The sequence below is a fragment of the Phyllobates terribilis genome, unplaced genomic scaffold, assembly GCF_046119375.1.
Source record: "Phyllobates terribilis strain yellow unplaced genomic scaffold, ASM4611937v1 Scaffold_5__5_contigs__length_657084704, whole genome shotgun sequence".
NCBI lineage: Eukaryota > Metazoa > Chordata > Amphibia > Anura > Dendrobatidae > Phyllobates > Phyllobates terribilis.
This window is the reverse complement of record NW_027362765.1, coordinates 555,422,402-555,494,490: the sequence shown is the minus strand read 5'-3', so window position 1 is coordinate 555,494,490 and position 72,089 is coordinate 555,422,402. Positions and strand designations below refer to the sequence as shown.

Here is a 72,089-nt window from a genome sequence, read left to right as displayed (position 1 = left end):
GCTTGAGGAAGAGTCCTGAAAGGCAGAGCCTGGATCCTGTGTGGATGTCAGTGGCCTTTGAGGGAACGACGGCTGGAGACCCCCACCTGGGAAGTCGCAGAGCCACAGTGGTGGCAGAGTAATTGACTGAGACAGCTATACCCGGCAAAGGTAATACCCTGTGCTATATGGACATTGTGATATGAACATTGCTATTATTACCTGGCCGTAAGCTGTAACCTGGAGCAAGTGGGCCGGTGTGCCACTTGGCTCATGAATAATGTAGATATGTGTGTCGGCGTGCCACGGAGTTGGACCCGATGAACTGTGTGGACTTGTGGTTTATGCCGAAGTAATAAACTGCATTGTGGTGAAAAACGTAAAGACATTGCACGTGTGCATTGATTGACGCAGCGAAGCGAGTTACCCCCAGTATGATGACTAGCGCTGCCTTACATATGGTGGAGAATGCGGGCAACGGCAGCCTGGTTGCTAGTGGCAACGACAACCCCGGTTGCTAGGGGCAACGGCACAGGACGACGAGTGTGGATAAAGCATCTTGCGGCAACTCGGCGGGGCTGTGAAGATTGGCGTTGCACTCAAACCTGGTTTGCTGTGGCTCGGCGGGGCTCACGAAGTATAAAGCATCTTGCGGCAACTCGGTGGGGTTGCGAAGATTCTCATCGCACTCAAATCCGGTTTTGCGGTGGCTTGGTGGGGCCACGAAAATTTTTCCGGGAGAGCGATGAAGTGCTAGTGTGAACAGTGTACCGCAATGGCTGTGAGCAAAGCAGCAGATCTGTCTGGAGCTATTGAGCGGTTGAAGGGCCGGTTGGGACCGGAGCAGGTATTTGGGAAACTTTTACTGGACATGGTGCAGGAACTGCAGGAGCTGTGGGCACCATATGGAATGGCGGCAGTGGACCATTCTATGGACTCTCCGGGGGCGCCAGTGTTGTCCCAGAGTGCCCGGGGAGGTGGTAAGAGATGTTGTGAACTGAGTCCTAAGACTACTGCTGATTTTTTGTGTAAAAATTACCCTGCCGGTGTGGTTGTTAAAAAAGGGGCGGAGTCTAAAAAAGGGGCGGATTTTCACAAGAGTGTGGAGTGTAGAAAACTGAAAATTGTTACTGGTGGTGGGTTGGTGCCTCCTAAAAATGACAATGTGACCGTTGCTAACGGGGTAACTCCAGTAGAAGGGGGTGACGTCAAAGTGGGAGGTGACCTGTTAGTCCACAACACCGTGGGTAGTGACACAGACCCCGTAGCTGACTGTGACACTATGAAAGTAAAAAGTGAGTTCAGTCAGTCCCCATCTCGTAGACGGCGCAAGGGCCACAAAAAGGTTGCTCCTGTAGTCTTGGCTGAAAATAAAAATAAAGAGAGGGTAGTACTGTGTGCCTTTGCTTCAAGTGTGGATCCTCCATTAGAGGTAGAAGAGGAGGCGGCCAGTCGTGACCAAGAGCTGGAACCTATCGGCCAGCAGGGTCAGAGTGACGGGCAGCAATTATGTGAAAACCTGGGGAACGTGTCCTCAGTCCAGTTGATCCTGGAGTCTGAACAGCAGAAAATACACCAGCTTGTGAAGGACTTACAGCGAGATCTAAAGGGAAGCAACGAGGAAATTAACCAGTGGAAGGAAATGTTCTACGCAATTAAGGAGGACCGCCGCAAAATCCAGGAAGAGGTTTTGCAGTTGAAGCTTGAGAAGGAGGCGCGGCAGAATGGTGTTTCTGGACGCGAACAAATCCTAGAACGACTGCGCAAACAGCTCAACCAGGAGCTGTGTGACTCCAAGAAGGAGTGTGGTGAACGCAGTAGGGAACTGCAACAGAGTAAGAGAGATTATGAGGATCTCCTCAAGGTGAAGGAAAAACTAGAGGAGGATAAGGCGGGTGCAGAGCAAGTGCGCCAAGCGGTTGAGACCACTCTGCAAGACTCCCGTGAGGAGAATGATGGTCTCCGGGGAAAGACCCTAGATCTGGAAGCTCAGGTGAAGGAGCTACAGATGTCCTGTGATGCTCTCCAGAAGGCGGAGACGTACCTTAAAGAAACAGTCAGCAAGATGGAAGCTGAGCGGAAAAAGATGGAGGAGTCCGTCGGAGAAGCCACAGACCAGGGCCAGGAGTTGGTCGCTGGTGAGGGGAGGTGGGAAACATATACCTCCTCGAGTGATGCGAGCTTGGATGATTCGGTGGAAGTAAGAGCCGAGTTGCTACAAACCCAGTGGACGCAAGAGAAGCGTGAGAGACTGGCTGTTGAGAGCCGAGTGGGCGCATTGGAGACGGAGAGGTCTGAGAGAACTCTGCTGCTGAAAGAGCAGTTGAAGCAGGAAGAGCTTCAGAGACGGGCCGCTGAGAGGCGAGTGACGGAACTAGAGGAAGAGGCTTCCGGGCTCAAAAGTCGCCTGACAAAGTATCACTCGGTGAGCGAGGCCTCCTTGGAGAAGGAAAAGGGCAAACGCGTTGCACTTACTCCCTTAGACCATGAGAAGGTGGACCTGAGGAGAGCTAAGAGTATGGTGTTGGAAGATAAATATGAAGTGGAAGTGGTCAAGACGAAAATTCGTGAATTTGTAGCTGTGAGTCAGCTCAGGGTAAGCATACAGGGGGAAGAAGCTGAAAGTCAGTTGTCCCTGAACCCTGAGCTGGTTGATCATCTGGAAACCACTGGTGAGATCGAAACGTCTTGGTACAAATGCCTCGTAGATGTACCCGAGGATTTGAGGGAAGAATGCACCCGTGAGTCCGTGCATGAAGAGTTTAAGAAGGCTGTGGGAGCCTGTAAGGTGTACTTGACCTCCGAAGCTAAACAGTTGGTGGTTCTGTCCATGACCGAAGTCACAGTGAAGAGGGTGGCGATCCTAAGTGATATGCATTGGCGATGTATTCGCACGAAGCGGTTTCTCCGGTTGAAGACGGAACAAGCCGTTAGACAACTGGAGCTGATGAAGAAAGCTCACAGTATGCGTGAAGAGGTCATCCGGGTGCCTCATGTTCTGGTGAGAAAGCTCATTGGGAGAAGCGGTCGAGCCATGCAGATGATGGTCAAGAAGTCTGGTGTGGTGAAAGTAAGCAGTCCACGTGATCGTCAGGACTGGATACCAGACGAAGACGGCATGGTGTCATTTTCCGCTGTAGGAACAGAAGAAAGCCTAGAATATATACGCATGCTGATGGAGTACCGAGTGACCTACCTGCAGGAGGTAGAACAATTGAATCTCGCTAGACTGCGAGTAGATAGACAGCATCATCTGAGCAGCAGAAGATGGAAGCCGTCTAGAAATAGTGAGACCCGACAGAGAAAGGGCCCCCTAAATAACAGAACAGCTACAGCTGAAGTTAGGGACCTTTCAAGATGTCCTGAGAGTAGTGGGCGTGGGTTTAGAGGTAGTGAGACCTCCTGTAACTCAGGTTTGAGCAGCCCGTACAAACGACCCAATAGAGGACGGGACAGTACGGAGTCGAACCGGACCTTAGATACCGGGGCATGTGAGTTGCGCTGCTGTATTGACCGCTGGGAGCGGGGAAGACCTGACAGGGTTTCGATTGACCGCTGGGAGCGGGGGAGACCTGACAAGGTTACAACTGACCGCTGGGAGCGGGGGAGACCTGACAAAGTTACGACCCGGAAAGGTAACCTGACGAAGTCAGTGACAGTGACAAATGGTAGGTCCCTAAGGAATGGGCTAATGTCATTGACTAAGGTTCCAGGGGCTGAGTAGCACAATTGTAAAGTATATGGTCTCTATGTGAGCTGGGGGTTATAATGTTATTGTGTATATTATGTGTTCAACCCCACAAGTTTGAACAGAGGGGGGGATATGTAATGCAGCAGCTTGCTAGCACTACTGTAAATGGTCCAGGATGTGTTTACCGGACCATGTACCTTCCCCTTTAACTGACTGGTCACATGACTGTGACATCACACAGGTCCTGTATGCACAGTAAAGCTCTGTATACATGACTGGGACAGCACACAGGACCTATACACACAGCTGACTGATCACATGACTGTGACATCAGCAAGGTCCTGTCAGTATGTGGCTGTCTGTGCACAGCATATATAAACCCTGCTTAATTTGAGACAGGTGTGTTCGGTGTGAGAGGCGTGAGGCCTGTTCCCCATGTGTGTGGGATACCGTGATACCGTGAAGCCTGGCAGCCTGAAAGGTCGAGACTTGATCCTGTGTGGATGCTAGTGGCCTTGGAAGGCAGCGGCTTGGGAGTGAAGCCTGGCAGCCTGAAAGGTCGAGACTTGATCCTGTGTGGATGCTAGTGGCCTTGGAAGGCAGCGGCTTTGGAGTGAAGCCTGGTACCTGAAAGGTCGAGCCTGGATCCTGTGTGGACGTCAGTGGCCTTTGAGGGAGAGCCGGCTTGAGGAAGAGTCCTGAAAGGCAGAGCCTGGATCCTGTGTGGATGTCAGTGGCCTTTGAGGGAACGACGGCTGGAGACCCCCACCTGGGAAGTCGCAGAGCCACAGTGGTGGCAGATTAACGGACTGAGACAGCTATACCCGGCAAAGGTAATACCCTGTGCTATATGGACATTGTGATATGAACATTGCTATTATTACCTGGCCGTAAGCTGTAACCTGGAGCAAGTGGGCCGGTGTGCCACTTGGCTCATGAATAATGTAGATATGTGTGTCGGCGTGCCACGGAGTTGGACCTGATGAACTGTGTGGACTTGTGGTTTATGCCGAAGTAATAAACTGCATTGTGGTGAAAAACGTAAAGACATTGCACGTGTGCATTGATTGACGCAGCGAAGCGAGTTACCCCCAGTATGATGACTAGCGCTACCTTACAGTACTCAGACATGGCCCGGGTTTCTGCCGCAGACAACGGATAAATACGCCCACGGGGTGGAGTGGCACTGGGTACCAGGTCGATCGGGCAATCATATGGCCTATGAGGAGGCAATGTCTCTGCTTCCTTCTTACCGAAGACGTCAGCATAGGGCCAGTAAGGAGCCGGAAGACCGGGTAAATTAGCTGGGATAGGTGGAGGACGAACCGGACGAACCGGAACCAGGCAGGTCTTATGGCAGGCCGGCCCCCACCGGAGTACTTCACCGGAATGCCAGTTCAACACGGGTTCATGTGTCTGGAGCCAAGGTAGACCTAGCAATAGGGAGTGGGAGAGTCCGGACAACACATGGAAGGAGATTACCTCAGAGTGCAGCATTCCCACCTGCAGGGTTATGGGTTCCGTGACGAGCAGGATGGTCACCGGAAGGAGTCTTCCATCCACGGAGGCGACTGACAAAGGTTCAGCCAGAGACTTGGTGGGAATACGGTATTTCTCAACCAGGGACTGAGAGATGAGGTTTCCAGCGGATCCAGAGTCCAGGTGGGCGAGTTCAAAGTGACGGTTCTCTCCCCAGGAGATAGATACAGACAAAGTCAGGGTTGGAGAGGACTTATTTTTGTCTAGGGCGACCTCTCCGAGCGGTCCTAGACACTGGAGTTTCCCGGCCTCTCCGGGCAGGAACGAATCAGGTGCTCCTTACTGCCACAATAGAAGCAGCTCCCCTCGGCTCGGCGTGACTCTTGGCGAGATTTGACCAACTTGGTCTGGTCGATCTGCATGGACTCGGGTGAGTGCGCCCGGGGAGTGACAGAAGAGGAGACAGGTTTCTGGAAAGTAGGAGCTAGGCGGGGAAACCTTCTCTCACGGGTGGTCTCTTTGGTACGTTCTTGAAACCGGATGTCAATCCGGGTAGCCAGAGACACCAGGTTATTCAGGGTGGTAGGAATGTCCCGACCGGCGAACTCATCTTTAATCCGACCGGAAAGGCCCTCCCAGAAGACGGACACCAGGGCCTCATTATCCCAGGCAAGCTCAGAAGCGATGGTGCGGAACCGTATGGCATATTGGCCCACGGTGAGACTCCCTTGGCGGAGACGTAGCAAAGAGGAGGCAGATGAGGTCTTTCGTCCCGGTTCATCGAAGACCCTTCGGAAAGCAGTGAGGAAAGACGACAGGTCGGACACCAGGGGATCCCCTCTCTCCCACAGAGGGTTAAGCCATGCCAGTGCCTCCCCAGTGAGATGGGACATGATGAATGCCACTTTGGCTTGGTCGGAGATAAACCGGTGGGCCAGGAGTTCAAAGTGCAGGGTGCACTGGATTATGAAGCCCCGAGCTTGAGCGGGGTCGCCTCCGAAGCGAGGAGGTGCAGAAAGCCGGGGACCGGGGCAGGATGCCATGGTATTGGTGGGCAGCGGCGCTGCCGGGTTGCGAGTCATGACACTAGCGGTGGTTGCTGGTGGAGCAGTCAGAGTGTCCAGGCGAGAGTTGACATTCCGCAGGTGGCTCAGGATGGACTCCTGTTGGGACCTCTGACGGGACAGTTCATGGCATAGGTCCGAGAGCGAGGGAGTTTGGGTGCCACCGGGTTCCATGGCCCGAGCAAACTGTAACGGGTCTGGGAGGCGGAACCTCTGAGCAACTATACAAGGGGGCGGTCCTTGTAAGGAAGCGGGTGGCTCCCAGGGAAGACGGGCAGGTAGTCACGGCAAGGACAGGGACAGTCTCTGGGTAGCAGGGCAGGTAGTCACGGCAAGTGACAGGGACAGTCTCTGGGTAGAAGGGCAGGTAGTCACAGCAAGTGACAGGGACAGTCTCTGGGTAGAAGGGCAGGTAGTCATGGCAAGTGACAGGGACAGTCTCTGGGTAGACTAGCAGACAGGTAGCAGGTGGACGCTCCCAGGTGAGCGGGCAAGAGTCTCTGGACGGGCAGGTGGTCACGGCAAGTGACGGCAGAGCCTCCAGGTAGGCTAGCAGGCAGGTAGCAGGTGAGCGCTCCCAGGTGAGCGGGCAAGAGTCTCTGGACAGGCAGGTGGTCACGGCAAGTGACGGCAGAGCCTCCAGGTAGGCTAGCAGGCAGGTAGCAGGTGAGCGCTCCCAGGTGAGCGGGCAAGAGTCTCTGGACAGGCAGGTGGTCACAGCAAGTGACGGCAGAGCCTCCAGGTAGGCTAGCAGGCAGGTAGCAGGTGAGCGCTCCCAGGTGAGCGGGCAAGAGTCTCTGGACTGGCAGGTGGTCACGGCAAGTGACGGCAGAGCCTCCAGGTAGGCTAGCAGGCAGGTAGCAGGTGAGCGCTCCCAGGTGAGCGGGCAGGCTGGTCCATAGACAGACTGACAGGTGTCGGAAGGCAGACCGTCGGACCGCAGGCTTGCAAGCAGGTAAGCGGATATCAGGCAGGTATCAAGCAGGAATCTGGCAGGTGACTGGCAGGTAACAGGCAGGAATCTGGCAGGTGATTGGCAGGTAACTGGCAACGGGACCTGAGGGCTGAAGCAGAGTGAAGGCTTTGCAACAACATTGCTCGGGCACCTCCATTTTGGAGGAGGTGCCTTATATATGGAGAGGTCCTCCGGCCATTGGCCGGGGACTCCTTAGGACGGCGCGCGCGGCCCCTTTAAGAGAGGGGGAGCGCACGCGCGCGCGCCCTAAGCACAGAGGCCGGGAAGCAGCGCGTGCTGCCAGCAGAGCGGGAGGAAGCCGCCGGGCACGGAGCGGAGAGGTGAGGGGAACGGCGTCCCTGCCTAGCAGGGGGCAGGGACGCCGACGCTACAGAATGTCTCAAAGTTCCAGATTTTTGTCACACAGGCGCATGTCAAATGACGGTGGATTACTGCGATCGAGGGTGGTTGGTGATACCAGACAAACTGTTAGTGAAAGTGCAAGAGCCAAGGAACAAATGAAGGAGGAAGAGGTGATGGGAGAGCAACAGTCAGAAGATGAAGAGGATAATCATCCCCTCTCTGTTGAACGTGGTTGTCAGGAGGGAATGGAGGAAACAAGCATCAGTGTAACGCAGCCATCATTACAGCCTGTCTTTGGACCTCCTGGAAGAGCTCGACATATGAGTGCCTTCTTGATGCACTATCTGCAACATGATCCCCATATAGTTAGAATTCGAAATAATGATGACTACTGGGCTGCCACTCTGTTAGATCCACGTTATAAGAGTAAATTTTGTCAGATGCTTCCCACCCTGGAAAGGGACCTGCTAATGCTGGAGTATCAAAACAAGCTTTTAAGCAACCTTAAGAGAGGTTTTCCCCAAGATAGCAGTGTGGCACACAGTGTGCATCGCAGCTGTAGTCTTTCAACCTTGTAGTCAGTTTGTCAACGCCAAAACATTGACAGCAGCAGCAGAGTAAGTGGCAGAAGCACCAGCACAACAGAGCACAAGTCTGACACGTGGTGAATGACTGGAGAGGATGGTGCAGGAGTATCTACAACTCATTATGAATACCATCAGGGAGGATTTGGAGCCTTTTACATTTTGGTCTTCGAAAACGGATGAATGGCCTGAGCTCGCCTGTCACGCCTTGGAGGTTTTATCATGCCCAACAGCCAGCATTCTCTCAGAACGTGTCTTCAGCGCTGCTGATGGTGTCCTGAGAGATAAGTGCAGCCGGCTGTCCCCTGAAAGTGTAGACTGCCTAACTTTCATCAAGATTAACAAGTCATGGATCTTCACGGACTTTTGCACCCCAATCGCAGACTGTACAGACTAGGCAATGTTGTAGTTTTTAGTGTGCAGCATTGATCTCGCGGAATTGCAGTCTGTGATATGTCTTCTGTGCCTGCTCTTGCTGCTGCTGCTGCAGATTTTAGGCCCTAATTTTTTAAAATGTGAACACTCCTGATTGTGTCTCCATCTATTGGGTTGGCTGTAGTGGAGGAGGTGTCATTCCTAATTTTACAATTTCTACTGTGGTGAAATTGATGCCACTTTGCTGGTGTCCGCAACTAATTTTTGGAAATGTGGAGAATCCTGATTGGGCCTCCATCTACTGGGTTGGCTGTAGTGGAAGAGGTGTCTGTCCCCAATTTTACTTCTTCTAATCTACTGAAATTGATGCCACTTTGTTGGTGTCTGCCACTAATTTTTGGAAATGTGGAGAATCCTGATTGGGTCTCTCCATCTGCTTGGTTGGCTGTAGTGGAAGAGGTTTTGGTCTCCATTATACTACTTCTATTCTGGTGAAATTTATGCCACTTTGGTGGTTTTAGGCCCTATTTTTTTAAATGTGAACACTCCTGATTGTGTCTTCATCTGCTGGGGTGACTGTCAAGGCGAGGAATGGGATAACACATTGGATGATGATGAGGTTGTAGATCCCACTTGGTGTGAACCCAGAGGCATGCGGCTGAGTAGCTCATCTGAGGAGGTGGAGGAGGAAGACAAGGAGGTGATGCAACTATGACGAGCACTACATCCTTAGCCACAACCGTGGCAGTGACCAGAACCGGTCGCGGTTCTGCAGCTCGCAGGTACGGCAAGGCTTGTCTAGCCTGGGCCTTTTTTGACACCTCAAAGGATGAGCCAACTCACGTTATCTGGCAACTTTGCAAAAAAAAAAAACTCAGTAGGGGGAAAAAGGGCAATAATTTGACTACTACATGTATGAACCTTCACATACGCAATCACCATACGTTTCCCTGGCAATCTCATTGCGATAAATTACGGACCTCAACAACCATCAGCTGCCCCATCGGCTGCATCTGCTGCCCCATCAACTACATCTGCTGCTTCTTCCTCCTCCTCTGTTACCGTGCCAAGTATTGGTATGCAGATCTCCCACCGCAGAACCTCCGGTTCTTTACCCGCTCCAGTCAGGCTGAGTGAGAGCCCGTCAGCTGTAACGTAAGAGGACATGCCTGCTGTTTTTGACTGATCTCAGAAAACGAGCACACAATAACTTTATCAATCCATCGTAACGTCTCCACCTGCATCTCACTCACGGTCCAGAAGTTTGTCTGGTTCACCATACTCCGCCCTCTCTCAGCACAGCAGCCTGCCCTTGGTCCCCTAAAAGATTGTTTCCTTCTACACATGACAAAGCTAAGAAGTTGAACTCCACCATCTCCAATCCTGCGATGGAAATGGTGGTGTCAGGCCCTAATTTTTTGAACTGTGAACACTCCTGTATGGCTGCTTTTTTACTGAGGAGGTGACCGGAGAACCTGGGGGAAAACCCCCAGAAACACAGGGAGAACATACAAAATACTTCCAGATCTTGTTCTTGGTGGGATTTGAACCAAGGACTCCAGTGCTGCAAGGCTGCAGTGCTAACCACTGAGCTACTGTGCTGCTCTCTCTGTTCTCCTGGCTCTGATATCTAACATGCTGGAGAAACTTGCACCTACTGCCACTCAGAGTCTTCAACTCCTTTGTAAGAAACTAATGTTTGGTCAGCCACCCAGTCTACCAAATAAAATTCCTGAGCAGTAAATTGTGAATGGCTTTGCTTCTAGTACTGGGTGTACTGCTAATACCATGGCGTTGTGCCATAATTCACTGGAAATATTCCAGGCTGGTTGGAGACTAGCTCATTCTCACAGAAAAGTACCAGTAGCAAGCTAAGGGGATGGTGGCCTCTATCATCATAAAGGAGTTAGCTCGTTGTCTAGGGGACAGACCACCGCTTCTGTCTACCTTGTGAACATTGTGTTGAAGCTTGCAAGGTGTCATGGATTTACCGTGAAAGAAAGGAGCCAGAAGACCTCAGCGACTGATTTCTCCCACTCCTGCAGTCATTGGAAGCCTTTCGCCTTCATATTAATCGGTGCAGGGGTTAATCTGCTCAGTTGTGAGCTCCTGGAAGCTTACCGTGATTTAGGCTGTCAGCAGATTTGTCCCATGCATCTCCCCTACTGTGTAACGCTGTACCCCAACACACCAGACTGTCGCCTACCGTGGAAACCTTGAAATGGAAGCTGAAGACAAACTTCTTCTGACAAGCGTACAATCTGCGGTAACCCTTGCTCCAGCATACCGCTGCACGACTAGCTGTACCCTGATCTACTGTATCCTCACCCATCCCTTGTAGATTGCTTGGGCGCCCTCTTGGGCAGGGTCCTCTCTCCTCTTGTACCAGTCGGTGACTCACCGACGGTGACCCCTTTTCACATGTAAAGCGCCACGGAATAAATGTCGCTGTAATAATAATAATTATAGTACTTGTGTAATAGTGGGGAAGGGCGTAGCCTTCCCTTGAGACTGAGAGAGTAAAAGGAAGAGTTCCTGAAGACAGACCTCCCCAACTGTGGTAGGCCAAGCTAAGGGGGTTAGCTTTAGTGGTCCGGTTGGTAGAGCAGAGGGGGAACTTAGTGCCCTTATCAAGCCTAGAGAGATATAGAGCTTGTTCCTGGTATAGTTCCTTCTGGGCTGTAGTACCTGAAAACAGCCACAAGATGCCACTGTTCGGGGTGCAGATGTCAGGATGTGTCGGCTAGCCGAGCTATAGACAGTGATGGGTTAAGGTTCTGTGATGACAGCTCACTGAGGGTGGGCATATTAGGAAAGTCTCTGTTTTAATTTCCTGAATCAGGAAGTGATAGAGTAGTACAAGAAGGGATTGCGACCTGATGAGACAGCCTTACTATAGTGGCTGCTAGGGTAGACGGGAGCTCCGAACCCTCAGACAGTGAGATCCCAGTGCGCAGTTCTCCCCACGCAAGAGCACGAGTCCTGTTCGCTCGCCGTAGAAACTCACCAAAGCGTAGTGAGGACACGGGGCACTTCTGGTCTGCAGGCAGCAGAGGAAGCTAAACATTACTCCAAGCCAAGACGTGGGGGAGAGATATCGGATCCGTTCACTGTTAATACAGAGGAGTCTCTAGGGCCAGGAATTATAGCCACAGAGATGCTCCGCTTAAAGAGGGAACCAGGGCTGAAGCAGTTAACGGCGCCTGTGAGGGAGATGATTACCTGTCGGGCCTTATCCATTATATCTGACTGTAAATACTGAAATATTCCTCTTCCCCAAGTAAAGTCCAAGTTCTGGTTAAGAACCTCGTGTCCTCTGAAATTATTGCTGCCCTGGTCCCAGAAGAAAATTGCCTGGAGACAGCCGCGATCGGATGGCGTGAAGTAAGTGAAGAGCACTACATACACAGCCACACTTCAGAGAGAGGACACGTATTGTCTGTAGGGTGCCATAGCGAGAGGGGGCTACAGCTCGCCCACGACTACCTCGCTGGGGCACCTTACATTTGGCGTAGTCGGCAGGATGCGAGCTCCTCGCATGAAGAAAGCGGGGAAGAGCCGACACAGAACACTGAGGAGAAAGTGTTGGAAGGCATGCGGCCCAAGATGGCGGCCCGAAGCATGGATTCCAAGATGGTGACGACGGCGGTAAAGTCTGAGAGAAGAACCGCCCATCGTGGGAGTGGACGGCGCTGGAGAGCGCGAAAAGATGTCCAGCCCCTACGAGTTCCGGCCCGAAGAGGGATGGGCCCAGCGGTGAAGTTGCGCCCCAGGATGGGACGTCCAGTGAGGAAGAGGGTGCGGCGCAAAGTGAAGTCCGGCCCCGTGAGTATCAGCGCGCGCAGAGAGGGGGCGCGGCTGAAGGCGGAGCGGCCGAGAGTGACGAGTGACGCGGCGGTCGCGTCAGAGGTCCGGCCCAGGAAGAGGCGGAGCTGGACGCGCAGGACGCGCGTCACCGGTAAGCGACCGGCGCCATTTTCTGTCCGGCACGTAAGGAGAAGGAGGTGCGGCAGCAGACGTCCTGAGAGGATGGCAGCCCCAGAGCCTGACAACGTGCGCGAGGCAAGCGGTGAGGAGGAACCCCTGAAGATCACTACACCAGGGGCCGCGGCTGGAAGTCGTCCGCCGGCGGGCGCTGCCCGCGATCCGCTGCCTTTACCCCCAGTGGCTGTTCAGTGGGCCACTAGGCCTGATCCGGTGCTGGGCCTGCTAGTCCACGAGCTTCACATGTGGTGCTGGAGCCGGATGCCAGAGGAAACGTCCCCCTCGGCTGAGGGAGGAGAACATCCAGGTGGGGCCGGAGCAATAGCTGCAGCGAAGCTTACAGAAGGTGAGCGGTCCATGCCCCAGCGGCCGGTCACGTCTGCGGTACCTGCCCCAGTAGTTTCCGTGGCAACAGAGGCCCCCAGGCCTTCAGGGGACGGTGCGGAAGGGAAGCCCCCTAAAAGAAAGGCCCCGCGGGAGAATTTCTGGTCGTTGGCCTTGGAGGCCCTACATTCCCCCTCGGCAGAGCGGTATGCCGAGCCCAGGAGTCCTAAGTGGGCTACCCGGGACCCCCCGATGACCGCGCGAGAACAGCGGCGATGGACCGATACCTTCCTGAGAGGCTGGCTGGAGGGGTCCAACGCGGCAAGAAGGGAGTCAGTGGAGGAAGCTCAGACCCGGGGGCGGGTCATAGAATTCCGTATCCATGAGGGGTACGGGTTTCTGGAAGAAGAATGGACCAGGCACGAGGTGTTCGTGTCCCGCGAGGCGGTAAAACGGGACTATCTGCCTGACCGTTTACACAACCTGCACATGGGGGACATCGTGCACTTTGTAAAATGTGAGTGCCAAAACGGGTGGTATGCGGCTGCGGTCACCCGCCCATATAAATGGGAAGACGTCCTAGAGAAGGACCGACAGGTCTTCGAGAGGAGGGCCAAAAGAGAGGCTAAGCAACGCTGGGCTAGGGAAGCCCCTAAAGGCTTTCTGTCCCCACCTAAGGCCAGTACTCCACCGACAGAGGAGCCTGGGAGGCGGCAGTGGGGAGATATTGTGAGCGAGGAGGAGGATGTCGCCAGCAGCAAGGAAGCCGATTTCCTTAGTGAGGTGCCAGAGAAGGAGTCGGCACCACAACACCCAGGAGGGGCTGAGGCAGTTGAGCAGGGGGCTGCCAGAGAGACTCGGGCTGGTGTTAGCCAGGAGGTCCATCATTTTTCTGTCACCAGCTACGGCCCTACCCAGGTCGGCTGTGGCAGTGCTACGTCCTCGGACGAGGACCCCGGGCCTAGCAGATACCCCGATCAGCCGTGGAAGTGGAGGAAGCCACCTTCATCTGCAGCATGGGCCGCCTTCATGAGGGAACAGAGGGGGGCCCGGAAGAAGTGAGCTAAGTGGGCTAAAAGGTCCGTTGACCTTTTACTTCTTCTCCTACTAGGACCCATCGGTGGTGGTCCTTTCTGTAGTTTGGGACTGTTACCCAGTGGGGGCGAAGTGCCCCATGTTGACTTCAGTTGAAACAAAAAAAAAAAATGGAGGACTGTTCCCCTACCTCCTAGGCCAGGAAGGCCTTAAGCAGCACCCAAAAGTTGCGTGCCCGGGAGAGCTGCTCTTTTTGTTTTTATTTTTGTTTTCTTTTTGTTGCGCTTGTTGCGCCTTTTTCTGCTGGAATTTAAATTGCTGAGGCACACCTTGAGGATGGATATCCTCCGAATCTAAGAGACTTGCGGCCTAGCGGGAAGAACCGGTGACCCCCGCTAGGGCCAAGAAGAAAAGAGACTCACAGGGTGTTACCTGTGACGGTGTGCCTCAGAATGTAGCCCCAGGAGGGGATTAAGGGCTATTGAAGAGTTGACCTGATTTAAAAATAGCAAAAAAGAAGCAAGACAAAAATATATCTCATACCCTACCATAATTATATATAAATGTAAAGCAAAATTGCATAATAAATATAGGGTACTTAGTGAACTATTTTTGATCAAAAAAAGTATACAAGCCGTCCCACCAGCGGCAAGGTGACCCTAAATTGGGACGGTACCTATACTGCCTATATTAAAAACCTTACTGTATATCAAAGTTGAAGTAATGCATATAAAAGGGTAGACAAATAGGACCGGGTCCCAACTCCAGACCACCTAGGCCCGTGGTAAGCTACATATATACCAATCAGCTCAACAAAGGGCATGCCACACCCTTAAATTGCACAGAATGCAAACAAGTCAAAAAACCAGACAATGTGAACTGAGGTCTAAGATGGCAGACATACAAGAAACAGAGGCATGTTCACACTAGCAAAAAAGAAGCAAGACAAAAATATATCTCATACCCTACCATAATTATATATAAATGTAAAGCAAAATTGCATAATAAATATAGGGTACTTAGTGAACTATTTTTGATCAAAAAAAGTATACAAGCCGTCCCACCAGCGGCAAGGTGACCCTAAATTGGGACGGTACCTATACTGCCTATATTAAAAACCTTACTGTATATCAAAGTTGAAGTAATGCATATAAAAGGGTAGACAAATAGGACCGGGTCCCAACTCCAGACCACCTAGGCCCGTGGTAAGCTACATATATACCAATCAGCTCAACAAAGGGCATGCCACACCCTTAAATTGCACAGAATGCAAACAAGTCAAAAAACCAGACAATGTGAACTGAGGTCTAAGATGGCAGACATACAAGAAACAGAGGCATGTTCACACTAGCAAAAAAGAAGCAAGACAAAAATATATCTCATACCCTACCATAATTATATATAAATGTAAAGCAAAATTGCATAATAAATATAGGGTACTTAGTGAACTATTTTTGATCAAAAAAAGTATACAAGCCGTCCCACCAGCGGCAAGGTGACCCTAAATTGGGACGGTACCTATACTGCCTATATTAAAAACCTTACTGTATATCAAAGTTGAAGTAATGCATATAAAAGGGTAGACAAATAGGACCGGGTTCCAACTCCAGACCACCTAGGCCCGTGGTAAGCTACATATATACCAATCAGCTCAACAAAGGGCATGCCACACCCTTAAATTGCACAGAATGCAAACAAGTCAAAAAACCAGACAATGTGAACTGAGGTCTAAGATGGCAGACATACAAGAAACAGAGGCATGTTCACACTAGCAAAAAAGAAGCAAGACAAAAATATATCTCATACCCTACCATAATTATATATAAATGTAAAGCAAAATTGCATAATAAATATAGGGTACTTAGTGAACTATTTTTGATCAAAAAAAGTATACAAGCCGTCCCACCAGCGGCAAGGTGACCCTAAATTGGGACGGTACCTATACTGCCTATATTAAAAACCTTACTGTATATCAAAGTTGAAGTAATGCATATAAAAGGGTAGACAAATAGGACCGGGTCCCAACTCCAGACCACCTAGGCCCGTGGTAAGCTACATATATACCAATCAGCTCAACAAAGGGCATGCCACACCCTTAAATTGCACAGAATGCAAACAAGTCAAAAAACCAGACAATGTGAACTGAGGTCTAAGATGGCAGACATACAAGAAACAGAGGCATGTTCACACTAGCAAAAAAGAAGCAAGACAAAAATATATCTCATACCCTACCATAATTATATATAAATGTAAAGCAAAATTGCATAATAAATATAGGGTACTTAGTGAACTATTTTTGATCAAAAAAAGTATACAAGCCGTCCCACCAGCGGCAAGGTGACCCTAAATTGGGACGGTACCTATACTGCCTATATTAAAAACCTTACTGTATATCAAAGTTGAAGTAATGCATATAAAAGGGTAGACAAATAGGACCGGGTCCCAACTCCAGACCACCTAGGCCCGTGGTAAGCTACATATATACCAATCAGCTCAACAAAGGGCATGCCACACCCTTAAATTGCACAGAATGCAAACAAGTCAAAAAACCAGACAATGTGAACTGAGGTCTAAGATGGCAGACATACAAGAAACAGAGGCATGTTCACACTAGCAAAAAAGAAGCAAGACAAAAATATATCTCATACCCTACCATAATTATATATAAATGTAAAGCAAAATTGCATAATAAATATAGGGTACTTAGTGAACTATTTTTGATCAAAAAAAGTATACAAGCCGTCCCACCAGCGGCAAGGTGACCCTAAATTGGGACGGTACCTATACTGCCTATATTAAAAACCTTACTGTATATCAAAGTTAAAGTAATGCATATAAAAGGGTAGACAAATAGGACCGGGTCCCAACTCCAGACCACCTAGGCCCGTGGTAAGCTACATATATACCAATCAGCTCAACAAAGGGCATGCCAGACCCTTAAATTGCACAGAATGCAAACAAGTCAAAAAACCAGACAATGTGAACTGAGGTCTAAGATGGCAGACATACAAGAAACAGAGGCATGTTCACACTAGCAAAAAAGAAGCAAGACAAAAATATATCTCATACCCTACCATAATTATATATAAATGTAAAGCAAAATTGCATAATAAATATAGGGTACTTAGTGAACTATTTTTGATCAAAAAAAGTATACAAGCCGTCCCACCAGCGGCAAGGTGACCCTAAATTGGGACGGTACCTATACTGCCTATATTAAAAACCTTACTGTATATCAAAGTTGAAGTAATGCATATAAAAGGGTAGACAAATAGGACCGGGTCCCAACTCCAGACCACCTAGGCCCGTGGTAAGCTACATATATACCAATCAGCTCAACAAAGGGCATGCCACACCCTTAAATTGCACAGAATGCAAACAAGTCAAAAAACCAGACAATGTGAACTGAGGTCTAAGATGGCAGACATACAAGAAACAGAGGCATGTTCACACTAGCAAAAAAGAAGCAAGACAAAAATATATCTCATACCCTACCATAATTATATATAAATGTAAAGCAAAATTGCATAATAAATATAGGGTACTTAGTGAACTATTTTTGATCAAAAAAAGTATACAAGCCGTCCCACCAGCGGCAAGGTGACCCTAAATTGGGACGGTACCTATACTGCCTATATTAAAAACCTTACTGTATATCAAAGTTGAAGTAATGCATATAAAAGGGTAGACAAATAGGACCGGGTCCCAACTCCAGACCACCTAGGCCCGTGGTAAGCTACATATATACCAATCAGCTCAACAAAGGGCATGCCACACCCTTAAATTGCACAGAATGCAAACAAGTCAAAAAACCAGACAATGTGAACTGAGGTCTAAGATGGCAGACATACAAGAAACAGAGGCATGTTCACACTAGCAAAAAAGAAGCAAGACAAAAATATATCTCATACCCTACCATAATTATATATAAATGTAAAGCAAAATTGCATAATAAATATAGGGTACTTAGTGAACTATTTTTGATCAAAAAAAGTATACAAGCCGTCCCACCAGCGGCAAGGTGACCCTAAATTGGGACGGTACCTATACTGCCTATATTAAAAACCTTACTGTATATCAAAGTTGAAGTAATGCATATAAAAGGGTAGACAAATAGGACCGGGTCCCAACTCCAGACCACCTAGGCCCGTGGTAAGCTACATATATACCAATCAGCTCAACAAAGGGCATGCCAGACCCTTAAATTGCACAGAATGCAAACAAGTCAAAAAACCAGACAATGTGAACTGAGGTCTAAGATGGCAGACATACAAGAAACAGAGGCATGTTCACACTAGCAAAAAAGAAGCAAGACAAAAATATATCTCATACCCTACCATAATTATATATAAATGTAAAGCAAAATTGCATAATAAATATAGGGTACTTAGTGAACTATTTTTGATCAAAAAAAGTATACAAGCCGTCCCACCAGCGGCAAGGTGACCCTAAATTGGGACGGTACCTATACTGCCTATATTAAAAACCTTACTGTATATCAAAGTTGAAGTAATGCATATAAAAGGGTAGACAAATAGGACCGGGTCCCAACTCCAGACCACCTAGGCCCGTGGTAAGCTACATATATACCAATCAGCTCAACAAAGGGCATGCCACACCCTTAAATTGCACAGAATGCAAACAAGTCAAAAAACCAGACAATGTGAACTGAGGTCTAAGATGGCAGACATACAAGAAACAGAGGCATGTTCACACTAGCAAAAAAGAAGCAAGACAAAAATATATCTCATACCCTACCATAATTATATATAAATGTAAAGCAAAATTGCATAATAAATATAGGGTACTTAGTGAACTATTTTTGATCAAAAAAAGTATACAAGCCGTCCCACCAGCGGCAAGGTGACCCTAAATTGGGACGGTACCTATACTGCCTATATTAAAAACCTTACTGTATATCAAAGTTGAAGTAATGCATATAAAAGGGTAGACAAATAGGACCGGGTCCCAACTCCAGACCACCTAGGCCCGTGGTAAGCTACATATATACCAATCAGCTCAACAAAGGGCATGCCACACCCTTAAATTGCACAGAATGCAAACAAGTCAAAAAACCAGACAATGTGAACTGAGGTCTAAGATGGCAGACATACAAGAAACAGAGGCATGTTCACACTAGCAAAAAAGAAGCAAGACAAAAATATATCTCATACCCTACCATAATTATATATAAATGTAAAGCAAAATTGCATAATAAATATAGGGTACTTAGTGAACTATTTTTGATCAAAAAAAGTATACAAGCCGTCCCACCAGCGGCAAGGTGACCCTAAATTGGGACGGTACCTATACTGCCTATATTAAAAACCTTACTGTATATCAAAGTTGAAGTAATGCATATAAAAGGGTAGACAAATAGGACCGGGTCCCAACTCCAGACCACCTAGGCCCGTGGTAAGCTACATATATACCAATCAGCTCAACAAAGGGCATGCCACACCCTTAAATTGCACAGAATGCAAACAAGTCAAAAAACCAGACAATGTGAACTGAGGTCTAAGATGGCAGACATACAAGAAACAGAGGCATGTTCACACTAGCAAAAAAGAAGCAAGACAAAAATATATCTCATACCCTACCATAATTATATATAAATGTAAAGCAAAATTGCATAATAAATATAGGGTACTTAGTGAACTATTTTTGATCAAAAAAAGTATACAAGCCGTCCCACCAGCGGCAAGGTGACCCTAAATTGGGACGGTACCTATACTGCCTATATTAAAAACCTTACTGTATATCAAAGTTGAAGTAATGCATATAAAAGGGTAGACAAATAGGACCGGGTCCCAACTCCAGACCACCTAGGCCCGTGGTAAGCTACATATATACCAATCAGCTCAACAAAGGGCATGCCACACCCTTAAATTGCACAGAATGCAAACAAGTCAAAAAAACAGACAATGTGAACTGAGGTCTAAGATGGCAGACATACAAGAAACAGAGGCATGTTCACACTAGCAAAAAAGAAGCAAGACAAAAATATATCTCATACCCTACCATAATTATATATAAATGTAAAGCAAAATTGCATAATAAATATAGGGTACTTAGTGAACTATTTTTGATCAAAAAAAGTATACAAGCCGTCCCACCAGCGGCAAGGTGACCCTAAATTGGGACGGTACCTATACTGCCTATATTAAAAACCTTACTGTATATCAAAGTTGAAGTAATGCATATAAAAGGGTAGACAAATAGGACCGGGTCCCAACTCCAGACCACCTAGGCCCGTGGTAAGCTACATATATACCAATCAGCTCAACAAAGGGCATGCCACACCCTTAAATTGCACAGAATGCAAACAAGTCAAAAAACCAGACAATGTGAACTGAGGTCTAAGATGGCAGACATACAAGAAACAGAGGCATGTTCACACTAGCAAAAAAGAAGCAAGACAAAAATATATCTCATACCCTACCATAATTATATATAAATGTAAAGCAAAATTGCATAATAAATATAGGGTACTTAGTGAACTATTTTTGATCAATAAAAGTATACAAGCCGTCCCACCAGCGGCAAGGTGACCCTAAATTGGGACGGTACCTATACTGCCTATATTAAAAACCTTACTGTATATCAAAGTTGAAGTAATGCATATAAAAGGGTAGACAAATAGGACCGGGTCCCAACTCCAGACCACCTAGGCCCGTGGTAAGCTACATATATACCAATCAGCTCAACAAAGGGCATGCCACACCCTTAAATTGCACAGAATGCAAACAAGTCAAAAAACCAGACAATGTGAACTGAGGTCTAAGATGGCAGACATACAAGAAACAGAGGCATGTTCACACTAGCAAAAAAGAAGCAAGACAAAAATATATCTCATACCCTACCATAATTATATATAAATGTAAAGCAAAATTGCATAATAAATATAGGGTACTTAGTGAACTATTTTTGATCAAAAAAAGTATACAAGCCGTCCCACCAGCGGCAAGGTGACCCTAAATTGGGACGGTACCTATACTGCCTATATTAAAAACCTTACTGTATATCAAAGTTGAAGTAATGCATATAAAAGGGTAGACAAATAGGACCGGGTCCCAACTCCAGACCACCTAGGCCCGTGGTAAGCTACATATATACCAATCAGCTCAACAAAGGGCATGCCACACCCTTAAATTGCACAGAATGCAAACAAGTCAAAAAACCAGACAATGTGAACTGAGGTCTAAGATGGCAGACATACAAGAAACAGAGGCATGTTCACACTAGCAAAAAAGAAGCAAGACAAAAATATATCTCATACCCTACCATAATTATATATAAATGTAAAGCAAAATTGCATAATAAATATAGGGTACTTAGTGAACTATTTTTGATCAAAAAAAGTATACAAGCCGTCCCACCAGCGGCAAGGTGACCCTAAATTGGGACGGTACCTATACTGCCTATATTAAAAACCTTACTGTATATCAAAGTTGAAGTAATGCATATAAAAGGGTAGACAAATAGGACCGGGTCCCAACTCCAGACCACCTAGGCCCGTGGTAAGCTACATATATACCAATAAGCTCAACAAAGGGCATGCCACACCCTTAAATTGCACAGAATGCAAACAAGTCAAAAAAACAGACAATGTGAACTGAGGTCTAAGATGGCAGACATACAAGAAACAGAGGCATGTTCACACTAGCAAAAAAGAAGCAAGACAAAAATATATCTCATACCCTACCATAATTATATATAAATGTAAAGCAAAATTGCATAATAAATATAGGGTACTTAGTGAACTATTTTTGATCAAAAAAAGTATACAAGCCGTCCCACCAGCGGCAAGGTGACCCTAAATTGGGACGGTACCTATACTGCCTATATTAAAAACCTTACTGTATATCAAAGTTGAAGTAATGCATATAAAAGGGTAGACAAATAGGACCGGGTCCCAACTCCAGACCACCTAGGCCCGTGGTAAGCTACATATATACCAATCAGCTCAACAAAGGGCATGCCACACCCTTAAATTGCACAGAATGCAAACAAGTCAAAAAACCAGACAATGTGAACTGAGGTCTAAGATGGCAGACATACAAGAAACAGAGGCATGTTCACACTAGCAAAAAAGAAGCAAGACAAAAATATATCTCATACCCTACCATAATTATATATAAATGTAAAGCAAAATTGCATAATAAATATAGGGTACTTAGTGAACTATTTTTGATCAAAAAAAGTATACAAGCCGTCCCACCAGCGGCAAGGTGACCCTAAATTGGGACGGTACCTATACTGCCTATATTAAAAACCTTACTGTATATCAAAGTTGAAGTAATGCATATAAAAGGGTAGACAAATAGGACCGGGTCCCAACTCCAGACCACCTAGGCCCGTGGTAAGCTACATATATACCAATCAGCTCAACAAAGGGCATGCCAGACCCTTAAATTGCACAGAATGCAAACAAGTCAAAAAACCAGACAATGTGAACTGAGGTCTAAGATGGCAGACATACAAGAAACAGAGGCATGTTCACACTAGCAAAAAAGAAGCAAGACAAAAATATATCTCATACCCTACCATAATTATATATAAATGTAAAGCAAAATTGCATAATAAATATAGGGTACTTAGTGAACTATTTTTGATCAAAAAAAGTATACAAGCCGTCCCACCAGCGGCAAGGTGACCCTAAATTGGGACGGTACCTATACTGCCTATATTAAAAACCTTACTGTATATCAAAGTTGAAGTAATGCATATAAAAGGGTAGACAAATAGGACCGGGTCCCAACTCCAGACCACCTAGGCCCGTGGTAAGCTACATATATACCAATCAGCTCAACAAAGGGCATGCCACACCCTTAAATTGCACAGAATGCAAACAAGTCAAAAAACCAGACAATGTGAACTGAGGTCTAAGATGGCAGACATACAAGAAACAGAGGCATGTTCACACTAGCAAAAAAGAAGCAAGACAAAAATATATCTCATACCCTACCATAATTATATATAAATGTAAAGCAAAATTGCATAATAAATATAGGGTACTTAGTGAACTATTTTTGATCAAAAAAAGTATACAAGCCGTCCCACCAGCGGCAAGGTGACCCTAAATTGGGACGGTACCTATACTGCCTATATTAAAAACCTTACTGTATATCAAAGTTGAAGTAATGCATATAAAAGGGTAGACAAATAGGACCGGGTCCCAACTCCAGACCACCTAGGCCCGTGGTAAGCTACATATATACCAATCAGCTCAACAAAGGGCATGCCACACCCTTAAATTGCACAGAATGCAAACAAGTCAAAAAAACAGACAATGTGAACTGAGGTCTAAGATGGCAGACATACAAGAAACAGAGGCATGTTCACACTAGCAAAAAAGAAGCAAGACAAAAATATATCTCATACCCTACCATAATTATATATAAATGTAAAGCAAAATTGCATAATAAATATAGGGTACTTAGTGAACTATTTTTGATCAAAAAAACTATACAAGCCGTCCCACCAGCGGCAAGGTGACCCTAAATTGGGACGGTACCTATACTGCCTATATTAAAAACCTTACTGTATATCAAAGTTGAAGTAATGCATATAAAAGGGTAGACAAATAGGACCGGGTCCCAACTCCAGACCACCTAGGCCCGTGGTAAGCTACATATATACCAATCAGCTCAACAAAGGGCATGCCACACCCTTAAATTGCACAGAATGCAAACAAGTCAAAAAACCAGACAATGTGAACTGAGGTCTAAGATGGCAGACATACAAGAAACAGAGGCATGTTCACACTAGCAAAAAAGAAGCAAGACAAAAATATATCTCATACCCTACCATAATTATATATAAATGTAAAGCAAAATTGCATAATAAATATAGGGTACTTAGTGAACTATTTTTGATCAAAAAAAGTATACAAGCCGTCCCACCAGCGGCAAGGTGACCCTAAATTGGGACGGTACCTATACTGCCTATATTAAAAACCTTACTGTATATCAAAGTTGAAGTAATGCATATAAAAGGGTAGACAAATAGGACCAGGTCCCAACTCCAGACCACCTAGGCCCGTGGTAAGCTACATATATACCAATCAGCTCAACAAAGGGCATGCCACACCCTTAAATTGCACAGAATGCAAACAAGTCAAAAAACCAGACAATGTGAACTGAGGTCTAAGATGGCAGACATACAAGAAACAGAGGCATGTTCACACTAGCAAAAAAGAAGCAAGACAAAAATATATCTCATACCCTACCATAATTATATATAAATGTAAAGCAAAATTGCATAATAAATATAGGGTACTTAGTGAACTATTTTTGATCAAAAAAAGTATACAAGCCGTCCCACCAGCGGTAAGGTGACCCTAAATTGGGACGGTACCTATACTGCCTATATTAAAAACCTTACTGTATATCAAAGTTGAAGTAATGCATATAAAAGGGTAGACAAATAGGACCGGGTCCCAACTCCAGACCACCTAGGCCCGTGGTAAGCTACATATATACCAATCAGCTCAACAAAGGGCATGCCACACCCTTAAATTGCACAGAATGCAAACAAGTCAAAAAAACAGACAATGTGAACTGAGGTCTAAGATGGCAGACATACAAGAAACAGAGGCATGTTCACACTAGCAAAAAAGAAGCAAGACAAAAATATATCTCATACCCTACCATAATTATATATAAATGTAAAGCAAAATTGCATAATAAATATAGGGTACTTAGTGAACTATTTTTGATCAAAAAAAGTATACAAGCCGTCCCACCAGCGGCAAGGTGACCCTAAATTGGGACGGTACCTATACTGCCTATATTAAAAACCTTACTGTATATCAAAGTTGAAGTAATGCATATAAAAGGGTAGACAAATAGGACCGGGTCCCAACTCCAGACCACCTAGGCCCGTGGTAAGCTACATATATACCAATCAGCTCAACAAAGGGCATGCCACACCCTTAAATTGCACAGAATGCAAACAAGTCAAAAAACCAGACAATGTGAACTGAGGTCTAAGATGGCAGACATACAAGAAACAGAGGCATGTTCACACTAGCAAAAAAGAAGCAAGACAAAAATATATCTCATACCCTACCATAATTATATATAAATGTAAAGCAAAATTGCATAATAAATATAGGGTACTTAGTGAACTATTTTTGATCAAAAAAAGTATACAAGCCGTCCCACCAGCGGCAAGGTGAACCTAAATTGGGACGGTACCTATACTGTCTATATTAAAAATGTGGACATGGACACTTCGGTTCCAGGGTCCTTACCAAGAAGGATTGGTGCCTCTGAAAAAGTTGATAGTGGACTGTCCTGAATTGCTGTTCCAGGGCCCTTAACCGAGAAGGGCCGCTCTTCCAGCCAAGAAGATGACCTCAGGACCAGTCGCTTACTAAGAATGTTTTAGTAAAATTTAGTAATGTAATTTTATAACTGTTGATTGATGTTTATTGCCTAGTGTGGTCAGGGACGACCAACATTAAAGTGTCGGGGAATGTAATAGTGGGGAAGGGCGTAGCCTTCCCTTGAGACTGAGAGAGTAAAAGGAAGAGTTCCTGAAGACAGACCTCCCCAACTGTGGTAGGCCAAGCTAAGGGGGTTAGCTTTAGTGGTCCGGTTGGTAGAGCAGAGGGGGAACTTAGTGCCCTTATCAAGCCTAGAGAGATATAGAGCTTGTTCCTGGTATAGTTCCTTCTGGGCTGTAGTACCTGAAAACAGCCACAAGATGCCACTGTTCGGGGTGCAGATGTCAGGATGAGTCTGCTAGCCGAGCTATAGACAGTGATGGGTTAAGGTTCTGTGATGACAGCTCACTGAGGGTGGGCATATTAGGAAAGTCTCTGTTTTAATTTCCTGAATCAGGAAGTGATAGAGTAGTACAAGAAGGGATTGCGACCTGATGAGACAGCCTTACTATAGTGGCTGCTAGGTTAGACGGGAGCTCCGAACCCTTAGACAGTGAGATCCCAGTGCGCAGTTCTCCCCACGCAAGAGCACGAGTCCTGTTTGCTCGCCGTAGAAACTCACCAAAGCGTAGTGAGGACACGGGGCACTTCTGGTCTGCAGGCAGCAGAGGAAGCTAAACATTACTCCAAGCCAAGACGTGGGGGAGAGATATCGGATCCGTTCACTGTTAATACAGAGGAGTCTCTAGGGCCAGGAATTATAGCCACAGAGATGCTCCGCTTAAAGAGGGAACCAGGGCTGAAGCAGTTAACGGCGCCTGTGAGGGAGATGATTACCTGTCGGGCCTTATCCATTATATCTGACTGTAAATACTGTAAATATTCCTCTTCCCCAAGTAAAGTCCAAGTTCTGGTTAAGAACCTCGTGTCCTCTGAAATTATTGCTGCCCTGGTCCCAGAAGAAAATTGCCTGGAGACAGCCGCGATCGGATGGCGTGAAGTAAGTGAAGAGCACTACATACACAGCCACACTTCAGAGAGAGGACACGTATTGTCTGTAGGGTGCCATAGCGAGAGGGGGCTACAGCTCGCCCACGACTACCTCGCTGGGGCACCTTACATTTGTACTCTGGGTCAACTGATGGCACTTTCCAGGTATCTACCCTTAATTTAATGTGTTTTGGCAGCTTTTGGCCTGTTTGAAGGTGTTGTATATGCGTTTTTTTGGCTCCACGTCGAATCCTATGACGTTCTGTAATGTTCCGCAAATATTCAACAAATAATTTGTTGAATATTGCAAATTCGGCAAACGTAATCAGAACCGAATATTGAAACATTTGCTCACCCCTATCTATCTCTTCATCCATCTATGTATCTACCCATAAAGGAATAAGATAACTCTAAGATTGTGCTTCACTTTCATTTTCAAAGTGCTCATTACCATTGTATTATCTCACAGATGATGATTATATGTAAAGACATGGAAAATCAAATAATTTAATGTCACGAATGTAATATTGCATCTGAAAGTCAACTTAAAAGTGTGCAATTGAAAGCATTTTAGGACTCATAGGACAATTCACTAAAAGGCTTCATGACCTACAGGTACAGTGTACTCTGTATGAAGTCAGTAAGTCTATCGTTTTACAAGGCGTAGCGGACCATATTGCATCTTTGTAATAAAATACATTACAAACGTTAATGCACTAGCATGTAGAATATCCTTATGCTTTACCTTGTCATGCAAAACATTAGCTCATTAGCTGAAATCATGAAAAATCGTTACTTAGTTGCTAGCTTAAGGTTAACCCATGATGACACACCTCTATAAGATTTATGGAAGGTAACCCGTGGGATTCCACAAACATAAATTGTAATGACACTCCATTCAGAATGCTTTTCATTTAATGTAAATATGTTCGGTGCTCCTCTTCTGGCAGGAACCACTTACTTAAATGTATTCAGCCAACACATTCCATTTTAGATATCACATGTTTTAATGAGATTACAAAAGGGGGAGGAGGGGGTCGATCCCAGCACTCTAGGGTATTAAACATGATCTACAATGTCTTACTGCACTCACAGTAATACCAGATTATTGATATTATGAGGCTGGGTACCCTTCATCCCTATTGTGTAGAGCTCCAGAAGAGTTAAGTGGGTGCCCCCCTCGCTCTCCCTCTCTGTCTCTCATTCAAGCCCTTATCCATCTGCAAATCTGCCAACAAGCAACTCTTTAATACAGTGGAGAGGAGGGAAGCTAGTCGCTAACTCACAGGGATACTGAGTCTTAGACCACAGGGGATTCTCAGAAGCCATTCATGCTGTAGGCTTGATATCTAGGAGGGGACAGCTTTCCATCTGAAGGAGTCTATCATTATGAAAAGGTGGCTGTCTTGTGGACTGTTCCATGTACCCTACTCCTAGAAGCATGAGCAGCCCAGAATATAGTGAGGAGTAGAGCCCAGGCTGAGAGGGATTTCTCCACAATGGGAGGTAGGTACAATATTCCACAATATTATAATATATGACGATAACTTGTGTATCTCCTTTTTTTTTCTTTCTTTCTTTCTTTCTTTCTTTCTTTCTCTCTCCCTTCCTTGCTTTTCTTTCTTTCATTCTTTCTTGCTTTCTTTCTTTCTCTTTCTCTCTCATTTCCTTCCTTTTTCTTTCATTCTTTCTTGCTTTCTTTCTCTTTCTCTCTCTCCCGTCCTTCCTTTTTCTTTCATTCTTTCTTGCTTTCTTTCTCTCCCTTCCTTCCTTTTTCTTTCACCCTTTCTTGCTTTCTTTCTCTTTTTCTCTCTCTTCCTTCCCTTTTCTTTCATTCTTTCTTGCTTTCTTTCTTTCTCTCTCTTCCTTGCTTCCTTCCTTTCTTTTTTCCTTTCTCCCTTCCTTCCTTTCTTCTCTCTTTCTCTCTTCTCACTCTCTCTCTTTGTGCTGCTTCAGCATCGCTGATGTCTATAGATAAAGAAGAGAAATGAAAAAAAAAAGTTGAACAACTAAAATCAATTGACTATTTAAAACTTGTGTTGTGTGACTGCCCGTTGGGGTTAGTTCTTTCTGTTGTCTGGCAAATGACTGTTACTGATGCGATTCAGTGTCATAATAAAGAGGAGATATGGCTGAAATCACTATATTTAGTTCCACGTGTTACATGACATAAGGAAGTTCCATAAAAAGAGAAGGTTATTATTTATTCATTTTTATTTTTTTACAAATTAAGTTGTGGGGGGGGGGGGGTAGCATCCAGCCTGTCTAATTTGACCGAAGATTTCTAAAGATCATGGAGCATTGAAACAAAATAGCAACCAATATTTTAAAACTGTTTTAAACAGTAATTGTCTTTTTTTTTCATAAACCAATAGTACATGTAAAAATAAGAAATATTGTAATATATTGTATTCAAGAAATCTGCTACTCTCTTCTCCTGGACTGATCATTCATTCTCAATATTCTCAGTGAATACAGAATTTCCCAATAATGAGATAGGGAATGACAGTTTGGTGCTCATAATGTTCTATGGAGAACTGCAACTGTTGTTTCAGGAGAACTTGCAACAGACTGCAACTGTTGTTTCAGAAGAACTTGCAACAGAATGTCTGTGTCTGCCTCTAGCCCCTCCCCTGTCCATTAAATTTAAAAGCACCAACTGCCATCTCCTGTCTCTGCACTTTGAAAGCCTAGCCTCTTCACTAAATAAAGATTTTACAGACTGTTTTTTCCCATAAATTAAAAGGGAAATATCAATCCAGAAGGAGAAAAAATCATATTTCGCTTATATAAACTTTTACAAAGTTGCTTATTGTCATGCGTACCATTGATTTATGAAATAAAAATTAAAGGGATGGTAACTCCATGAAGGTTATCTCCTCCAAAGTCTTCCTTATGGGCACTGCCTCATTCCTATATTGCATTGAATGTTTACCTATAGCTTGTATGTATGGCAGCTGCAGCAACATTTATTTTCAGTTCTGCCTAAACGAAACGCAGGGGTGTAACTATGGTCTATTTGATAGGTATGGTTGCTCATCGGCCATGGAGGGTTCAAACGTTTTTCTGGCCCATATGAGGAGACCAGTGCTATAAATGACATGTGATAAGGCCCTGTTACAAATTATGCATTGGAGATTGAGAGCTTCATGTTGCTCCTCTTCTAGTAGCCATCATCACATTCCTGCAGCCTCACCCTGTGTATAGCAAAAATACTCCCAAAGCAGAAATATGTCATTTCACATGGAGCAGACATCTTATCTAGGCTCTTATCTTCCAAAGTTAAAGCCATAGCAAAGAATGCAAACTTCTCCATGCATCTCAGATTAATTACATTGTTACATAATTTATTTTAGCAAATCATAATCCATACCTGTGAATTGTTTCAGATGTTACATGGATCAATGATCCGACTCAGAAATGAAAGTTTGAAGGACCTACAATGCACAGAAAAGCAGATAAAATTATTTGAGAGAAACCCCCATCGGTCTTCTTAAAGGGTGTTTTTTGGAGATATTTGACTGTAGAATATTTCTACCCCTTAATGTTATAATTGCTTTCCATTGTAGAAGGAGAACAGTTCCTTGAAAAAATTAGGCATTCCTGTTAACTCAAAGGTTACCACAATCCTTTTATTCTCCATCGATAAAAAAAGACAAATTATTTGGATACACCTAGAGCTGAAGTATTTCTGAAATATACCCGACAATAGCAAACAGAGAATACAGCCTTCGACAGATCGGAAAGAAGGACCTGAGGCCGATGAAATGCAGCAGAATGTAAACAGGAACATGTGTACTGGAAACACCGTGACAATGGACTGGAAATTAGTTTGACCCAGGTCTTGTTAACCTTTTCTAACGGAGCTTCTGCTAAAAAATGGATTGGAAGAATTGCAGTCAGACTAACGATTATTTGTTATCCAGGAAAGGTCATATGTCCTTGTGTAGGAAAGGACAGTCTAAATGGAAATCCAGGAATGATGAGATTGCTGGGAACAAACACTAAAGAACACAGAGGACATCTACTTATACAAAATCAATAGAAAAAAATGAAAACAAAACTTTTACTATAACATTCATCCCGAGCATCTTATGTGTATTCAGGTTTTCATCCATCTCAATGTCAGACCTGACCTGAATATAGCCTACTTACAGTGATGATGTGTCTCCTGATAAGAACACTACTTATACATCCATTCATTGTTAGAACACAAGGGGAAAGCATTGTCATCATTGTCATCATACCATCGTGATATTACAAGATCATGTGCACTTTAGTAATAAACCTTTATATTTAACCAGATGAAGATCTCCGTTAGAGGGAACTTGCCATCTGATTCATGCTGCCCATAGGGAAAGACATGACTAGACTAGTACCACTTCTGGCCAGCTTCTTCCTACAATGCTCTGGTTGATTGACAGCTCTCTCCCAATGTACACCTATGTGAGAGATCTGTCAATTACCTGGAGCAATGCGGGGAGAAGCCATCTGTGGGCGGGCGGCGCTGGACTAGTCAAGTCTCTGCTTATGGTCCCGGGATCTTTAAACTACGTTTTCTCTAAAATACCGAAATGTTTCAGAAAAAAAGATACCTGGCGGCAATCATAGAATTCATGCTGCCTGTGGTTTGGGCATCATGATGCAAGTAAGAGGTTCCCTTTAAATGTAGCCTTTATCAGTACAATTTCACTACATATATGCTATTGTGCACTTAGACTTTAAGAGGAAAACATATTTTCAATACAAAAACCGTAAAGCATATTGTATGGTATTTAAAAATAATAAATACACATATATGTGTGTAACATACCTGGCGGCGTCCTTGCATAGTGGTCCATCTCCCACTGTGCAAGAGCGCGCACTTGATCTCCAGTCCAGAATGTCTCTCTGGCTTCCCTCCATGCTGTCTGTTTGTGTCTGTTTCTGCTGCTTAAGGGCGGCGCCCGATCACTTCCTGCTTTTTGTACCTGCTGTGGGCACACCCCTTGTGCGTCCTCAGCCTATTGCTGTCTGTCACCTGGTATATAACCCAGCTGCTCCAATCAATCCCTGCCTGAGCATTGTGTTTCATTCAGTGTGTGCTTGCACTCTGAAGGTGCCAGGTCCCGTTCTGTGTTCTCTTGTCTGCCTATCCTGGAGGCTGTATTTCCAGGCCTGTCTGAACACGCTCCTAGCCTGTTCCTCCCGCCTTCTAGGGGCTGATTACCTAGACCCGCTCCTGTATCTTGTCTGTCCTGTCTGAACACGCTCCTAGCCTGTTCCTCCCGCCTTCTAGGGGCTGATTACCTAGACCCGCTCCTGTATCTTGTCTGTCCTGTCTGAACACGCTTCTTGCCTGTTTGTCCCGCCTCTCTGGGGGCAGTATTCCCAGACCCGCTCCTGTATCCCGCTGCAGTGTCGGTCTCCTCCGTACACTCAGTTCCAGTCTGAACTCTCTCCTATCCTTTACCTGTTTTGCCTCTATGTCCGTTCCCTTCCTTTTTCTGCAGAGTCTGAACTCGTACCTAACTCCTGCTTGTTGTCTCTGTACTCCCGTTTGTGAGTTTGTGGTCCACTCGCTACTTCACTGCAAGTACCCTCTGGGTATCTGGCTCTGCCTTTCTCTTCCTGTCTGTTCCGTGTGAACAGAGCCCTGTCCCCCCTGCTCCGACTCCTTTGCTCACCGCTCCGCGGTTCTAGCCTGCTCTGGATCCTTTGCTCACCACTCCGGCGGTTCTAGCCTGCTCTGGCTCCTTTGCTCACCGCTCCAGCGGTTCTAGCCTGCTCTGACTCCTTTGCTCGCTGCTCCGGCAGCCTTGCTCCGCTCTGACCCTTTTGCTCACTGCTCCGGCAGCCTTGCTCCGCTCTTATCCTTTTGCTCACTGTTCCGGCAGTCTCGCTCCGCTCTTATCCTTTTGCTCACTGCTCTGGCAGTCTTGCTCCACTCTTGCTCACCGCTCCAGGCGGCCTCGTCCTGCTTTACTCTTGCTCACTGCTCCGGCAGTCTCGCTCAGCTCTGACCCTTTGCTCACTGCTCCTGGCGGCCTTGTCCTGCTCTACTCTTGCTCACCGCTCCAGGCGGCCTCGTCCTGCCCTGCTCTCGCTCACCTCTCTGGACGGCCTCACTCTGCTGTGTTTGTCCGCCACATCTGTGGTTCTGTTCCTGAGTCCCAATGTGTACTGGGTCCTATCCCGCCAGTGTCCCTACCTGCTAGTGCCTCCCTGTCTGCACTCTAGCTGTGCTTGCCTGTACCCCTCTGCCTGTATTGTTCCTGAGTCCCAGTGTGTACTGGGTCCTATCCCGCCTGTGTTCCTACCTGCTAGTGCCTCCCTGTCTGCACTCTAGCTGTGCTTGACTGTACCCCCCTGCCTGCATACCCGCCTGCCTGCATCCCAGTCGAGCCAGCCTATACCCACCAGTCTGTGTGCCAGCCTACCAGTCTGTTCCTGTATTCCCCTGTGTGGGTCAACAGCCGTGTCCGGGGTCTGTCCTGGAGTAGCACCTGGTCCCTCTGCTCGGTTCCTCCTTGGTGCACTGGCGTCGTATGCCGTCGTGCGACCCTGGTCGGATCGGGTGAATACCTAGTTACGCCCCTCCAGGCATTCACTCTCCGGCACGGTCCAGTGGAATCACTACAATCACATGCACACGCCGCTCAGCCCGGGCGTGTGCATTACAATGTGTGTGTGTATGTATATATATGTATATATATATATATGTGTATATATAGATATATATATGTATATATAACAATATAAGACTACTGCTGCATTCATCTGGCCATACGTTGACACTAAATCCATTATTAATCACTATTATTTACTAGTTGTAACAGCATTGTGATTTTTTTCCTCTTATGTATGGAGCATATTTTGCATGAAGACAAAGACAATTGATCTTTGAGCAGATGATCTGTTGATTAATTCTCTTATTTCCTATAGGCATGGAAACATACAAGCTACTATGGGGTGTTCATCTTGCTGTTCTTCTGTCTGTATGCACGTCTCATTCCAACCTTCCAACGTTTGATGATTATGGAAAGAGTTATTTCAACCCTTATCACTCCCTTATTCTCCCAGATGGCAGGGAAACCACAATCTACCTGTTGAAGGATATCACAAAAAGGTAAGAGAACATTATTCTTGTGTTTATCTTAGCTGGGGTCTTCAATATTTGGTGTCAGAAAACCTTCAGCCCAATTTTTTCTTTAAAATGTATTGAAGCTGACATATCCTATGTCTCTGAACATCAATATAACGTATTACATTCACAAATCACTGGACACAGATAACGTCAAGCTCCTGGTTGTAGGACTGTACAGTATTCGGGTGATAAGTTAATGTATTTTTACTAACAAGGAGACCTTCCTAACTTTATGGAGCTGGTCCATATCAATGGTCATCATAATGGCTCCTCCACTGTCATTTCTAGAACAGCACATACATATTTTTTCTTATGACTCTTTGTTTTGTCTTTGTGTTTTGAGTTTTTACTATACTCTTTTTTGAGACTCTCCAGAGCCATTGCCCCACTTAACCCTATCCTTTCACTGTACTGCTGTATCCATTAGTGCTTTAACGAAAAGCAGATATGGAGACTTTTAAAGTGCCCATGAAGGGACATCTAAACCATCTGACTGTACTATAACTTATATGTTTCAGATGTTGAAAAGTCCTGTTATATCTCCATAATCGAGTTGACACTGTGTTCCCAATGGTCAGAATATCAGCATTTTGGGTTGATTTTTCATAAACTTCTATGGTATAGAGAAAAAACTATTTTTATTTAACTGTTGCTACTCTTTTTGGCAGTTTATTATTTCCAATTTAAAGAATAGGCATGGATTTTATTTCTTATGCATCAATGTGGCATGCTAATCTGTTCTAGATTTCCATTCTGTGCAATGGAGACACGTTTTTTCAGAATCTTCAATACACTTTAGTCTAAAAAGCAAAATAAATAGCAATATTATAGAATAAAAAAGGGAACAAGTAAGGAGATGATCAGGATGTACTATGCAAAAATTAGACTTTGACCATAATGATATTATAATTTAAAAAAACAATTTAAGAGATAATTATGTAATGTTTGCTGTCCTTATTGTGCTGCACTGTATGGGGCTTCAAAATGGCACCCATAAAAGTCTATACTGTTCTAATGTAACTCTTCAAACACACAAAAAAACTAAAGGAGTCAATGTGCTAAAGGATATTGCCTAATTTAATTCAATTAAATTTCAAAGCAGGAAAGCACTGATGACAAGACAAGAATAAGATGTCTGTAAAGCGCTGGGGCAATGAATAGCGCTATATAAGCGAGCAATATAAATAAAAACAGAATTGTTCATTGACTGCAGCTCCAGGAAAAGGTGGTAGTGGGAACCAAACCAGCAAAATATTTTAGATGGTCGTTAGATGTCACTTAACATGGCCTCAATGTCTGATCAGTGAGGGTGCAACACCCAGCACCCCTGCAAATCAGTTGATCCAGGTACCAGCGGCGGCTGGAGTTGCTCAGTTGCGGAACTGCACAGCTCCGTCAACTGCATAATGGCTGCAGCTGGGTACTGCATATCAGGCCCCTATTTGAATCAATAAGGGGCACATTTTCAATAACCGGCCAGGGTCACTATTCCATTGACGGAGCTGTGCTGTTCAGCTCCGCAACTGAGCAGTTCCGGCCGCTGCTGTCACCGGGAGCAGGTGTTTGTGAGGGGTGCCGGGTGTTGCACCCCCACTGATGAGACAATGATGACCTATCCTAAGGATAGTTCATCAATGTTAAAGGAGGACTTTTATCCGGCCCGCCGGGCTATGGGCGGAGGAGAGGAGAGCGGTGCCATTGCCCGCCCTTCCCCCCGCTTGCTCAGGGCCCAGGCAGGCAGATACTTACCTCTCCCCGTGCCTCCGCAGATCCGCTGTCTTCCTGCTCTGCGCTTCCTGTGACGTCTCAGGTCAGAGGGCACGGTGACGTCTTTACACCGCGTCCTCCCGAGTGCCGTCACAGGCAGCGAGATATGGGGGAGAAAGGGACATCCTGCATGGGGCATAATATGGGGGGGTGACATGCTGCATGGGGCATAATATGGGGGGGGTGACATCCTGCATGGGGCATTATATGGGGGGGAGAGGTGACATCCTGCATGGGGCATTATAGAGACAGGGGAGTGATATCTTGCATGGGGCATTATATGGTGTGAGAAAGGGAAATCCTTCATGGGGCATTATATGTGGGGTGGCATCCAGCATGGGGCATTAAAAGGGGGAACAGCCTGCCTATTGGGGACCTATGCTGCCTATTGGGGACCTATGCTGCCTATTGGGGATATTTACCTGCCTATTGGGGATATTTACCTGCCTATTGGGGACCTATGTGTCACGCTGTCTCGGCGTTCAGGAGGTCAGGAGCCTATGCTGACCCTACACTGAGGCCCTGCCTAATCCCTCTACCTGGAGGTACTGTTGATGGTACAGAGGTCCAGGCCGCCAGCGTAAACCTACCTCCTGAGAATCCCTGAACCTCAGTAATCTAGTCCTGAGAAGGACCCCGATCACAACAATTGGGGACAGGACCGTATATGCCAAACACAGTACAAGACGAACGAGACAGTACAAGGGGCAAACCAAAAACCACCTTGCATACAAAAAAGTTACACCACTACAATGGAGGGAACACCAACGGGTAAGGGGATAAAGAATAAAGTGAGGAAAAGAAAAAAACACACCGAGTACACTTCGCTCCTAACTCCACAATACCACGTATCACTCTGATAGTCTGCGTGAAAAGCTTTCACCGACAACTACCCTATCAGAACGGCAGGTATTAGAAGGAGTCCCAATACTGCAGAATTAACTGCAGCTGGGCGTGGCTGGGCCTCGTCTAGCACAGAGAGAGAGAATTAACTCCCTCCCTGCCGAAAAACACCAAGCACCAAAAACTCAGCTGCGAGAAGTCAGGCTGTGTAATCGCGACGATCTTCGTGTCGACACACCCGTGACAGTACCCCCCCTTCTACGAGGGGCCTCCGGACCCTCAGGGCCAGGTTTATCCGGCTGAGTCGTGTGGAAGGCCCGAATTAATCGGTCTGCGTTAATATCCGACGCAGGAACCCACATCCTCTCCTCAGGACCATACCCCTTCCAATGAACCAGGTACTGAAGGGACCGGCGATTAAAACGTGAATTGATGACCTTCGATACCTGAAACTCCAAGTTACCATAATCTAGGTTGTATAATTTGTCTGGTCCGGAGAGGCAGGCCATGAAGGATTATATTTCAGAGAGTCTGGCTAAGGGGCATATTAGACCTTCATCTTCCCCGGTGGCCGCGGGGTTCTTCTTTGTAAAGAAGAAAGATGGTGGCCTACGCCCTTGCCTGGATTTCCGTGAACTTAATCGGATTACGGTCCGAGATCCGTATCCGCTCCCACTTATCCCCGATCTCTTCAATCAGATCGTGGGCGCCAAATGGTTCTCTAAATTGGATCTCAGGGGGGCGTACAATCTGATTAGGATGAAGGAGGGGGATGAGTGGAAGACGGCTTTTAACACTCCGGAGGGACATTATGAGAACCTTGTCATGCCATTTGGTCTGATTAATGCCCCGGCGGTGTTCCAACACTTTGTTAATGACATGTTTCGCTGCCTGGTGGGTCAGTTTGTTGTTATTTATCTGGATGACATCTTAATTTACTCGCCTGATCTTGTGTCTCATCAGGAGCATGTTAGGCAGGTGTTACAGATCTTGCGGGATAATAAACTGTACGCCAAGTGGGAAAAGTGTGTGTTCGCCGTTCAGGAACTCCAGTTTCTAGGCTTCCTGGTGTCAGCGTCTGGTTTTCGTATGGACCCTGGGAAAGTGCGGGCAGTTCTTGAGTGGGATCTGCCAGAGAATCTTAAGGCACTACAACATTTTCTGGGGTTTGGTAATTATTACCGGAAATTCATTCGTAATTTCTCGTCCATGGTTAAACCTCTCACAGACATGACAAAAAAAGGGACGGATTTTTCTAGGTGGTCTGACAAAGCTTTTCAAGCTTTCTCTTCCTTGAAAAAATGTTTTGCCTCGGCACCCATACTCATTCAACCTGATGCATCACAGCCATTCATTGTAGAGGTAGACGCTTCTGAGGTAGGGGTAGGGGCAGTATTATCACAAGGTTCGTCTCCTGGTAAATGGCGTCCGTGCGCTTTTTTCTCTAAAAAGTTGTCGTCCGCTGAGAGGAAATACGATGTCGGCAATAGGGAACTCTTGGCCATTAAGTTAGCTTTTGAGGAGTGGCCCCATTTTTTGGAGGGGGCTATCCATCCGGTCACCGTCATCACCGACAACTACCCTATCAGAACGGCAGGTATTAGAAGGAGTCCCAATACTGCAGAATTAACTGCAGCTGGGCGAGGCTGGGCCTCGTCTAGCACAGAGAGAGAGAATTAACTCCCTCCCTGCAGAAAAACACCAAGCACCAAAAACTCAGCTGCGAGAAGTCAGGCTGTGTAATCGCGACGATCTTCGTGGTGACTCACCCGTGACACTATGCTGCCTATTGGGTACAGTTACCTACCTATTGAAATACCGGTTGATTTAACTTTACTTGTTCTTCATTTTAAATATTGTATTTGTTCCTGTATTGTTTTTTTTACTTCAAAATAAGATATGTGCAGTGTGCATAGGAATTTGTTCATAGTTTTTTTTAAAAACTATATTCCGGCCCTCCAATGGTCTGAGGGACCGTGAACTGGCCCCCTGTTTAAAAAGATTGAGGACCCCTGCTTTATAAGGACACCATAAAATGGCACAGGGTGCTGACAGCTATATAATACTGCATAGGACTTTGTGTGCCTCTGTACAGCCTCTGTGCACACACATCTGCCTACAACCGATTCACTGTCCCAGGGCAAGATGTACACTGAGGTGTTTAAACATTTTCTCAAAATTAGTCCCAACACCACTAGAAGAAGCTAACTCTGGGATTTGGGACAGTCTCCAGCATTGCTCTTAGCAATTTTGCTTTACAGCCAGTTCAGTTAAGTATTGAACTACATCTGCATATATTTAGTTTTCATATAGAAATATTCAATCCAATGATGTCATTATTATAGTTTGTCATTATTTCACTTACTTTATACCGATGCCACAATCAAACTTTCCAGTGCTGGAATAGTCATTCATAAACTTTGATTCAATATTTCCATTGCCCTAAATGGGAAATCTTGACTTCAATCAATCATGGTCCTACTATTGGTCATAAACATTAGAGCTATAGCATTTCTTCTATCTTATATTCCTGGAACATTATGAAACACATAGAAGATGGTATCATTAAACTCACTCCTTTCCCAATTACATGCTTCTTTGTAAACCATATATGCATTTTCCTCTCTATGGACAATTTTAAGAGAGTGGTTGCAAACATCCCTGACATTAAAGTGTTTTCGCATCACATTTTATCTATAAAAATGCAGTGTTTTTATTACTTTTTTCCCTCTTTTAGCGAATTTTTTGGGGTCTTTTGGTATATATTTTTTTGCTAAACTCAGCTTGATCTGGGTATATCTTTTGTCATGCCTTTTTTCATAGACTTCGCTATGATATTATTATTATTATTTTTATTACTATTATTATTTTATTTGCTTATATATTGTGATATAAAGGCATATGAAAAAAGCATGCAAAGCACCTAAAAAAACCTTGAAACACTGTATACATATATCATAAATGAGAATCCCACCAACAGGACCTGCATCTATCTTGAGAATGAGTCCTGAAGTGCACCACTATCAGCGGAGAGAGGGTAGGAATTACCATTCATTTGTATAGGAATTCTGGACACCATAATGGGGACCAGTTTTCTAGATCGATCCAGGTACCTCATCTAATCTCTATTTACGATATCTCCTGTACAGGATGGGAAATGTAAAATAATCTCTATGTCTACGTCTGGAGCGAGCCTAGATTGTATATTCTTTTCAGTCATACATCATGGAGTCTACTCCAACTGGCCATTTTCTGAACAACCAATTACAGCTCTGCCCCGTTACAGCAAATGTGTTTCATATAGGAATTACACACATCCTTCCTTTATTAGAATGATGAGGTTTACTTTTTATAAGATACCACACTATTGATAAATTCCAAAGAATGGAAAATATTTTAGTACTGAACATCAAGGTAAAAACTCACTGTTAATATAGAAGTTAGATATTTATTGTTTCGCATAAATGCTGCCACATGTCTCTCCTACCAGATGCCTGTTAATAATATGTAATGAAATTCACATCCATCATATCATTTTCACTATTACTTTTCACATTTATGGCTTAAAACAAAAAAATCAGGTGGGTTTTAATTTTACCTATACCTATAAAATTTGGTTTGCAGTTGCAGTATGATAACTGTTTCCATTCTTTAATTTTCCGCAGGACAGGTTTGTGCTTTATGTTTGATTGGTGTAAATTAAAGGGGTCTATCCATTTCTTCATCCAACTAAAGCTTAATAATTGTATAAGCAAGTCAACCCAAGTACTGCCTACGTGGTATGTGCCTATAAGCATCAAACAATTTATATTGACACCGCAATTAGAATGCACAAACAATACTCTATTAGGTCAAAAATGAAGGGAATCTGTCATTAGATTTCTCAACCATTATAGTGTATAGGTGCATGTCCTAGTGGGGGCGCCATATAGCAAACATTAAGGTGCCAACCTCTATGATAAGGTAGGATAATCTGTAAGGAATACTACGGAATCAATAGCCCTCCACATAACCTACCAGAAGATATTTGTAATTTTTAATCAACCCTAGATACTCTACTTATTACAAATCACACCTCCTATAATTTTTATTTTTAGAGTGCGCCTTTTTTGGAGTTTTTATGCTTTTAAATATAAATAATAAAGGTTATTTTTTAGGGGCCTATTTCTTTCGCTGGTTCCAAGAACTCTACAGCACCTTCAGGGTTACCTCTGGTGTCTGTGATGCCACTCTGATTAATGCCCCCCTTGCCCGGGCTGAGAGTTTTGGTGGATGACCCTCTATTGGCAGGTTTGTTGTGGTACCATGCTCTCTCCATTTGATGATAATGGATTTGATGGTGCTCCAGGGGATCATCAGAGATTGGGATATTTTTTATAACCCAACCCTGACTGTAATTCTCAACAACACATTCCCTGACTTGTTTGGAGATCTCCTTGGTCTTCATGGTGGTGCTTGTATAGTGATGCCTCTTGGTTAATAGTGTTGCAGCCTCTGTGGCCTTTCAGAAAAGGTGTGTATATACTGACAGACCATGTGACACTTAGATTGCACACAGGTGGACTTCCTTTCACTAACCATGTGACTTATGAAGGTAATTGCTTGCACCAGAATTTATGGGGACTGCATTGCAAAAAGAGTGAATATATATACACATGCCAATTTTTAGTTCTGTGATCCCATAAATGTAATTTATACCTATATTTTTCTCACTTCACTTCAACAACTACTGTATTTAGTGCTGATGAATCACACACATATCTTATTACAAAAATATTTAAACACATGTTATAACATTACAAAATAGGTAAAAAGCCAAGGGTGGGTGACTACTTTCACAAGCCACTGTAAGTGATATTTTTTAACTTAATTTTTGATTTAACAACATATGTTTGTGAATAAGAAATTTGTAGTCTTGCATCTACTTTATTGGTTTTGCAATTGTATAAGGAAACAGCAAATGAAATAGCCCATCAAACTACTAGAGGATCTTCGGAGGACCAAGACACTAGCATAATGGGCCCTAAAATCTACAACAGCCCTATTTGGAGTTTACTCTAATTCCAATCAAATATTTATACGGTCTACCACTTTTATGTGCTTGTTTTCAGTCACCCTATCTCACCTTTTTGATAATATGTACAGTGTATGTAATTCTAGTAACAAAATGTATGAAAAAAAATTCTAGTAACAAAATGTAGATGTACAGTATATGCATTATGCAGATGGAGGGTGGCCCTCAGATTGACTTCTGCTGGAAGATCTAGTGAACCCCAGGACAAATCGACTTAACTGTATTTCTACCGTACTTTAGTATGCTATATTTTGTTTTGCAGCATATGCAATTAATGGTTTATACATTATTTTATCAGGTACTACTTTTCATTGGGAGAAAACTCTAGCCCACATTTCTCAATCACTGTGACACCCTGTGATGTTCCAATCGAATGGAGTATTTTACACTACAAAGCATCACATGCATTCCATGGAAAAACAGCAGGTAACAACATGCAGATTTAATTCTTATAATATCTGGGATAAATAATACATGCTAATGTTTAGGGCAGAAGCTGCATTAGATTTCAAGATTATATATTTCAAAGTATTCTAATGTTGTAAAGTTTCATGATTCACACTGTTTTAACTACTTCCGGACCACCCATACACTCTATACATGGCGGTCAACGTTCTACTCTGCAGTAACGTTTTAAAACTTCACTACATAGTAAAGCAGCTGCACAACATTGCAGGAGCAAAGAACTTGCTGTCAGACACAGCCAGACTCCCCATAGAGAGAGCAGAGATAGTATGTTACCATCTATGCCCTCCTGATCACTGTATATATGGCACTGAACAGCACTGTGCATACATTAATACCGGACCCAACAGTCATGTGATCACTGGTTGCAGGGAGAAAGCAGAAACTGCTGGTGCGAGGAGACTCAGTCAGCTCTTCTTTGCAACAAGGAGGCTGAATTTCTCCTGTAACTAGGGCCAGTAATCCTGTCCCAGTTAAAGAGAAAATCAGAAGAGAAAAAAAATAATATTTAAATTTTGAAATGCCCGTCAAAGGTCTTTTTGTAACTATATGAGTGACACAATGTATGAAACAAATGAAAAATAAATAAATAAAAAACTGTAAAAAAAAAGCTGTCATTAATCCAAATTCCTGTTACTAGCCCACCCATGTTGATAAAAACAAACATGTCTGATAATTAAAATTAATTGTTGCATAAAGGGGAAAAAATGTTAAATGTATTTTGGTGGTACTTTGTGATCATAAAACATTTTTGAAATACAGTCACATATCACCTTTTTATTCCCACTGATATCACCTGATATCGGCAAAAGAATAAAAAAAAGTATGAAAATTTTGCAAAAATTAGACCTGAAAAAAGATGTCAAAAATATATATATATCCAAGCAAGAAACTTTATAACTCTTTAAATCCTATGTATGAAAGACACTGAAAATGTGCCGGTCAGGAATGGGGATAAATTAACTAGTAAAATAAAAACTTTATAATTACCGTAAATTATATAAGAGTAACTAATGATATTCATTAGATCAGGGGTCCTCAAACTACGGCCCTTTTGACGCGCCCCCTGGGACATATTCCTTTGTGAGGGGAATACCCGGCACCGGATCAGATGGGGGGTTGTAGTCTCCGAGCGGCTGTGACCCGGTCCCGTGCCCAGGGCGTCAAGCTCAGGGTTATGTGGCAGTCTTTACTGATGTTATTAAAGTTCGTTGTGTCGACTACGCCACCCGTTGTGATGCGGTCACTGTGGCCGCCGCTGCAGCAGGGTCCGCTGAGGCTGATGGTGGATGCGCAGCTTGGTGGGATAACCCCCAACGGGAGGGGTATAGCCTCAGAGGGGACAGGCGCAGAGGATGGGGGTTGTGGTGGTGCGGTGCAGCCGGTAATGATTACAGACTCGGGTAGTGCAGTTAAGGGTCTTTACTTACTGCAGATGTTCCTGGTCACTCTAGCTCCAAGTGACCTCCCGAGCCGTGCTGCGTCCACCAGGTCCTGGATCCGGCCAACCCCCAAACAAGTCCGGAGCGTGGCCCTGAGCTCTCCCTCTGTCCTTCCTTCAGCCGTCCCCACCAGTGATTCACCTAAATCCAGCTCCCTCGGGCCTTCTGTTGGGCAACCTTTGGCCTCAGGTTCCCTGACCCTCCATGTGGTGTGCCTTCAGGGTGAATGTAGTGGGTGACCGTGACAGACTCTGCCCACGGTCTCCGGTCTCTGGCTGGGGAATGTCTTTACCCCCACCAGCTTGGGTTCCGGTACCCTTCTGCTGACTCCTCACCCGGTGTTCTTATTTGGGTTCTTGGGTCCCTTCTTTGTCCCCCCTCTGGGTCTTTCTGTACTCCACTCTCTCACTCTTCAGGCTCAGGTCTGTTCTGCTCCCTTGCTGCAGGCTGACTTCCTCTGCAGCAGACTTACTCTCTGCGTCTGACCCTGATCTTTGATGGTGCCCACCTTATATAGCCCTCTATGTGTGAGCTCAGGTGACCAGCACCCAATGAGCTCCTACCACTACCCAGACTGCTCCCCCTATCTGCCCCTACACTACATGGGATGTTCCTCCCCCCTCCCACTCCAGCCAGGAACAGGCTCGGTCGCACCTGCACATTTCTAAGTGGGAGTGCCGTCGGCCTGCTCCTCTGGAATGGGATGTATGTAGTGCATGCAGTCTATCTGAGCTCAGTTCCACACTCCTTCCTTACCCGGGAGTGGAATATCACACCTCTGGGTTGAGGTGCAATACTCCTGTAGCAGCCGAATCCTCAGGGTGCTACATTCCCCCCTGGTAAATCACAGCACGTCCTCGGGCTGCAAAGACAAAAAACACCAAAACATACAACATTTTATAAACATGTAAAACATATTAAATATTATACGAAATACTATATAAATATATATATAAACTTTTTCAGGTAAACAACATTCTCGTCGTCTCTTTCTCTCTTCTGTTCCTCTGGTCACCGTGCAACTCGTGACCAGGTAGAGTGCGACAGTCTTTTAGAAAAATGGTTTTTCCTATAAAAACCGGTAGGGGGCGCTTTAGCAAGCGCAACTATGTACAGGGAAATTTTTGGCCGTTCTCAGTCCCCGGCCAGGTAAAGGGAAAGGGATGGCTGCTCACAGTCCTCAGCCTGGTATGGAAAGGGTTACAGGTAACAGTTCGCTGGTCCCAACGGGGACTATTTTAGCAGCAACAACAGTTCCAGTTTCAGTTTCAGTTCCGATTCACTGTGCCCCGACAGGCAACTATATACAGTCTCCTGCTCTGCCGCACTCAACGGCGTCTGCCTCCTGCTCTTATCTTACGGCTGGTGGTTTCTTCAGACCCGTCCGGGTCCTCTTGCTCCTCCTCCTCGTACCGCAACTCCTCCTCCGTCAAGCGATGCACGTGGAGGGCGTAAGGTCCCTTGGCACACTTGTGCCGGGTGAACGTTACCTCATCACCGACGTAGAGGTCACGGCCTTTGTGACCCTCTGGCAGGTGGGACTCGACGTCCCGTCGTGTAACGAAGACGTCACCCATGGTGTTCCGGTCCCTTATGAAGCCCCACCCATGCTGCGCATTAAACTTTATTACCGTCCCGATGGTACGGGGACGATCTGCTGCACGGGGGTCCTCTCCCAGATGTGGCACCCTAGGTATTACGGGCGCGGGCGCGGTGGTGGTGGCGCCCGGGTTGCCCAGGCCTTGCGGCCAGGCCTGGGGCATCTGGAAGGTGAAGGGCACCGTTAGGACGGCGGCGCCCTGGGTTACCTGGCCTTGCGACCAGGCCGGAGGCTCCGCGGAGGTAGATGGCTCTGCTTTGGATGCGGCGCCCGGAAATGCTAGGCCCTGTGACCAGGCCGGAGGCTCCTCTTCCGGCGCCACGCTCCGGGTCACGATGCGTGACGTCATCGGGGTCGCGACGGCGGCTTCCGGTCGGGGCCTAGTCGGTGGCGATGTCATGGCGGTCTCGGGTACGGCCGGGGGACCTTCGGGCTCTGCGACGGGGAGCTGGGGCAGGTAAGCGGTCTTCCGGTATGGGGTATAGGCATCCCCCTTACCTGCTGCCATACGTCTCGCTCCCTCTTCTGCGCCGTCTCCGGCCTTGGGTCTTCCCGCGTCATCCGCAGAGGTAGTCGGTGTCTTCTTCCAAGGGAGCGGGTTCCGTGGACGGATTCCAGCTTGCTGGGCCATCTCCCGGCCCCACTCCGCCAGGATCTCCCTCTGCACTCGGGCCATCCTTCCCGCGAGGCCCTCCAGGGCACTCCACGCGCACTCCCGATCTCGGGGAAGCTGCGCCAGGATCTCCGCTAAGCCTAGCGGGGTTGTTGACTCCAGCAGGCTCCTGACCATCGGGTCGGTGCTGCTCTGCTCTGCTTCCGGCAGGCTCCTGGCCAGCGGGCCGGTGCTGCTCTGCTCTCCTCCTTCTTCCTCCAGCAGGCTCCTGGCCAGCGGGCCGGTGCTGCTCTGCTGCCGCTCCATTCCCGGGTCCTCTCTTTCTCTCCTCGACTCCGGGTGAGCTTCTCCGCTACTCCTCATTAGACCTCTTGCCTCCGGGTGCGCTCGTTCTACACTGCTCCAAGCGACACCCATCTTTGCTCTTTTCTTTCGTCTCCTCCCACTTCGAGGGCGGTCCCAGGGCAACTCGGTGACTGTCAGCTCCAGGGGTAGTTCTTTCACGCTGACAGACACCTCCAGCATCACAGTCTCTGTTGGTGGGGGCGGTTTCCATTTTTGGCGCCATTTTCTGTCCCGGCCCACGATGGGATGTGGCCTCTTGCCCTCCTTTGGCACGCCCATAATGGCGTCCGCTGCTCTTCCAAGGCGGGAAATCTGCGGTTTTGGCGGGAAGCGTCGCCCAGTGGCGGGAAACTCTGCAGATGGCGGGAACAAGCTGGAAATGGCGGACAATCGGCGGGAAACGACTGGTGATGGAGTCCGATGGCGTGGACCCTCCGGAACCGGCAGGAGTCTTCTTTCTGAGGTAAACTTGCACTTTTCTTCAGGCACGCAGTACCCGGGTGTTGCGGGCACGTAATCCTGCCGACTACGCCAAAGTTGACGCGCCCCCTGGGACATATTCCTTTGTGAGGGGAATACCCGGCACCGGATCAGATGGGGGGTTGTAGTCTCCGAGCGGCTGTGACCCGGTCCCGTGCCCAGGGCGTCAAGCTCAGGGTTATGTGGCAGTCTTTACTGATGTTATTAAAGTTCGTTGTGTCGACTACGCCACCCGTTGTGATGCGGTCACTGTGGCCGCCGCTGCAGCAGGGTCCGCTGAGGCTGATGGTGGATGCGCAGCTTGGTGGGATAACCCCCAACGGGAGGGGTATAGCCTCAGAGGGGACAGGCGCAGAGGATGGGGGTTGTGGTGGTGCGGTGCAGCCGGTAATGATTACAGACTCGGGTAGTGCAGTTAAGGGTCTTTACTTACTGCAGATGTTCCTGGTCACTCTAGCTCCAAGTGACCTCCCGAGCCGTGCTGCGTCCACCAGGTCCTGGATCCGGCCAACCCCCAAACAAGTCCGGAGCGTGGCCCTGAGCTCTCCCTCTGTCCTTCCTTCAGCCGTCCCCACCAGTGATTCACCTAAATCCAGCTCCCTCGGGCCTTCTGTTGGGCAACCTTTGGCCTCAGGTTCCCTGACCCTCCATGTGGTGTGCCTTCAGGGTGAATGTAGTGGGTGACCGTGACAGACTCTGCCCACGGTCTCCGGTCTCTGGCTGGGGAATGTCTTTACCCCCACCAGCTTGGGTTCCGGTACCCTTCTGCTGACTCCTCACCCGGTGTTCTTATTTGGGTTCTTGGGTCCCTTCTTTGTCCCCCCTCTGGGTCTTTCTGTACTCCACTCTCTCACTCTTCAGGCTCAGGTCTGTTCTGCTCCCTTGCTGCAGGCTGACTTCCTCTGCAGCAGACTTACTCTCTGCGTCTGACCCTGATCTTTGATGGTGCCCACCTTATATAGCCCTCTATGTGTGAGCTCAGGTGACCAGCACCCAATGAGCTCCTACCACTACCCAGACTGCTCCCCCTATCTGCCCCTACACTACATGGGATGTTCCTCCCCCCTCCCACTCCAGCCAGGAACAGGCTCGGTCGCACCTGCACATTTCTAAGTGGGAGTGCCGTCGGCCTGCTCCTCTGGAATGGGATGTATGTAGTGCATGCAGTCTATCTGAGCTCAGTTCCACACTCCTTCCTTACCCGGGAGTGGAATATCACACCTCTGGGTTGAGGTGCAATACTCCTGTAGCAGCCGAATCCTCAGGGTGCTACACTTTCATCCGGCCCGCCGGGCTATGGGTGGAGGAGAGGAGAGCGGTGCCATTGCCCGCCCTTCCCCCTGCTTACTCAGGGCCCCGGCAGGCGGATACTTACCTCTCCCCGTGCCTCTGCAAATCCGCTGTCTTCCGTGCTCTGCTCTTCCTGTGACGTCTCAGGTCAGAGGGCGCGGTGACGTCTTTACACCGCGCCCTCCCGAGTGCTGTCACAGGCAGCGCAGAGAGGGACAACGCCGCCGCGACGCTGGAGTCCAGACCAGAGCAGCGGCAGCAGGTGAGGAGGAGTGAGGTGAGTATTGGATTTTTTTTTTTTTTTTTTTTTATGTATGGAGGCATGGGGCATTATATGGAGGGTGACATCCTGCAAGGGGTATAATAAGGGGGGGTGACATCCTGCATGGGGTATAATATGGGGGGGTGACATCCTGCATGGGGCATGATATGGGGGGAAAGGGACATCCTGCATGGGACATAATATGGGGGGGTGACATGCTGCATGGGGCATAATATGGGGGGTGACATGCTGCATGGGGCATAATATGGGGGGGTGACATGCTGCATGGGGCATAATATGGGGGTGGGGTGACATGCTGCATGGGGCATAATATGGGGGGGTGACATCCTGCATGTGGCATTATATGGGGGGGTGACATCCTGCATGGGGCATTATATGGGGGGTGACATGCTGCATGGGGCATTATATGGGGGGGTGACATGCTGCATTATATGGGGGGGTGACATGCTGCATGGGGCATTATAAAGACAGGGGAGTGATATCCTGCATGGGGCATTATATGGGGGGGTGACATCCTGCATGGGGCATGATATGGGTAGTGACATCCTGCATGGGGCATTATATGGGGGGGGAAGGGACATCCTGCATGGGGCATTATAAAGACAGGGGAGCGATATCTTGCATGGGGCATTATATGGTGTGAGAAAGGGACATACTGCATGGGGCATTATATGGGGAGTGGCATCCAGCATGGGGCATTATAAGGGGGGAACAGCCTGCATGGGGCATTATATGGGGGGTGACATGCTGCATTATATGGGGGGGTGACATGCTGCATGGGGCATTATAAAGACAGGGGAGTGATATCCTGCATGGGGCATTATATGGGGGGGTGACATCCTGCATGGGGCACGATATGGGTGGTGACATCCTGCATGGGGCATTATATGGGGGGGAAAGGGACATCCTGCATGGGGCATTATAAAGACAGGGGAGTGATATCTTGCATGGGGCATTATATGGTGTGAGAAAGGGACATCCTGCATGGGGCATTATATGGGGGGTGGCATCCAGCATGGGGCATTATAAAGGGGGAACAGCCTGCATGGGGCATTATAAGGGGGGGAACAGCCTGCATGTGGCATTATAAGGGGGAAACAGCCTGCCTATTGGGAACATTTACCTGCCCATTGAGGACCTATGCTGCCTATTGGGGACCTATTCTGCCTATTGGGGACCTTTGCTGCCTATTGGGGATATTTACCTGCCTATTGGGGATATTTACCTGCCTATTGGGGATATTTACCTGCCTATTGGGGATATTTACCTGCCTATTGGGGACCTATGCTGCCTATTGGGGACATTTACCTGCCTACTGGGGATATTTACCTGCCTATTGGGGACCTATGCTGCCTATTGGGTACATTTACCTGCCTATTGGGGACCTATGCTGCCTATTGGGTACTGTTACCTACCTATTGAAATACCGGTTGATTTAACTTTACTTGTTCTTCATTTTAAATATTGTATTTGTTCCTGTATTGTTTTTTTTTTTACTTCAAAATAAGATATGTGCAGTGTGCATAGTAATTTGTTCATAGTTTTTTTTAAAAACTAAATTCCGGCCCTCCAGTGGTCTGAGGGACCGTGAACTGGCCCCCTGTTTAAAAAGTTTGAGGACCCCTGCATTAGATAGACAGTGAAAATATAAACACCGCACAGTATGCTACAATCTCCATATCCACTAAGGACTTTTGTTAAACTATTTATTATTATTTATTATTATAGCGCCATTGTTCTCAGCAATGCGAGTCCTGTTTACACAGGACAATGCACAGTCGAGAATAGAAATCCTGTGCGTTGTGCAGATCATTTCCCACCATGAACTAGCATTTTGCTCATTTATTGGGTGATCGGCAGACTGTTTACACTGTAAGAATATAAATGATAATGAATTGTAAACATGCTGCCGATCCCCCGTAAAATGATCTCGTTCACGATAATCGTTCACAATAATCTTTCAGTGTAAATGAAGCATAACAGTGTAGTGATTGCTACTGAATACCGATTAGAGGGGAAGGAATCATAGAATCATAGAATCATAGAATGGTAGAGTTGGAAGGAACCTCCTGGGTCATCTGGTCCAACCCCCTGCTCAAAGCAGGATTCACTAGATCATCTCAGACAGATGTCTGTCCAGCCTCTGTTTGAAGACGTCCATTGAAGGGGAACTCACCACCTCTCGTGGCAGCCTGTTCCACTCATTAATCACCCTAACTGTCAAAAAGTTTTTTCTAATATCTAATCTGTGTCTCCTCCCATTTAGTTTCATCCCATTGCTTCTAGTCTTTCCTTGTGCAAATGAGAATAAAGATGATCCTTCTACAATGTGACAGCCCTTGACATATTTGTAGACAGCTATTAAGTCTCCTCTCAGTCTTCTTTTTTGCAAGCTAAACATTCCCAAATCCTGCAACCGTTCCTCATAGGACATGGTTTGCAGACCAGTCACCATTCTGGTCGCTCTTCTCTGAACTTGCTCCAGTTTGTCTATGTCTTTTTTAAAATGTGGTGCCCAAAACTGTACACAGTATTCCAGATGAGGTCTGACCAAAGAGGAGTAAAGACCGATAATGACTTCACGTGATCTAGACTGTATGCTTCTGTTAATACATCCCAGAATTGTATTTGCCTTTTTTGCTGCTGCATCACACTGTTGACTCATGTTCAGTCTATGATCTATTAGTATACCTAAGTCTTTTTCACATGTACTGTTGCTTAGCTCTATTCCTCCCATACTGTATATGCTTTTTTCATTTTTATTGCCCAGATGTAGTACTTTGCATTTTTCCCTGTTAAAAACCATTCTGTTGGTTGCTGCCCACTGCTCCAGTTTATTTAGGTCTTTTTGAATCCTCTCTCTCTCTTCTCTAGTATTAGCTATCCCTCCTAGCTTTGTGTCATCAGCAAATTTAATCAGTTTACCCTCAATTCCTTCATCTAAATCATTGATAAAGATGTTGAACAATACAGGTCCCAGGACGGAGCCCTGTGGTACCCCACTTGAGACATTCATCCAGCTGGATGTGAAGCCATTTACAACCACCCTTTGAGTCCGATCACTAAGCCAGTTATGAATCCACCTAACAGTTGCCTGGTCCATTGCATACTTGGTCATTTTTTCAATAAGGATGATGTGAGATACTTTGTCAAATGCTTTGCTGAAGTCAAGATATACTATATCTACAGCATTTCCCTGATCCACCCAGTCAGTGATTCTGTCATAGAAGGAAATTAAGTTAGTCTGACATGACTTGTTAGTTACAAACCCATGCTGACTCTGGTTAATCACTTCATTCTTATCCATGTACTTACATACATGTTGTTTAATAATTTGTTCAAAGATCTTTCCTGGTATAGAAGTCAGACTCACCGGCCTATAGTTCCCTGGGTCCACCTTCTTCCCCTTTTTGAAGATAGGAACAACATTTGCTCTTCTCCAGTCTTCTGGGACTTCTCCTGTTCTCCAAGAATTTTCAAAGATTATGGAGAGTGGTTCTAAAATTTCTTCTACAATCTCCTTCAGTACTCTGGGGTGTAATTCATCTGGACCTGGAGACTTGAACTCATTTATGTTAGCTAAATATTCCCTCACAATCTTTCTGTTTACTGATAACTTGGATTCCTCTATTCCTTTAAAAGGACAGTGAAGATCAGTTGATGTTACATTTTCTTTCTGAGAGAAAACAGATGCAAAATAGGAATTAAAAAGTTCGGCCTTCTCAACATCCTCTCTTACCATTTCTCCATTTTCATCCTGTAAAAATCCTATAGCATCTTTGACTTTTCTTTTACTTTTGACATACCCCCAAAATCCTTTTTTATTGCTTTTGACATCTCTTGCAAGCCTTAATTCATTGTCAGCTTTAGCTAACCTGATACGTGCCCTACAGGATCTGCAGACTGCATTATAATCTTCTTTAGATATGCCTCTCTCTTTCCATTTAATAAACATTTCTTTCTTTATTTTTAGCATGTGTTTAAGTTCTGTGTTCATCCATCCTGGTTTCCTTAAATGCTTCCCATTCTTCCTACTTTTCGGGATTGTTAACGATTGTGCTTTGAGAATCTCATTTTTAAAAATTTCCCATCCTTCCTGGACATTTTTGTCCTTAAGGACATCCAGCCATTGGATCCCTCCTATTCTCTTTCTGAGTCTCTTAAAATCTGCCTTTCTAAAATCTAACCTTGAAGTTTGAGTCTTCACATGTCTTCCTCCTCTAGTTATCCAAAATTCTATAATAGCATGATCGCTGCCTCCTAGGGTCCCAGCCACCTTTACCTCCTCAACCATTTCCTCCCTGTTTATAAGGATTAGATCCAAAGTAGCAGATCCCCTTGTTTTCTCCCCTACCTTTTGGAAGATAAAGTTGTCAGCAAGAGAGGATAAGAATTTGCTTGACCTGTTAGTTTTACTTGAGAGAGATTCCCAACAAATGTCTGGATAGTTGAAATCTCCCATGACCACTACGTCATATTTTTTGGAGAACTTGGTCATTTGATACATAAAGAGTTCATCCATATCTTCAGCTTGCCCAGGTGGCCTGTAGTAAATGCCTACAATGGTGTCCTTTCCGTTGTTCTCTCCTTGTATTCTTACCCAAACAGTTTCCACAGAACTCCCAGTCTCTGAAGCTTCAATCTCTGTGCAGATATATGCTTTTCTAACATACAATGCAACACCTCCTCCTCGTTTATCAAGTCTGTTTCTTGCAAATAAGTTGTATCCTTTTAGCCTTTTATTCCAATCATGTGTATCGTCCCACCAAGTTTCAGTGATTCCAATGACATCATATTCCTTTTCCTGCATTAGTAGTTCCAATTCTCCTTGTTTGTTGCCCATGCTTTGTGCATTTGTATAAAAACATTTTAGTTTGTGATTGGTTTCTCTTCCTCCCATATTTTTATTATTTAGATTTTTTTGTCTTTGTTCTTCTTTTCCACTTCCAGTAGCAGAGATCTCAATAGTATTTGTCAGCTGTATGGCTTTTTCTGGCCTTTTGCTTCCCTTCCCACATTGTTCTAGTTTAAAGCTCTTCTGATGAGTGTAGCAAGGCGACTTCCAAATACATGTTTTCCAGTCTTCGTAAGGTGCACCCCATCTCTAGCAAGTAGTCCATCGTATAGGTAATTCATTCCGTGATCCAGAAATCCAAATCCTTGTTGACGGCACCATCGACGTAGCCAGTTGTTCACCTGTAGAATCTTATTCCACCTCATTGTTCCATGGCCATCCACTGGGAGGATGGATGAGAAGACCACCTGCGCTCCCAATTCTTTCACTTTCTTGCCTAAGTCTTCAAAGTCACTGCAGATGGTTTCCAGGTCCTTTCTTGCGGTGTCATTTGTCCCCACATGTATTAGCAGGAATGGGTAGTGATCTGTAGGTCTGAAGAGTCTTGATATCCTGTCAGACACATCTTTAATTTTTGCTCCTGGAAGACAGCACATTTCTCTTGAGGTTATGTCTGGTCTGCAGATAGCGGCCTCTGTTCCTTTTAACAGGGAATCCCCCATGACCACCACTCTCCGTTTTTTCTTCACAACTTTCTTCTTTCTCCATCCAGGAGGATTCTGAGGGCTTACAAGGTTATTCATTGCTGGCAAAGTCTTATCTTGCTGTATGTCTTCATGGTTCTCCTGTGTGAGAGCCTGGTACTGGTTCCTGAGCAGTATGGGTGCTGACTGCCTCTCGATCCTCCTGCTTCTCTGGGTCACATGCTTCCATTCCTCTGTTTCGTCAGGTGCAGTTCGAATTTCTTCTCTTTCTGAATCATGAAGAGATAATTCTGCTCTGTCTAAGAACTCTTCACCTTCCTTAATGATTTTCAAGGTAGTTAACCTCTCTTCTAGATTTCGCAACTTTTCCTCCAACAGGGACACAAGCTTGCATTTCTGGCATGTGAAGTCTGGCTTTTCCACTGGCAAGTCTGTGAACATGTAGCAGGATATGCAGCTCACCAAATGGCTCCTGGACTCTTCCATGTTCTTATTGTTAATGTTCTGAAAACAGTGAAAAAAGCTTAAAAAGAAAGCTTCAAAATGCGCGCGCCGGTAGGCGCGCGGTTTACCGATGTCCTCTTTTCAGCTCCAACAGCCAAAATCCAGTGTTCTTTGAGCTCGCGGAGACTTTTCACTTACCCCAAAATGCAGTGGGAATATGCAAATTATCTCCTCAGGACTCCTCCCCTGGTTTACCGATGTCCTCTTTTCAGCTCCAACAGCCAAAATCCAGTGTTCTTTGAGCTCGCGGAGACTTTTCACTTACCCCAAAATGCAGTGGGAATATGCAAATTATCTCCTCAGGACTCCTCCCCTGGTTTACCGATGTCCTCTTTTCAGCTCCAACAGCCAAAATCCAGTGTTCTTTGAGCTCGCGGAGACTTTTCACTTACCCCAAAATGCAGTGGGAATATGCAAATTATCTCCTCAGGACTCCTCCCCTGGTTTACCGATGTCCTCTTTTCAGCTCCAACAGCCAAAATCCAGTGTTCTTTGAGCTCGCGGAGACTTTTCACTTACCCCAAAATGCAGTGGGAATATGCAAATTATCTCCTCAGGACTCCTCCCCTGGTTTACCGATGTCCTCTTTTCAGCTCCAACAGCCAAAATCCAGTGTTCTTTGAGCTCGCGGAGACTTTTCACTTACCCCAAAATGCAGTGGGAATATGCAAATTATCTCCTCAGGACTCCTCCCCTGGTTTACCGATGTCCTCTTTTCAGCTCCAACAGCCAAAATCCAGTGTTCTTTGAGCTCGCGGAGACTCTTCACTTACCCCAAAATGCAGTGGGAATATGCAAATTATCTCCTCAGGACTCCTCCCCTGGTTTACCGATGTCCTCTTTTCAGCTCCAACAGCCAAAATCCAGTGTTCTTTGAGCTCGCGGAGACTTTTCACTTACCCCAAAATGCAGTGGGAATATGCAAATTATCTCCTCAGGACTCCTCCCCTGGTTTACCGATGTCCTCTTTTCAGCTCCAACAGCCAAAATCCAGTGTTCTTTGAGCTCGCGGAGACTTTTCACTTACCCCAAAATGCAGTGGGAATATGCAAATTATCTCCTCAGGACTCCTCCCCTGGTTTACCGATGTCCTCTTTTCAGCTCCAACAGCCAAAATCCAGTGTTCTTTGAGCTCGCGGAGACTCTTCACTTACCCCAAAATGCAGTGGGAATATGCAAATTATCTCCTCAGGACTCCTCCCCTGGTTTACCGATGTCCTCTTTTCAGCTCCAACAGCCAAAATCCAGTGTTCTTTGAGCTCGCGGAGACTCTTCACTTACCCCAAAATGCAGTGGGAATATGCAAATTATCTCCTCAGGACTCCTCCCCTGGTTTACCGATGTCCTCTTTTCAGCTCCAACAGCCAAAATCCAGTGTTCTTTGAGCTCGCGGAGACTCTTCACTTACCCCAAAATGCAGTGGGAATATGCAAATTATCTCCTCAGGACTCCTCCCCTGGTTTACCGATGTCCTCTTTTCAGCTCCAACAGCCAAAATCCAGTGTTCTTTGAGCTCGCGGAGACTCTTCACTTACCCCAAAATGCAGTGGGAATATGCAAATTATCTCCTCAGGACTCCTCCCCTGGTTTGGTCTTGGTGCTTGGAGCTCGTCTTGGTGACATTGCACCCACCCTGAAAAGTAAAAAGCACTTACAACTGCGCTCATCATTTCTTTTATGCTGAATTTATCCATTTCCCAAGCAAAATCCCCAAGGTTTATAATTTAGAGACTGACATCAGAAATAGCTTCCAATAAATGTTTGTTCATAGTTTTACATTGAGTAATAATCTTGTTAACCTCTTCATTTTCAGCAAAATATCAACCCTTTGATAACTCGAAGAACCAGGCCTACTACAAGACCGTGTCTACACTTTTCAACTACAAAGGAAACTCGGTTGAAAATTATGTGGGAAGTTTTTCATATACTTCACTTTTTGTCGTTGAGTTTTTATCTACTGAGAGAGACACTCACATCACAGTGTACCTTACAACTGACTTAGCACATGGAAATCTTTTTCCTGAACTTCCAGGAGATCCACGGATTGATGTCACTACGCTCAACCATAACTCTGTTTCTTTGGTCTGGAAATCAAGTCCATCAGCAGTGAAGCAGAAAGACCACATACAATATTGTATTCTCGTAAATGAAAAGCATAATTATAAAAGTATGTGTGCCGCTGATACAGCTATTCGATCTGCGGGAAGGAAATGGCCAAAATTAGCAAGTTTTCCCATCTCAAAATATCTTGATGAAAATCAACGGGTTATGCTCCTATTAAACAGTGATTTACATATTATCCACAAAACCAGCAACATAGAGGTTAGGCAGACATGTGTTGGCAACAAAAATACCTACACGGTATCAAATTTGAGCTCAAATACCCAATATTACTTTGACGTATTTGTAGTTAACATGTTGACCAATGCTAGTGCTGCCTACACGGGCACTTTTGCAAAAACATGGTTGGAACCTAAACCAAAGGATATACCCCTAAAGGATGGAAAAATAGTACAAATTAAGTTTGATGGCAAAAGACCAAAACCATATAACTTTGAATATCAGGCATTGCATAAAAAGGTCCACTTCACATTCCAAGTATGCCGAGGCCAACTGCGAGCTCAGATATCAAAAAATGGTAAATTATTGGTTTCAGAAACTATTCAAGGTTTAAGACATATAACCCTTAATGGTAAATTTATGGATAAATACTTAGCTGTTTTCAAGCCAGGGGAACCAGTGGCAAACACATCTGCAATGATTCAGGCTTCATCCCATATGCACAAATCTTTATTCCCTTTTTTTCCGAATAGTCTGAAAATCAAGTCTTTCAACAAACTGAGAACATGTAACTCAATAACAATTGCCTGGCTTGGAACCCAAGAAAGGAATATGTATTGTGTCTACAAGAGGAAACTTCAAGACCAAGCTTGGAGAGAAATGGCCAGTGTTGACAGTTGTTCGGGGCCAGAATCACGGCCAAAATCAGAGAAAGTTTTGTGCAAATATTTCCATGAAATCAATGTACAAAAAGCAGTAACTACAGAAACCATTGGTGGTTTAGAAAGAGGCAAGCTCTACTTATTTGATGTCTATCTTATTGGTTCTTCAGGATTGCTGGTTAGATACCAGAGTAAAGTTGTGAAAACAAGAAAAACTTGTTGAAGATTTCGATTTTTTTTCTTTTTTATATATTTATCATTAATGGAAGCTTCTAAATAGTTGAGAAGGATCCGTCACTAGACTACACAATGAAAACTGTATACGTTATTGAATAGATTTCTCAGATATTATGAGGTTGCTGTACTTACTTTGAAAATGTAATGTCAGAATGACTGTATATTCTAGCTGGACTGTAATCTCCAGCTAGATTTATAAATGCTTATTTTAATATGGAAACATTAAAAAAGAATGAAAGGTATTTGACATATATTCCTAAACTAAGTATATCAGAGAAATCCATTTAATAATATATACAGTTAGTATTGTCAAATCTGGTGACAGATCCTGTATTCCCTTAACACCAGATTGTTTTGTTCTTTTTGCTTTTCTTTTTTTTTTTAACTAAATTAAACCAAAAGATAAAGAATAACTGTCATTTAATTAAGGATTTTTTTATTCCTCATCAATCAATAGTACACATGAAAATATGCAACTTTGTAATATATATTATCAGAGCAATCTGCTTCTTTTTCCTACTGGACTGATCTTTCATTCTGTATTCAAAGGTAAAATCTGTGAAGACAGATTTTCCCATTGCCGAACTGGGAGATGATAATTGGTGCTCATTAAGTTCTATGAAGAGGATAAAGGGAGGAGAGAGGGATGAAAAAGGAGGAATTCTTCCACAAGTTCTCCTAAAATGACAATTACACTTTAAAAGATTTCAATAAGCAAATGTCATCTCTTATCTCTGTACTAGAAAATCTGTGCTCACTGAAGACATATTTTTCTATTACTGAGATAGAAGATGGCAGTTAGTGCTCATAAAGTTCAATGGAGAGGAGAGTGGGAGGAGGAGGGAGGAGCTAGAGGCAGAAACAGACATTCTGCTGCAAGTTCTCTTCAAATGACAGAAAGAAAAAAGAAGCAGATTTCTCTGATATGTTACAAAATGACTTATTTTCATGTGTGATATTAATTTTATGAAATAAAAATTAAAACGATGGTTAGTCTTTAATTTTTTTTGCTGATTAATTTCTTAAAAAGGTTACCTACCTTCAGAAAAAAAAAAATTGTCAATCTTCAAAACATTATACAAACCCCTCCAGAGACTTTTTAGGTGATTTTTTTTTTACAAATTCTTGCCTTGTCCTGCTCCCTTGTTCCCTATATGTTTACTTGCACCGCAACTTGTGATGAGGCAGTCCTGAGACACTGATTTCAAAAGTAATCAGTACATTTTTTTTATATGAAATGGGCATATTAAACAGGTGACATGCAACAAACACAAATTTACATATGGCTGTAATGACCGTAATATTTGTGGGATAAAAAATGTGGCGACATCAATTTTTTTTTTTTTCAAAAATGTGCTAATATTATCAAAAAAATAGATATCTCCTTAATGATAATGACCTATAGAATAAAGGTAGATTTTTTTTTAGACCGCACAGTGAATGACGAAAATCTAAAATGCAAATGACAGTTTCCATTCACCTCTAAAAAGTTAATGAGAAGCTACATTTTATTTATTTTTTAACCGTGTTATGGACACTGACACAACTGCAGAAAAGAACTTTCCTACTCCAAAACTGGCAACTACGCCAACATCTAGAAGATATGGTGGGCACATGTCCTTAAGTAACTAATCAGAACAGGATTTTAAAAAAGAAAATGTTGTATGAAGGAGGACATTCACTTTAAGGTAGAAGAAACTGAATGCATTTCTCCAGACCAGATCTGTCTGTTTACTTGAGGATGGGACAAACTGTGATTATTTTTCTATGTATAATGAATTCAAGTAAGGATTTGGGGGATGCTCTGAAAATTGGTTAAAATGTTTAGCAAGTTTTTTGTAGCTATTTTTTTTTTTACATTTGTGTTTTTGTTTTGTTATACCTAACATTAAAAGGGAACCATATAATATACAATAGGAACCACTGACATCTTGTAGGATCACTTCCATTGTTTAGCAGAAATACTATGTTTCCTTTGCATGTGTACAATCTTAATTTGATAGAGTTTTGTGCCTACTCATAATATTCCGCTATGTCTCTTGATTATAGAATTCAGTTAAGAATCTTTGTTTTAAATGTATTTGTGCTGAAATGCCCGGTCAGAAAGGAGCAGTGGCCGTTACTTCAGTCCCATAGGCAATGAATGAATGAAGCAGTGGTGCACATGCAGGGATTTCAGAATATCATTATTGGGATTAGTTGGAGTCTAAAAGGTTGACCCCAAGCAAACAGCAAGTTACATTATATCACAGAAGTGAGTACACCCCTCACATTTTTATAAATATTTTAATATTTCTTTTCATAAGTCAACACTGAAGACAACAATTTGATACAATGTAAAGTAGTCAGTGTACAGTTGTATAGCAGTGTAAATTTGGTGTGCCCTCTAAATAACTCAACACAGCCATTAATGTCTAAACCGCTGGCAACAAAAGTGAGTGCACCCCTAAGTGAAAATGGCCAAATTGTAGTCAAAGTGTCAATATTTTGTGTGGTCCCCATTATTTTCAAGCACTGCCTTAACTCTCGTAGGCATGGAGGTCACTAGAGCGTCACAGGTTGCCACTGGAATCCTCTTCCTCTCCTCCATGACGACATCATGGAGCTGGTCGATGTTAGAGACCTTGCGCTCCTCCCCCGTCCATTTGAGGATGTCCAACAGATACTCAATAGGGTTTAGGTCTGGAGACAGACTTGGCCAGAAAACCATGTTTACCCTCAGTTTCTTTAGCAAAGCAGTGGTCGTCTTGGAGGGGTGTTTGTGAGTTGTTATTATGTTGGATATTGCCCTATGGCCCAGTTTTCAAAGGGAGAGGATCATGCTCTGCTTCAGTATGTCACAGTACATGTTGGCATTCATGGTTCCCTCAATGAACTGTATCACCCTATAGCCGGCAGCACTCGTGTAGCACCAAACCATGACACTCCCACCACCATGCTTGACTGTAGGCAGGACACACTTGTCTTTGTACTCCTCACCCGGTTGCCACCACACACGCCTGACACTATCTGAATCAAATAAGTTTATCTTGGTCTCTTCAGACCACAGGACATTGTTACAGTAATCCATGTCCTTAGTCTGCTTGTCTTCAGCAAACTGTTTGTGGGCTTTCTTGTGCATCATCTTTAGAAGAGGCTTCCTTCTGGAATGACAGCCATGCAGACCAATTTGATGCAGTGTGCTGCGTATAGTCTGAGCACTGACAGGCTGACCCCCCACCCCTATAACCTCTGCAGCAATGCTAGCAGCACTCGTACATATATTTTGAAAAGACAACCTCTGGATATGACGCTGAGCATGTGCACTCAACATCCTGTTCTGAGTGGGACCTGTCTTGTTAAACCACTGAATGGTTTTGGTCACCATGCTGCAGATCAGTTTCAGGGTGTTGGCAACCTTCCTTTAGCCTAAGCCATCTTTATATAGAGCAACAATTCTTTTTTTTCAGATCCTTAGAGTTCTTTGATATGAGGTGCCATGATAAACAGTGACCAGTATCAGAAAGTGTGAGAGCGATAACACCAAATTTACCACACCTGCTCCCCATTCACACCTGAGAAGTTGTAACACTAATGAGTCACATGACACTGGGGAGGGAAACTGGCTAATTGGCCACAAGTTGTGCATTTTCACTTAGCGGTGTACTCACTTTTCTGTTTCCAGCGGTTTAGAAATTAATGGCTGTGTGTTGAGTTATTTAGAGGGCACACCAAATTTACCCTGTTATACAACCTGAACACTGACTACTTTACATTGTATCAAAGTGTCAGATCTTCAGTGTTGTCCCACGAAAAGATATAATAAAATATTTACAAAAATGTGAGGCGTGTACTCACTTTTGTGATATACTGTATCATTTTCTGTGGCTAGGTGATACCCGCCCAATTTGTGACAATCTCTTTAAGGCCAATTCAAGTAAACTATAGATTAAACCATTAAAAGATGATTTTTTTGGAATGTGACAAAGAAATTCATGACAGTAACTGTAATGGATATTCCTTTTATTGCTATATTTATTTTGTACCTTTTAATTCCATCACATGGAGTGCGTCATTTCATTGTACATTTACATGCTGTGCTTGTGCTTTATATTGTCTTTGCTAAATAGGCGATTTCATTTACATTACAGTGGCCTGTCTGATAGACCTAACAGCATGCAGCCTGGCTCACCTGTGTCTATCTAACAAGTGACAGGTGTTCATGTAAGACCTGTGAAATGTCTTTCTGAGGCCACATTCTGGTTACACAGCATGTATTTCTTTCAAAGTTAATCACAGCGACTATCAAAATTGCAAAGGAGTGCCAACAATGAAGGGTAGGCCCACAACTAATCGGTAGGGAAGCAGACCCCCATCCATCTATGATGAAGTGCCTATTCTAAGGATAGGCAACCAGTACTTATCACCAGTCTATAGCTGGGCAGCCACAGACTTATAATTTTGTTTAAATATAAAGTGTCCATCAGTGTCTCTAACGCCCCACCAAATTTTTCTTTTTTCTAGCAAAAGTTAGGTTCAAACTTCCAGGTTGTGGTATCCTAGCATGTAGAGTGGGATCTCACAACCCTACATGGCCTCCTTCTCTTTTAAAGCTCAAGATCCGGTTTGTTATCACAAGATTTTGCGTTTTCCACTAACCCAGCATTGTGGCATGCTTTACTCATCGGTAGCTAAACCGCAACCGCTCTAATGTTACTGCTCAGTAACTGCTTAGTAAAGTGTGTGGCAGCGCTGGGTTAGTGGAAAGTGCAAGATCTTGTGATAACAAGCAAAATCTTGTGCTTTCACTGCAAGGATAGTCACAGAGAGTTTTGGGAAACCACTCTGCATGCCGGGATTCCTCAAGCCTTAAGTTTGGACTCGAATTTTGCTAGAAATTAAGGACAGTTCTGGACACTTTTGATAATAAGTTATATTGAGAAAAATCATCCCTTTGGGGCTGCCCACTGATTTTTTAAGTAAAAAGAGCAGCCCAGGCTGGTGATAGGTTTCCTTAAAAATAGCGGATTAACATTGCAAAATACATTGCATTACATACATTGTTTCTGCAGCTCTAACGTCTTATAGCTACATTATTATACTGAGCTGCATTCGGCATTCCTTTAGATTTAGAGCTGAATTCTCTATGAACCTGCTCTAATGATCTGTATTCTGAGAACTGACATCTTTACTTTAGGAACTACTCTATCTACCTGTCCGGTTGCATTGTAAGAGCTAATGATGTGTCTGACAATATGCATGCTGAGCGTTCTAAATAACATCTAGTAGAATAATGGATGTATCTCTGGGCTAGAGTACAGGATGTTATTCTGGCCATACACATCAGATAGCTGTCGGATGAATGCTTGTTCAGTCAACAGCTCCCCTATATACTGTACATACGCTGGGCTTGGTCTAGCATACATGTGGACTATTGCCCCATACCTTTGGTGATGACTTCCCGTGGAGCTGAAATATTGGGGAAGTAAAAGTCATCCTACTTTTTAAAGTTGGAATGACCCTACATATGTCAGATGGTCATCCGGTTTTACTCTACAGATAGGGCCGATAAGCTACAAAGTTAATGAACTTTATATATAAATTATATCTATATTAATTAGGTGAGAAAAGGTGCTGAAATGTAGACATACAGTGTAAAGTCATTGCTACCAATAAAGCAATTCACCAAAGATTTTATAGTTACAAAACCAATAGTGTAGAAAATTATAGTAGGTTCTGGCTAAGTGGTGTTTGAAGTTAGGGAGACTCCAATTAATGGCCGAGCCCCAAGTACTCGTCTTTCCAGCCTAGCTGTTTATTGTTGTGTATAAAATATATCACTTCACTTTTCTTTCTATTTGTAACATTTTCTATTTCACACAGAAAAGCATCTGTAAGTAAAGCGGAATCATTACGTTTTGAATCAAACCTAGTAATTATTATGTTATATATGGTGGATGGTGTAAGACTGTGAAGGTTTTCTATTAAAATGCTATATTCCCAATGTGACTTCTCTGGAGAACAGTGATGAAGAAGTGGAATTCTTCAGGTGCTCAGGTCTGACCCTCACTGAGATCTTTACATCACAGGACAACTATTTTGATTTGAGGGAAAAACGAAGCCTGTACTGTGTTATTATCGTTGTGAGTGCCATTAGTATTGAATAATAAAGGCAGGACAGGGTTTGCATGTATTTTTAGTAGATATTTGGCTTCAATGATATCTGTAGGACAGTATTGTGTTACCTTGTTAAAAAAAAAAGCCTATTAAAAGAAAGTTGTGTAAGCGTTCAGGTAAGCATGTCTTTGTCTTTCATTAGTGTCTTTAAGGTGTAATAAATACTTGTATGTAATATATTGTCTGCACCTGGAATTTATCAAACTCTTTATAAATTATAATTATTGGAACAGACATACCAGGCTTACTTAACAAACCAGAAACATGAATTCTTCCAAACTGGTGCCAAAAATACAAGTTTATATACAGTGGTGCTTAATAGTTTTGAACCCAAAAATAGGGTTTACAAACTTTTAAACACCACTTTATGTTATAAACTAATGGTCTATCACACATTAGAACATACGAAATATAGCTGAATGTTAATAGGCTGTTTAAATAGCCAAAATAATTTCCCTGTCTCTAGCGCCTTTACCTGCACCTGCACATGGGCATACCGCTCTGTGTGTCCCCTGCATGCACTCTGCGCATCATACTGGTGAAGACAGCTTCACATTTTAGTATGACACGGTCCATGTACACAAATTTCTGGACAATCTGCAGTTTACTGGCCTGAACTAATAGCTTTATAGGCATGTATAAGGCTGCTAGTTGAGGTCAGCAGACCCGCGGCCGGTCCAGAAATTATTGGCCATACACATGCTGTCTTCGCAGCCTAATACTGAGAGATTTCTGATGTTACCTGCATCCTTCTGAATTTGGATGATAAAGTATGGAAATAATAGCAACTAGTTAAATAGCTTCAGAGCATCTTTAGACAATTTTTGTAGTTGTTGACATATAACTCATTTGCACGAGTGCATACATTGCATAATGTATATGTTCAGTATGTGAGCAGTGTGCTGTATGTGTCTAATATATGAATGTTGTGTGCTGTATGTGTCTAATATGTGAGCGGTGTGCTGTATGTGTCTAATATATGAATGGTGTGTGCTGTATGTGTCTAATATGTGAGCGGTGTGTGCTGTATGTGTCTAATATGTGAGCAGTGTGTGCTGTATGTGTCTAATATGTGAGCGGAGTGTGCTGTATGTGTCTAATATGTGAATGGTGTGCTGTATGTGTCTAATATGTGAGCAGTGTGTGCTGTATGTGTCTAATATGTGAGCGGTGTGTGCTGTATGTGTCTAATATGTGAGCAGTGTGTGCTGTATGTGTCTAATATGTGAGCGGTGTGCTTTATGTGTCTAATATGTGAATGGTGTGTGCTGTATGTGTCTAATATGTGAATGGTGTGTGCTGTATGTGTCTAATATGTGAGCGGTGTGTGCTGTATGTGTCTAATATGTGAATGGTGTGTGCTGTATGTGTCTAATATATGAATGTTGTGTGCTGTTATGTGTCTAATATGTGAGCGGTGTGCTGTATGTGTCTAATATATGAATGGTGTGTGCTGTATGTGTCTAATATATGAATGGTGTGTGCTGTATGTGTCTAATATGTGAGCAGTGTGTGCTGTATGTGTCTAATATGTGAGCAGTGTGTGCTGTATGTGTCTAATATGTGAGCTGTGTGTGCTGTATGTGTCTAATATATGAATGGTGTGTGCTGTATGTGTCTAATATGTGAGCAGTGTGTGCTGTATGTGTCTAATATGTGAGCAGTGTGTGCTGTATGTGTCTAATATGTGAGCAGTGTGTGCTGTATGTGTCTAATATGTGAGCAGTGTGTGCTGTATGTGTCTAATATGTGAGCGGTGTGCTGTATGTGTCTAATATATGAATGTTGTGTGCTGTATGTGTCTAATATGTGAGCAATGTGTGCTATATGCATCTAATATGTGAGCGGTATGTGCTATATGTGTCTAATATGTGAGCGGTGTGTGCTGTATGTGTCTAATATGTGAGCGGTGTGTGCTGTATGTGTCTAATATGTGAGCGGTGTGTGCTGTATGTGTCTAATATGTGAGCGGTGTGTGCTGTATGTGTCTAATATGTGAGCAGTGTGTGCTGTATGTGTCTAATATGTGAGCGGTGTGCTGTATGTGTCTAATATATGAATGTTGTGTGCTGTATGTGTCTAATATGTGAGCAATGTGTGCTATATGCATCTAATATGTGAGCGGTATGTGCTATATGTGTCTAATATGTGAGCGGTGTGTGCTGTATGTGTCTAATATGTGAGCGGTGTGTGCTGTATGTGTCTAATATGTGAGCGGTGTGTGCTGTATGTGTCTAATATGTGAGCGGTGTGTGCTGTATGTGTCTAATATGTGAGCGGTGTGTGCTGTATGTGTCTAATATGTGAGCAGTGTGTGCTGTATGTGTCTAATATGTGAGCAGTGTGTGCTGTATGTGTCTAATATGTGAGCAGTGTGTGCTGTATGTGTCTAATATGTGAGCAGTGTGTGCTGTATGTGTCTAATATGTGAGCAGTGTGTGCTGTATGTGTCTAATATGTGAGCAGTGTGTGCTGTATGTGTCTAATATGTGAGCAGTGTGTGCTGTATGTGTCTAATATGTGAGCAGTGTGTGCTGTATGTGTCTAATATGTGAGCAGTGTGTGCTGTATGTGTCTAATATGTGAGCAGTGTGTGCTGTATGTGTCTAATATGTGAGCAGTGTGTGCTGTATGTGTCTAATATGTGAGCTGTGTGTGCTGTATGTGTCTAATATGTGAGCTGTGTGTGCTGTATGTGTCTAATATGTGAGCAGTGTGTGCTGTCTGTGTCTAATATGTGAGCAGTGTGTGCTGTATGTGTCTAATATGTGAGCAGTGTGTGCTGCATGTGTCTAATATGTGAGCAGTGTGTGCTGTATGTGTCTAATATGTGAGCAGTGTGTGCTGTATGTGTCTAATATGTGAGCAGTGTGTGCTGTATGTGTCTAATATGTGAGCAGTGTGTGCTGTATGTGTCTAATATGTGAGCAGTGTGTGCTGTATGTGTCTAATATGTGAGCGGTGTGCTGCATGTGTCTAATATGTGAATGGTGTGTGCTGTATGTGTCTAATATGTGAATGGTGTGTGCTGTATGTGTCTAATATGTGAATGGTGTGTGCTGTATGTGTCTAATATGTGAGCGGTGTGTGCTGTATGTGTCTAACATGTGAGCGGTGTGTGCTGTATGTGTCTAATATGTGAGCGGTGTGTGCTGTATGTGCCTAACATGTGAGCGGTGTGTGCTGTATGTGTCTAACATGTGAGCGGTGTGTGCTGTATGTGTCTAACATGTGAGCGGTGTGTGCTGTATGTGTCTAACATGTGAGCGGTGTGTGCTGTATGTGTCTAACATGTGAGCGGTGTGTGCTGTATGTGTCTAACATGTGAGCGGTGTGTGCTGTATGTGTCTAACATGTGAGCGGTGTGTGCTGTATTTATCTAATATGTGAGAGGTGTGTGCTGTATGTGTCTAATATGAGAGAGGTGTGTGCTGTATGTGTCTAATATGTGAGCAGTGTGTGCTGTATGTGTCTAATATGTGAGCAGTGTGTGCTGTATGTGTCTAATATCTGAGCGGTGTGCTGTATGTGTCTAATATATGAATGTTGTGTGCTGTATGTGTCTAATATGTGAGCAATGTGTGCTGTATGTGTCTAATATGTGAGCAGTGTGTGCTGTATGTGTCTAATATGTGAGCAGTGTGTGCTGTATGTGTCTAATATGTGAGCAGTGTGTGCTGTATGTGTCTAATATGTGAGCGGTGTGTGCTGTATGTGTCTAATATGTGAGCGGTGTGCTTTATGTGTCTAATATGTGAATGGTGTGTGCTGTATGTGTCTAATATGTGAATGGTGTGTGCTGTATGTGTCTAATATGTGAGCGGTGTGTGCTGTATGTGTCTAATATGTGAATGGTGTGTGCTGTATGTGTCTAATATATGAATGTTGTGTGCTGTTATGTGTCTAATATGTGAGCGGTGTGCTGTATGTGTCTAATATATGAATGGTGTGTGCTGTATGTGTCTAATATGTGAGCAGTGTGTGCTGTATGTGTCTAATATGTGAGCAGTGTGTGCTGTATGTGTCTAATATGTGAGCTGTGTGTGCTGTATGTGTCTAATATATGAATGGTGTGTGCTGTATGTGTCTAATATGTGAGCAGTGTGTGCTGTATGTGTCTAATATGTGAGCAGTGTGTGCTGTATGTGTCTAATATGTGAGCAGTGTGTGCTGTATGTGTCTAATATGTGAGCAGTGTGTGCTGTATGTGTCTAATATGTGAGCGGTGTGCTGTATGTGTCTAATATATGAATGTTGTGTGCTGTATGTGTCTAATATGTGAGCAATGTGTGCTATATGCATCTAATATGTGAGCGGTATGTGCTATATGTGTCTAATATGTGAGCGGTGTGTGCTGTATGTGTCTAATATGTGAGCGGTGTGTGCTGTATGTGTCTAATATGTGAGCGGTGTGTGCTGTATGTGTCTAATATGTGAGCGGTGTGTGCTGTATGTGTCTAATATGTGAGCGTTGTGTGCTGTATGTGTCTAATATGTGAGCGGTGTGTGCTGTATGTGGCTAATATGTGAGCGGTGTGTGCTGTATGTGTCTAATATGTGAGCGGTGTGTGCTGTATGTGTCTAATATGTGAGCGGTGTGTGCTGTATGTGTCTAATATGTGAGCAGTGTGTGCTGTATGTGTCTAATATGTGAGCAGTGTGTGCTGTATGTGTCTAATATGTGAGCAGTTTGTGCTGTATGTGTCTAATATGTGAGCAGTGTGTGCTGTATGTGTCTAATATGTGAGCAGTGTGTGCTGTATGTGTCTAATATGTGAGCAGTGTGTGCTGTATGTGTCTAACATGTGAGCAGTGTGTGCTGTATGTGTCTAATATGTGAGCAGTGTGTGCTGTATGTGTCTAATATGTGAGCAGTGTGTGCTGTATGTGTCTAATATGTGAGCAGTGTGTGCTGTATGTGTCTAATATGTGAGCTGTGTGTGCTGTATGTGTCTAATATGTGAGCTGTGTGTGCTGTATGTGTCTAATATGTGAGCAGTGTGTGCTGTCTGTGTCTAATATGTGAGCAGTGTGTGCTGTATGTGTCTAATATGTGAGCAGTGTGTGCTGTATGTGTCTAATATGTGAGCAGTGTGTGCTGTATGTGTCTAATATGTGAGCAGTGTGTGCTGTATGTGTCTAATATGTGAGCAGTGTGTGCTGTATGTGTCTAATATGTGAGCAGTGTGTGCTGTATGTGTCTAATATGTGAGTGTTGTGTGCTGTATGTGTCTAATATGTGAATGGTGTGTGCTGTATGTGTCTAATATGTGAATGGTGTGTGCTGTATGTGTCTAATATGTGAGCGGTGTGTGCTGTATGTGTCTAACATGTGAGCGGTGTGTGCTGTATGTGTCTAATATGTGAGCGGTGTGTGCTGTATGTGCCTAACATGTGAGCGGTGTGTGCTGTATGTGTCTAACATGTGAGCGGTGTGTGCTGTATGTGTCTAACATGTGAGCGGTGTGTGCTGTATGTGTCTAACATGTGAGCGGTGTGTGCTGTATGTGTCTAACATGTGAGCGGTGTGTGCTGTATGTGTCTAACATGTGAGCGGTGTGTGCTGTATGTGTCTAACATGTGAGCGGTGTGTGCTGTATTTATCTAATATGTGAGAGGTGTGTGCTGTATGTGTCTAATATGAGAGAGGTGTGTGCTGTATGTGTCTAATATGTGAGCAGTGTGTGCTGTATGTGTCTAATATGTGAGCAGTGTGTGCTGTATGTGTCTAATATCTGAGCGGTGTGCTGTATGTGTCTAATATATGAATGTTGTGTGCTGTATGTGTCTAATATGTGAGCAATGTGTGCTGTATGTGTCTAATATGTGAGCAGTGTGTGCTGTATGTGTCTAATATGTGAGCAGTGTGTGCTGTATGTGTCTAATATGTGAGCAGTGTGTGCTGTATGTGTCTAATATGTGAGCGGTGTGTGCTGTATGTGTCTAATATGTGAGCGGTGTGCTTTATGTGTCTAATATGTGAATGGTGTGTGCTGTATGTGTCTAATATGTGAATGGTGTGTGCTGTATGTGTCTAATATGTGAGCGGTGTGTGCTGTATGTGTCTAATATGTGAATGGTGTGTGCTGTATGTGTCTAATATATGAATGTTGTGTGCTGTTATGTGTCTAATATGTGAGCGGTGTGCTGTATGTGTCTAATATATGAATGGTGTGTGCTGTAGGTGTCTAATATGTGAGCAGTGTGTGCTGTATGTGTCTAATATGTGAGCAGTGTGTGCTGTATGTGTCTAATATGTGAGCTGTGTGTGCTGTATGTGTCTAATATATGAATGGTGTGTGCTGTATGTGTCTAATATGTGAGCAGTGTGTGCTGTATGTGTCTAATATGTGAGCAGTGTGTGCTGTATGTGTCTAATATGTGAGCAGTGTGTGCTGTATGTGTCTAATATGTGAGCAGTGTGTGCTGTATGTGTCTAATATGTGAGCGGTGTGCTGTATGTGTCTAATATATGAATGTTGTGTGCTGTATGTGTCTAATATGTGAGCAATGTGTGCTATATGCATCTAATATGTGAGCGGTATGTGCTATATGTGTCTAATATGTGAGCGGTGTGTGCTGTATGTGTCTAATATGTGAGCGGTGTGTGCTGTATGTGTCTAATATGTGAGCGGTGTGTGCTGTATGTGTCTAATATGTGAGCGGTGTGTGCTGTATGTGTCTAATATGTGAGCGTTGTGTGCTGTATGTGTCTAATATGTGAGCGGTGTGTGCTGTATGTGGCTAATATGTGAGCGGTGTGTGCTGTATGTGTCTAATATGTGAGCGGTGTGTGCTGTATGTGTCTAATATGTGAGCGGTGTGTGCTGTATGTGTCTAATATGTGAGCAGTGTGTGCTGTATGTGTCTAATATGTGAGCAGTGTGTGCTGTATGTGTCTAATATGTGAGCAGTTTGTGCTGTATGTGTCTAATATGTGAGCAGTGTGTGCTGTATGTGTCTAATATGTGAGCAGTGTGTGCTGTATGTGTCTAATATGTGAGCAGTGTGTGCTGTATGTGTCTAACATGTGAGCAGTGTGTGCTGTATGTGTCTAATATGTGAGCAGTGTGTGCTGTATGTGTCTAATATGTGAGCAGTGTGTGCTGTATGTGTCTAATATGTGAGCAGTGTGTGCTGTATGTGTCTAATATGTGAGCTGTGTGTGCTGTATGTGTCTAATATGTGAGCTGTGTGTGCTGTATGTGTCTAATATGTGAGCAGTGTGTGCTGTCTGTGTCTAATATGTGAGCAGTGTGTGCTGTATGTGTCTAATATGTGAGCAGTGTGTGCTGTATGTGTCTAATATGTGAGCAGTGTGTGCTGTATGTGTCTAATATGTGAGCAGTGTGTGCTGTATGTGTCTAATATGTGAGCAGTGTGTGCTGTATGTGTCTAATATGTGAGCAGTGTGTGCTGTATGTGTCTAATATGTGAGTGTTGTGTGCTGTATGTGTCTAATATGTGAGCGGTGTGCTGCATGTGTCTAATATGTGAATGGTGTGTGCTGTATGTGTCTAATATGTGAATGGTGTGTGCTGTATGTGTCTAATATGTGAATGGTGTGTGCTGTATGTGTCTAATATGTGAGCGGTATGTGCTGTATGTGTCTAACATGTGAGCGGTGTGTGCTGTATGTGTCTAATATGTGAGCGGTGTGTGCTGTATGTGCCTAACATGTGAGCGGTGTGTGCTGTATGTGTCTAACATGTGAGCGGTGTGTGCTGTATGTGTCTAACATGTGAGCGGTGTGTGCTGTATGTGTCTAACATGTGAGCGGTGTGTGCTGTATGTGTCTAACATGTGAGCGGTGTGTGCTGTATGTGTCTAACATGTGAGCGGTGTGTGCTGTATGTGTCTAACATGTGAGCGGTGTGTGCTGTATTTATCTAATATGTGAGAGGTGTGTGCTGTATGTGTCTAATATGTGAGAGGTGTGTGCTGTATGTGTCTAATATGTGAGCAGTGTGTGCTGTATGTGTCTAATATGTGAGCAGTGTGTGCTGTATGTGTCTAATATGTGAGCGGTGTGCTGTATGTGTCTAATATATGAATGTTGTGTGCTGTATGTGTCTAATATGTGAGCAATGTGTGCTATATGCATCTAATATGTGAGCGGTATATGCTATATGTGTCTAATATGTGAGCGGTGTGTGCTGTATGTGTCTAATATGTGAGCGTTGTGTGCTGTATGTGTCTAATATGTGAGCGGTGTGTGCTGTGTGTCTAATATGTGAGCGGTGTGTGCTGTATGTGTCTAATATGTGAGCGGTGTGTGCTGTATGTGTCTAATATGTGAGCAGTGTGTGCTGTATGTGTCTAATATGTGAGCAGTGTGTGCTGTATGTGTCTAATATGTGAGCAGTGTGTGCTGTATGTGTCTAATATGTGAGCAGTGTGTGCTGTATGTGTCTAATATGTGAGCAGTGTGTGCTGTATGTGTCTAATATGTGAGCAGTGTGTGCTGTATGTGTCTAATATGTGAGCAATGTGTGCTGTATGTGTCTAATATGTGAGCAGTGTGTGCTGTACGTGTCTAATATGTGAGCAGTGTGTGCTGTATGTGTCTAATATGTGAGCAGTGTGTGCTGTATGTGTCTAATATGTGAGCAGTGTGTGCTGTATGTGTCTAATATGTGAGCTGTGTGTGCTGTATGTGTCTAATATGTGAGCAGTGTGTGCTGTATGTGTCTAATATGTGAGCAGTGTGTGCTGTATGTGTCTAATATGTGAGCAGTGTGTGCTGTATGTGTCTAATATGTGAGCTGTGTGTGCTGTATGTGTCTAATATGTGAGCTGTGTGTGCTGTATGTGTCTAATATGTGAGCAGTGTGTGCTGTCTGTGTCTAATATGTGAGCAGTGTGTGCTGTATATGTCTAATATGTGAGCAGTGTGTGCTGTATGTGTCTAATATGTGAGCAGTGTGTGCTGTATGTGTCTAATATGTGAGCAGTGTGTGCTGTATGTGTCTAATATGTGAGCAGTGTGTGCTGTATGTGTCTAATATGTGAGCAGTGTGTGCTGTATGTGTCTAATATGTGAGTGTTGTGTGCTGTATGTGTCTAATATGTGAGCGGTGTGCTGCATGTGTCTAATATGTGAATGGTGTGTGCTGTATGTGTCTAATATGTGAATGGTGTGTGCTGTATGTGTCTAATATGTGAATGGTGTGTGCTGTATGTGTCTAATATGTGAGCGGTATGTGCT

At 44.5% G+C, this 72,089-nt stretch overlaps 1 protein-coding gene across 1 annotated transcript; it reads left to right on the top strand.

Moving 5' to 3' along the window:
* The first annotated feature begins 27,269 nt into the window (after window positions 1–27,269).
* LOC141271336 (protein NDNF-like) lies at window positions 27,270–59,029 on the top strand. The gene is made up of 4 exons (XM_073681450.1): window positions 27,270–27,721; window positions 33,140–33,323; window positions 41,324–41,451; window positions 55,360–59,029. Exons 1-4 carry the CDS (start codon window positions 27,715–27,717, stop codon window positions 56,709–56,711), a joined length of 1,671 nt encoding a protein of 556 aa, XP_073537551.1. The 5' UTR covers window positions 27,270–27,714; the 3' UTR covers window positions 56,712–59,029.
* Window positions 59,030–72,089: the final 13,060 nt, after the last annotated feature.

Coding starts and splice junctions, on each gene's coding strand:
- LOC141271336 (XM_073681450.1), top strand. Junction 33,324..41,323: donor TTGAAGGATATCACAAAAAG/GTAAGAGAACAT, acceptor TTATTTTATCAG/GTACTACTTTTCATTGGGAG. Junction 41,452..55,359: donor ATTCCATGGAAAAACAGCAG/GTAACAACATGC, acceptor CTTCATTTTCAG/CAAAATATCAACCCTTTGAT.